Raw genomic sequence first — 65,881 nt, 5'->3', positions numbered from 1 at the left:
GGGAGGAACCTGGAGGGTTACTTGACAGGAGAGGCGACAGAACCGGAGGAGGACTCGGAGGGAAGAGATGAGTGGAAGGCCACTCATATGTTGGTATACATCTGGCTCCTTAACTCGTTGGTCCCAACGATCGCTGCCACGGTAGATGGCATTGAGAAGGTGAAGGACGTCTGGGAGAAGTTGAGGAGGACATATGATGGAGTGGGGAATAACCTGAGGGTATTCCAGATTAAAGGAGAGATCGACGCCACAGTCCAGGGAGAGAGGACTATACAGGAATATGCTACAGAGTTGGAGCGTCTGTGGCTGGATTATGATCATTTTTCCCCCGGGGCTAGCTGCAAGGACCCGGGATGTAAAGAGCGGGAGACCTTTCTACAGGAGAGGTCTATGGTGTTTCTTAAGGGATTGACATCAGAGTTCGCTCAGCGAATCACATTGCTACTAGCTCAACCGAAGATTCCCACGCTTGAGGAGGCTGTCTCTGCTATGATCCAGGAGGAGACTCGCATTCAGCTGCAGGTGGGGACAGGTGGACTTCCTGTGATGAAGTCAGCAATGGTAGCCTCTAGCAACACTGGATCTAGGGGAGAGACTCGACAGTGCTACAACTGCGGCACGGTGGGTCATCTAAGGCATGCTTGCACCAAGCCACCCAAGGAAGGAGGGGTGGACGTGTACAGTTTGAAGGTCGTGGTCGTGGCCATGGGAGTCGACGAGGTGGAAGAGGAGCAGGGAATCGAGCGAATCTGATGGTAGCAGAGGAAGAGGAAGCAACTGAGATGGTCTTTACTGAGGAGGACCATATGCTCCTGGAGATTCTTCGGAGGAAGCAGAGAGTAGCAGGAGATGGGGACAGAAGAAGTGGAACTGAGGAGACATCCAAAGGCAACTCTGCTACTTATGCTCATCCGATCAAATGTACGGATGACATACATGCTCTTGCTTCTATGTCTCCCAATAGACCATCAGAATGGATTGTCGACTCCGGTGCATCTCGACATGTAACGGGCAACGCTAGTGAGTTCTCGTCATACACTCACATAGCATCAGCAGATAGCATCCAAACAGCTGATGGTACATTTCAGCCTGTGGTTGGTAAGGGTACTGTTAATTGTACAGGTTCTGTAACTCTGTCCAATGTTTTGCATGCTCCTTCCTTTCCAGTAAATCTTTTGTCCATTAGTGCTATTATCCTCCAACTAAAATGTATCGTTTCTTTTGATATTCCCAAGGTGATCTTCCAGGAGAAAGGGACAGGACGGAGACTTGGGACTGGCACGTGGAGTAATGGACTGTGGTACTTGGATCGTGAGGGACTGGACTCAGCTTTGGTGTCAATGGTAGAGAAAGCAGGAGTAGGATCTGAAATGAGTGCCGAGAGTGAATTGATGCTTCATCACCAGCGCTTGGGACACTCATCCTTTGGTACTTTAAGTAGATTGTATCCATCTTTATTTGAGAAAGCAAATAAAGAAAAACTTGTGTGTGATGCATGTAAGTTGGGAAAGCTTACTAGAAGCTCTTATGTTAGTTCTGATCATAGGAGTTCTCATGCATTTGATCTGATACATTCAGATGTTTGGGGGCCTTGTTCCACAAGTTCTATGAACGGATACAAGTATTTTGTTACATTCATTGATTGCTTCTCTCGCGTTACTTGGTTATACCTGATGAAGAATAAGAGTGAAGTGTTTGGCTGCTTTCAAAACTTTCATAGGAATGTTCAGACCCAATATGGAGCAGTGGTGAAGGTATTGAGATCTGATAATGGGACAGAGTACACCAACAAAGTGTTTGGAGAATACTTGTCATCTCATGGAATACAACACCAGACTACGTGTCCATACACACCAGCTCAGAATGGGGTAGCGGAAAGGAAGAACAGACATCTTTTAGAGGTTGCTAGAAGTATGATGATCTCCATGAATGTCCCAGAAACATTGTGGGGGCAAGCAGTGTTGACTGCAGCGGCGCTGATCAACAGAATGCCCTCGAGAGTACTGGATTGGAAGTCTCCGTGTGAGACATTGAAAGGAGATAATGGTGGGATTCTTCCACTGAAGGTATTTGGCTGTGTGTGTTTTGTGAAGGATAACAGACCATCCGTCGGGAAGCTTGCCCCTAGAGCGGTGAAGTGTATTTTTGTGGGATATTCTGCTACTCAAAAGGGATATGTTTGCTGGAGCCCGGTGGAGAAAAGGCTGTTCGGCATGGATGTGATATTCTGCTACTCAAAAGGGATATGTTTGCTGGAGCCCGGTGGAGAAAAGGCTGTTCGTGAGCATGGATGTGTACTTTCGTGAATTTGAGCCATATTACACACAGAAGGTACCCTCATCCGTTGGTGACTCGCCCAATACTGGAAGTATGAGGCGAGAAGGGGAGAATGGTGAGAGGCAGATGAATAATGTAGAGAATAATGTGGAGAAATCGATTTCTCTAACGATTCCTTGGGAAGGAGAATTGGTTGAGGAGGAGCAGGAGAATAAAGAAGAAGAGGATAAGGAGACAAGAGGTGTTAGGCCCACGGCTCAGGGGGAGCTACTTACCTATAGTAGGAAGGGGAAGCAACTTGCGGAAACAGTACCTACAGTGCCACTAGTGCCAAGTCCCTTATCAACGCCTGTCCCGACTCCTGAGACACCTACACCACCATCAGATTCCTTCCAAGGTGATATCAATCCTCCCCTTACTCCTCCCACACCAGTATCAGTAAGGAGGACTACTCGCAGCAATGCGGGACATCCTCCCGATAGATATGGTTGGGATCTTGCCCAGTTTATATCATATTCTAATATCCACCCTGCACATGGAGCATTTATTGCATCATTGGATTCTGTTACTGTACCTAACAATTGGCAAGTTGCTAAGAAGGACCCAAAGTGGAAAGCAGCTATGCATTAGGAGCTAAGAGCTCTTGAGAAGAACCGCACTTGGGAGCTAGTAAAATTACCAGAAGGGAAGAGAGCAGTTGGGTGCAAGTGGGTCTTCACTGTAAAGCAGAATCCAGATGGACAAGTTGAGCGCTACAAGGCTCGTCTGGTGGCAAAAGGGTATAGTCAGACATATGGCATCGATTATGATGAGACTTTTGCACCGGTGGCGAAGATGAGCACTGTTCGGACCTTAATCTCTCTGGCAGTAAATGGTGATGAAAGCTACACCAACTAGATTGTGAAGAATGCATTTCTTCATGGAGATCTATGCTTGCGGTATATGTGGGTGATATGATTATTACAGGGGATGATGAGAAGGAGATTGCCCAACTCAAAGTGAGACTGGGTAAGGAATTCGAGGTGAAAGATCTTGGCTTGCTTCGATACTTTCTTGGAATAGAGATAGCTCGAGGAGCGGAGGGAATCGTCCTATCCCAGAGAAAGTATGCACTGGATCTTCTCAAAGAGACAGGGATGTTAGGGTGCAAACCTGCAACTACACTGATCGACCAGAAGTTCAAGCTAGGTGCTGAGGCTGGAGAACCAGTTGATCGTGACAGATACCAGAGGCTGGTGGGAAGGTTAATCTATTTGAGTCACACACGTCCTGATATCTCTTTTGCAGTGAGCGTGGTGAGTCGCTACATGCACGATCCGAGGAAGGATCATATGGACGTTGTGTACCAGATTCTGAGATATTTGAAGAGTGCCCCCGGAAAGGGGCTGATATTCAGAAAAAATGGACATGTGAGCATCGAGGGTTATTGTGACTCAGATTGGGCTAGCTGTGCTGATGACAGGAGGTCCACCTCAGGATACTGTATCTTTATAGGAGGCAACTTGGTCTCGTGGAAGAGCAAGAAGCAGTCAGTGGTGGCGAGGTCAACAGCTGAAGCAGAGTATAGAGCTATGGCCTTGGGAGTCGCGGAATTATTGTGGTTGAAGAATATGTTGGTGGAGCTGAAACTGGATCAAGGAGCAAAGATGAAGCTGTGGTGTGATAACAAGTCAGCCATCAGTATCGCTAATAACCCAGTGCAGCATGATAGAACCAAACACATCGAGATCGATAGGTTCTTCATCAAAGAGAAGTTGGACAGTGGACTACTGGAGTTAAGTCATGTTTCAACTAAGGATCAGGCAGCAGATTGTCTGACTAAGGGACTTAGCTCAGTAGATATGATTAGAGGATGTGACAAGATGGGCTTAGTGGATATCTTTCGCCCATCTTGAGGAGGAGTGTTGACATATTAGTAATAGATAGGGTGTTATTTGTAAGTTGTGTAGTAAGGGCCTATATAAGCCTATCTTATGGAGTAATAAAGTAAGGGTTTTTCTCTCTATTTTCAATAGAGTCCTCGATCTAGCTGATAAATTGAGGAAAAGTAAACTGGTAATTGCTCAGTATTGTGCGTGTGCAGTTACTGATGAGCAGTAGCTCATCTGTTTGCTCAATGCAAAAGAGTTACTGAAAAGTTATTTATTTCACAATGCAATAGAGCAGGTCTCAGCTTGTGTTTAACGAATACAAGTTCTGCCAAAACATCTCTTATAGGAGATGGAATCTGTGATAGTTTTTCCTTGGAAGGGTTTTATCACTGTCATTTTTCTTCTTTGGGTTAGCTAACATATAGTAGTTATATTCTGGATATACTTGGGTAATTTTCTTTTGTTGTGTTATCTTGTGTTCTTTTTAGATCTATTACTTACACTATGCTGTTGTATTATTTGCCTGGAGCAGCTATGGTTCGGTTTTGTGATATATCCTTCTGCTACTCTGTTGTTTATGCTTAGAGCCTGAGGTCTGGTGTTGATATTTTACTTCGATGATTGAATTGTTGGCTAACTTATATACTGCTGAGAATGTGAATTTACACAAGTAAATTTGCGTTTATACTGCAGAGTGTTGTTTCGGATTATGACCTTGAGCTCTACTGCAGAGTAACGCTCTTGTGCTAAGTAAATACAATTGCATCTAAAATTAACATTACAAGTAAATTTAATAAGCACTAAAAGTTAGAATGTTCTAAAATTAATTTACGAGCATCACATGGAAAATTTCCGGAAAAAAATTATATTGTTTGCATGGCGGAACGTATTAAAGTGCAACTTCTTAGAAAATTTCACTATTTTAAAAAGCAGTCTGGGTGCCTACTGAGACGACTGCTTAAATCTAGGCGGTACATAGGCCGCCCATCTAAGTCTTGGGAATGCTTAGAAGAGAACAAGCTGATTACGCGGACTATATGGTGTTAGAAAAATGTATAACGCTCATTAAGCATAGTAATGGTTGAAGAGAGTTAACCAGATTAAAATGTACCAGATATCAAAACTCTGTGTCTAGGTCCTTTCAAGTAAAACAGTAGGGATATGATTGTAGATTCGAGGTGGAGAATTGTAGATTCGGCGAGTATGGATTTGACCGCTGAAAATGTCAGAGGAGTGCTTTTGGGCGTCTGGCGGTCGACCGGCAGTGGAGCTGCGGTCGACCGCAATGTGCACGAAGGATTGATTTTGGGCTCTGGATATTGGGCGGTCGACCGGACATGTAGCGGCGGTCGACCGGATTTGGTCCAGAGAGTTGGGTGAGCCTCTGGACTTTTCGCGGTCGACCGCACATGGAGCTGCGGTCGACCGCGATGCGGGTTTCGGTCTGGGTCTGTTTTCCAGACCCGTTTCGTTTGGCTTTGGTATAAATACCCAATGGGTGTTTTCTAGGGTTTCAAGGCAAGAGTTTTGAGCTGTTGAAAGGGGTTTTCTTTGGGCTTCTATTCTAGGAGCAATTGGAGAGATTGAGAGTTGATTGTTCATGGTTTATGAGAGATTTGTAACCCTAGTTTGTTCCTCTTGATTTCTAATAGTGAAAAACTCCCCCCTCCTTGCCCCGTGGACGTAGGCATCTTGCCGAACCACATAAAACTGGTGTTTGATTGTTTGTGCTATTGATTTGGTGTGTTGGTTTATCTTTTCTCGGCGATTGGTTTGGATTCTCGAGGCGCAACAAGTGGTATCAGAGCTCCGGACAACGCTTGGGCTTTTTGGAGGTATAGATCAGTTGGGAAGTTCATCTAGAGCTTCGATTGGTGATAAAGGTGGGATCTTTGTGGTAAAGTTTCTATCTTTTTCAAGTTGGATCTATTTTCTTGTTTGTTCCGTAATTGTTTGGGTGCTTTGAGATTATGGCCGGAAAGGATAAACATGGGGAGGGTTCTAGTGTGAAGGCCGTCCAAAGTTTGAATATACACTCTTTGAAAATTAATGTGGAAAAATTCAACGGCACAAATAATTTTGGACTTTGGAGATGTGAAGTCATGGATGCGCTAAATGCGTAAAATTTGGAAGATACGTTGGAGTTGGACGGGAAACCGGACAACATGGATGAAAAGATTTGGAATAAAATGAACAGAACGGCGTGTGGTGTGATTAGGTCTTGCCTTACCCAAGATCTAAAATATGATGTGATGAATGAAACTTCGGCAAAGAAGATCTCGTCGAAAATCGTTTGCATTTGAAGATGAGGCTTTATCGCTTCCAATTGAAGAAAGGGACATCCATTAGTGATCACATGAACCACTACACAAAGCTACTTGCAGAATTGGCGAACGTAGATGTCATTATTGAAGATGAGGATAAAGCATTGTTGTTATTGAGTTCATTGCCCGACGAGGAATATGAGACATTCGTCCTCACTCTTATTAATGGGAAGGCATCTCTTTCGTATAGTGAGGTCATCGCAGCCCTTGTGAATTATCAACTTCGAAAGAAGGACAATGAGACTTCCATCGAGCCGGTTGCGGGGGCATTGGTTGCAAGAGCTAAAAGTCCAAACCGTGGAAGAAGGTCGCAGTCTAGAGGGGGGCATCCTGCAGTTGGTAGAAATCAGTGTGCCTTTTGTAGAGAGGATGGACATTGGAAAGCCGAATGCCCAAAATTGCAAGCCGTGAAGAATAAAGGGAAAGCTATTCAAGCTTCAGAGGTGAATGTTTCCAAGGCTAGTGGCGATGTTTCAGATTCAGATTCTTCAGGTTATTCGTGCCCAGCTCTTCCGTCAGTTGACCGTCAGTTGATGTTGCCGACTCCACCGAGTGGATGTTGAATTCTGGTGCTACTTACCACATATGCCCTAGAAGGGATTGGTTCTCCAGCTTTCAGGAGTTGGAAAGAGGGGATGCTGTTCTCATGGGTAATGATCACAGATGCCCTACATCAGGGTCCATGATTATGATGAAGGGCGTTAGGAGGAGTAACTTGTATTAATTGCTCGGGAGCATGGTGATTGATAGAGCGCTGACGACTTCTTTGGCTAGACTGTGGTATTGTTTGGTGCTGGGATATATTGTTGGTTATACCGTGCACAGATTGTTGAGGAGTGCTATGACCTGCAGATTGAAGTCCTGTGATCACATTGGTATGAGCGAGAAGACCGAGGTGGAGTTCAGCACTTCTATCCATCGATCGAGGGGTTTTATTGGAGGTGTTCAGTCAGGCATTGGGGGGCTTTCCGAGGAGGCATCATCGGGAGGTAATCGTTATTTTGTTTCCTATGTTGGGGATTGTACTAGGCATATTTGGGTTGCAACCAAGTCCCGTTGGTATAAAGACCTAGTAGTCCGCAATAGTTGGAGGAGGTGTATGGGCAGAAAGGTTACCAGTCGTACTTATTCTAGTAGGAGTCCTTTCTTGCATTGGTGCCGAGCTCATGGCAGTTGGAGACACTTCAGAGGAGAGGAGACAGTGGGGCGACGTGATGAGATGACAGATTCAGTGAGCCGTTCTTTTCTGGAGGAGGATCGGTATTAGTTGTCGAGCAGTGGATCTGGTATTCAGGCTTCGACAGGTTTGGGTCATCTTATGAGGTTGCCGACTGCTGCGTATAGAGTTGTTAGATCTGGTGGAGCTGCTTCAAATTTTGGTTGGCATCGGATATTGGGCTACCCAGCACTTGGTCACATCGCTGATGTGAGATTGGATCCGATTGCGCATTTGGGATTCAGGAGTTCATTCGGCTATCAGTGGGGAGCTTCTGAGTTTGGTCTGAGCAGGTTTGTCACTTTGGACTCTCGGCAGGTGGAGAGTATTGATCAGGTCAGAGGGATATCGCAGCGGGTGGAGGTTGATGCTACTCCACATTGGGTGGAGCTTACTCCACATACTCCAGGTCATTCTACATTGGTTGGGATTCCAGCTGAGGTGACACAGCGTGGGAGTTATTTATTTATGGGGGCAGATGATGAGGTGGTTGACTTGGATGCAGCTGATGGATATTTTTTGGATACGGCCATTGTTTCACCTCAGGTGGAGGTGTTCGGATCGCTTCAGTTTGGGGTCGTTGATGATGCTATCAGCCGCAAGATGGATTGAGGGCCTTTGGAGGCCAAAGGTGAACTACGTGAAGGCTTGATTCCTTGGGCAAAGGATACGTAGGCAGTCTTTATGATACAGCCGATTTGGTGAGCGACATCGACATTTGGGGAGAGTGTTCGCACTCCCATTTGGGTCTCAGCAAGTGAGGCATTTGGTGTAGTCGGTGTAGGCTCAGTTGTTTGGTGAGTAGACACAGTTGGTTTGGGGTTGAGTGTTCGCACTCCGGGAAAAGTGTAATTTGTTGAAGAGTGCTTTTGGGCGTCTGGCGGTCGACCGGAGGTGGAGCTGCGGTCGACCGCAATGTGCACGAAGGATTGATTTTGGGCTCTGGATATTGGGCGGTCGACCGGACATGTAGCGGCGGTCGACCGGATTTGGTCCAGAGAGTTGGGTGAGCCTCTGGACTTTTCGCGGTCGACCGCACATGGAGCTGCGGTCGACCGCGATGCGGGTTTCGGTCTGGGTCTGTTTTCCAGACCCGTTTCGTTTGGCTTTGGTATAAATACCCAATGGGTGTTTTCTAGGGTTTCAAGGCAAGAGTTTTGAGCTGTTGAAAGGGGTTTTCTTTGGGCTTCTATTCTAGGAGCAATTGGAGAGATTGAGAGTTGATTGTTGAGGGTTTATGAGAGATTTGTAACCCTAGTTTGTTCCTCTTGATTTCTAATAGTGAAAAACTCCCCCCTCCTTGCCCCGTGGACGTAAGCATCTTGCCGAACCACGTAAAACTGGTGTTTGATTATTTGTGCTATTGATTTGGTGTGTTGGTTTATTTTTTCTCGGCGATTGGTTTGGATTCTCGAGGCGCAACAATGATATGATATGAATCTTTGAACATGATCTTTCCTCTCTCGATGTTAATAATGGGAAAAACAAATGAGGGTATATAAGTGCAAACAATGGGAAACTATAGAGTATTCAAGTGCTAATGACCCTTTATTAGGAGGAGATTTCTTGCGGTAACTTTACTGTGGGTGCCCAGACGTCTCTCTCCTTAAGTAATTTGCTCTGTACTCAAGTAGTTTCCTGCAACGCTGTGTTTTCCCTTTCAATTTCACTCAACTCTCATTCTCCTTAGCTTTCCCGCCCAAAGTCATCGTTCTCTTTCAACCTAACCGAGATTCCAATGTCCAGCCTTTGGCGAACTCCCGACAATCACCGGCGCCGTCTCGTTCCGGTCGGATCTCAAGTGGAGGTCCGATCCAACGATATCGGGCTCCGAGGCGCGTGGCTCGAGGCAACCATTGTCAAGAACATCGCCAACCAACGCTCTACCATCGTCTCTTATTCTACTCTCGTCGCCGAGGAGGCCTCTCTCAAGCCTATCGAGGAGAAGACCCTTCACACTATGATATGCCGGCGAATCCGGCCACTGATTTCGAGCTCCACCAGTGCATCGAGGCGTTCCACAGCGAGGTCTGGTGGAAGGGAGTGGTGATCAAATGAAGACTTACTGTATTCAGTTTGTTTTCCGACGAGCAGGGAGGAGTTTCAGTTCAAGCCATCGGAAATCAGGGGGCAAATGAAGTGGGCGAAGGGGGAGTGTATTAACGTTGAAGATGGTGATCAGGTGAGTGATTAATTATTTCAGTTCTTGAGTTTTATTTTCCTTCAATTTTTGGGTGGAAAAAAATGAATTTTGAAAAGTTATGGAGCAGGTAAGAAATCAGAAACGTCCATATTTGGAGTCATCAATTGTTTTTAGGATTTAACTTTTATCCCATTTATAGACATAAAATTCAAACCACGCATAAAGTTCAAAAAGTACGATGTTATCTCAGTAGAAGATCGACCGTTCATTCCTTCCAGAAACCTATGGTCAGATTTAGTCCCACTAAAAATCTCAGCTAACTTCATTCCTTTTAGGGCTTTTAACCAACGGTAAGCTTACTGGGTTGCCTTCATTCAAATTCCCGTCAAATGTGAAGCCTCTATAAACCCTAAGCACTAAACCCTGATTCTCCTACAATGGTGATGAGAGCTAGTCGACTCTAGCAATCTCCCTCCTCCTGTGGGTGATAGAAGAATAATTTTTCACTTTAGCCCTATTTAAATTTTTTATTATTAAAATTGACCTTTTTTTCTTTTATTTACCAAAACAGACCCGATTTCTTGATTAGCGGCTTAATCACATTCCTAATTAGTCGGGGTTGCCAACCCCGACTATTTAGGATATTAATTTTTAGGGTTTAAGTCTTCTAATTAGGGTTTAAGACTCTCCTAAATAGTCGGGGTTGGCAACCCCGACTAATTAGGAATGTGATTAAGCCGCTAATCAAGAAATCGGGTCGGTTTTGATAAATAAAAGAAAAAAGGGTTGATTTTAATAATAAAAAAATTTAAAAGGGCTAAAGTGAAAAATTGTTCGGTGATAGAATGATGTAGGACGCATAACGATCAAATTCATGTAGAAGTGAGACCAAACTGACCGTAGGAAAATAATCAAATCTTCAAATTTGGACGACAAATTCTAACGTATTATATATGAGAATCGATTATCTCGACGGAACAGAGTCAATCAGCTTGGCAGAATCCCACAATCCCATCAATAATACTCGTTTTGATAGGATTTTAGAAATAATCAGACTTTAGTTTATTTTTAGTAATAAAATTAGAGTCAATTTAAATTAGGAAACTGTTGATATCCGAGATCACACAGTCGATGAGAGCTTTCCGCTGATGGATGCAGTTCAGATCTTCGTGCTGGCGACGAAGAGGGATAGGATGGGAGATAGGGCTGACTCCTCCTCCGACTTTATGCCCGATCCTTGGACTAAAATTCCTGATTCTTCTGCATAAACAAGAAATGATCTGCAAACGTAAGAATCGTGAGAGGGCGGGGCTTGTTTCTCCCGTGGTACCTCCAACGGTCAAGTCAGTTGGTGAACTTGAGTGGGGTGAAAGAAAAATGATGTATTCTTCCTCATGCAATATGCGCTTTAAATTTGGCAGATTATTAATCCAAAAGAGGATGCTTGCGGGTGACGAAGGATGATGAAGGGGATCTCTTCCTTTCCCGACTTTATGTCTGACCACTGAGTTAGAGTTTGCGATCTGCACAAAAGAAGTCGTGAGGGTGATGATTCCCCCATGGTACCTCCGACGATCAAGTCAGTTGATAACTTGAGCTTGAGTGGAGTAATAGAACTATATGTTCTTATGCTATGTGCATTAGAGACGATGATCTCTTAGATTTAGATCAGGAAAAAAGTTTAGATTGCGAACCTGTCAATTAACGAACCCCCTTTTTATGGCGAATAACATCTGTATTTATAGAGGATGCCAAGGACAGATTGGTCACTTTATGAGTGTACTGTAAGGTGGTGGTGAGGGGTGAGCTGGAGGTTGAGTCACCCTTTTTTCTATATGTAACGCTTTATGAGTGACGGGAGGTCACTTCAATGATATTGGAAGTCAGCAGCAGACGAGTCTTGTCAGTTTGTGAGTGACGGGAGGTCATTTTAGCGACATTGGGAGTCAGCAGCCAACGAGTCTTCAAACGGTTAAGGACGAAGCTATAATGATGATCATCAAAGGTTAAATAATATTAATAAGTAGTATTCCGGGTCGTCCTCGGGAGGAGTGCTGGCTAACGCTGAGTAGCGATCTTTTGATATGAAGAGGATTGACTGAGTCCGCCTCTCGAGTCACCTATGAGGAATGATGCCGACTCGACTGAGGGAGTGAAAGAGGATTGACTGAGTCCGCCTCTCGAGTCACCTATGAGGAATGATGCCGACTCGACTGAGGGAGTGACGGCTCGGCTGTCCTTCAGGTCGACTCCGAGGAGTATTGAATCTCTGGAATGTTGATTTTCGTACCGACTAACACTGCCTTCTGAGTCGGCAGATCGTGTGGGCTTGTCTGGTTGGTCGAGATGTCGACTCATCAGATCATATATTTGGAAATAGTTGTACCCAATAACAGTTGACCCCTTTTGCTTAGAGTCGGCTTTAGCCGAGTCCAAGTGAAATGAATAAAGCTCTAGACTAAAGTTAGGGATGTTAATTGCTTTGTAGCATTGCTCTGATTGAGCGAACCAAGTAGCAATTCTTGAGTTGGCTGTGTTGTGTCGACCCGAGTGTTACGAGTCGGCTTGATAACTAGCTCATATTCCGCCTACTATGGGCAAGATGCTGGGGCCTTGGTCGATGAAGATTGGCAAGTCGAAGTGCTTTGAGTCTTTTTGTCGAAGATGACCGTACAATTGATCTCCATGCCTTGAGTTTATTCATGATGATACCAAGGTCTTAATGGCAAGATGATAACTTTGAGGCTAGGCTTCATGCTGGACCTAAGTCTTCATAATCATCCTATGGCCGAGAGGCGACTGTGGGAGTTGGTCATAAAGTTCTGCCTTGGGCTTATCCTGAAAAAGAACTAAGGGTTTGAAATCCGACTGAGAAGTCGAACCACCTAAGCTCTTGAGAGTCGACTAGGTTTTTCTAATCCTCTAAGGTCGAAAGGTGAATGTGGGAGTCGACCAAAGAGTTGTGCCTTAGGCTTATCCTGAAAAGGTTTCAGGAGCCGAGGGCTTGGTTGCCGACTGAGAAGTCGTTATACCTTTGGTTTATCCTGATAAAGAGCCAAGGTCTTGGGTACCAACCAAGAAGTCATTTTGTCTTGGGCTAATCTTGATGAGAAGCCAGGGGCTTGGGTACCGACTGAGAAGTCGTTGTGCCTTGGGCTTATCCTGATGAGAAACCAATGTCTTGATATTCGACTGAGAAGTCATTTTACCTTGGGCTTATCCTGACAAGGTATCAATGGCTTAGTTATCGACTGAGAAGTTGTTGTGCCTTGGGCTTATCCTGATGAGGAGCCAAGATCTTGATTACCGATTAAGAAGTCATTGTGCCTTGGGCTTATCCTGATGAGGAGCCAATGGCTTAGAAACCGACTGAGAAGTCGTTGTGCCTTGGGCTTATCGTGATGAGGAGCCAAGGTCTTGATATTCGACTAAGAAGTCGTTGTGCCTTGGGCTTATCCTGACAAAGAGCCAAGGACTTAGTTACCGACTGAGAAGTCGTTGTGCCTTAGACTTATCCTGATGAGGAGCCAAGATCTTGATTACCGACTAAGAAGTCATTGTGCCTTGGGCTTATCCTGATGAGGAGCCAATGGCTTAGTTACCGACTGAGAAGTCGTTATGCCTTGGGCTTATCCTGATGAGGAGCCAATAACTTAGTTACCGACTAAGAAGTTGTTGTGCCTTGGGCTTATCCTGGTGAGGAGTCAAGGTCTTGATTACCGACTGAAAAGTCGTTGTGCCTTGGGTTTATCCTGATGAGGAGCCAAGGGCTTAGTTGCCGACTGAAAAGTTATTGTGCCTTCGGCTTATCCTGATGAGGAGGTAAGGTCTTGATTACCGACTGAAAAGTCATTGTGCCTTGGGCTTCTTGATGAGGAGTCAAGGCCTTGATATTCGACTGAGAAGTCGTTGTGTCTTGGGCTTATCCTGACAAGGAGCACGGGGCTTAGTTACTGACTGATAAGTCGTTGTGCCTTAGGCTTATTCTGATGAGGAGCTAAGGTCTTGATTACTGGTTGAGAAGTTGTTGTACCTTGGGCTTATCCTGATGAGGAGCCAATGGCTTAGTTACCGACTAAGAAGTCGTTGTGCCTTGGGCTTATCTTGGTGAGGAGTCAAGGTCTTGATTACCGACTGAGAAGTCGTTTTGCCTTGGGCTTATCCTAATGAGGAGTCAAGGTCTTGACCATGATGATCGATGAGAGACGAAGGAATCGACCACCAGTTACGCCTTGGGCTTACCCTGATGAGGTGCCAAGGTCTTTGTTACCGATTAAGGAGTTGTTATGTCTTGGGCTTATCCTGATAAGGAGCCAAGGTCTTGACAATGATGGTCGATGAGAGCCGGACGAATTGACCACCAGTTACACATTGGGCTTACCCTGATAAGGAGCCAAGGTCTTTGTTACCAACTGAGGAGTCGTTGAGTCTTCAGCTTATCCTGATGAGGAGCCAAGGCCTTGACCATAATGGTCGATGAGAGCCGGAGAAATCTACCACCAGTTGTGTCTTAGGCTTACCCTGATGAGGAGCCAATGTCTTTGTTACCAACTGAGGAGTCGTTGTGCCTTGGGTTTATTCTGATAAGGAGCCATGGTCTTGGGTACCGACTAAGAAGTCGTTGTGCCTTGGGCTTATCCTGATGTGGAGCCAGTGGCTTGGGTACTGACTGAGAAGTCGTTGTGCCTTGGGCTTATCATGATGAGGAGCCAAGGTCTTGATATTCGACTGAGAAGTCGTTGGGCTTTAGGATTATCCTGATAAGAAGCCAAGGGCTTAGTTACTGACTTAGAAGTCGTTGTGTCTTGGGTTTATCCTGATAAGGAGCTAAGAGCTTGGCCATGATGATCGGTGAGAGCCGAAGGAATTGACCACCAGTTGCGCCTTGGGCTTACCCTAATGAGGAGCCAAGGTCTTTGTTACCGACTGAGTATTCGTTGTGTCTTAGGCTTATCCTGATGAGGAGCTAAGGGCTTGGTTACTGACTGAGAAATCGTTGTGCCTTAGGCTTATCCTGATGAGGAGCCAAGGTCTTGATATTCAACTGAGAGGTCGTTGTGCTTTAGGCTTATCCTGATGATGAGCCAAGGACTTAGTTACTGACTGAGGAGTCGTTGTGCCTTGGGTTTATCCTGATGAGGAGCCAAGGGCTTGGTTACTGATTGAGAAGTCGTTATGCCTTGGGCTTATCCTGATGAGGAGCTAAGGTCTTGACCATGATGGTCGATGAGAGCCGAATGAATCAACCACCAGTTGTGCCTTGGGCTTATCCTGATAATGAGCCAAGATTTTTGTTATCGACTGAGGAGTCATTGTGCATTAGGCTTATCCTGATGAGGAGCCGAGGTCTTGACCATGATGGCCGATGAGAGCCGAAGGAATCGAACCATATGTTGTGCATTGGGCTTACCTTGATAAGGAGCCAAAGGTTTTAAAATCCGACTAAGGAGTCGAACCACCTAGACTCTTGAGAGTCGGCTAGGTTTTTCCAATCCTCAAAGGTCGAAAGGTGAATGTGGGAGTCGACTAAAGAGTTGTGCCTTTGGCTTATTCTGAAAAGGAGCCAAGGGCTTACCATGATGGTCGATGAGAGCCGGAGGAATCGAACCATTTGTTATGCCTTAGGCTTACTCTGATAAGGAGTCAAGGGCTCTGAAATCCGATTAAGGAGTCGAACCACCTAGGTTCTTGAGAGTCGACTAGGGTTTTCCAATCCTCTAAGGTCGAAAGGTGAATGTGGGAGTCGACTAAAGAGTTGTGTCTTGGGCTTATCCTAAAAAGGAGCTAAGGGCTTATCATGATGGTCGATGAGAGCCGAAGGAATCGATCACTAGTTGCGTCTTGGGCTTACCCTGATGAGGAGCCAAGGTCTTTGTTACCGACTGAGAAGTCGTTGTGCCTTGGGCTTATCCTGATGAGGAGCCAAGGTCTTGATATTCGACTACGAAGTCATTGTGCCTTAGGCTTATCCTGATAAGGAGCCAAGGCTTAGTTGCTGACTGAGAAGTCGTTATGTCTTAGGCTTATCCTGGTAAGGAGTCAAGGTCTTGATTACCGACTGAGAAATTATTATGCCTTGAGCTTATCCTGATAAGAAGCCAAGGGCTTAGTTGCCGACTGTGAAGTCGTTGTACCTTAGGCTTATCATGATGAGGAGTTAAGAGTTTGGTTACCGACTGAGAAGTCGTTATGCCTTGGGCTTATCCTGATGAGGAGCCAAGGTCTTGATCATGATGGTCGATGAGAGCCAAAGGAATCGACCACCGGTTGCGCCTTGGGTTTATCCTGATAAGGAGCCAAGGGTTTTGTTACCGACTGAGAAGTCGTTGTACCTTTGGTTTATCTTGATGAAGAGCCAAGGTCTTGACTATGATGGTCGATGAGAGTTGAAGGAATCGACCACCAGTTGTTCTTTGGGCTTGCCCTGACGAGGAGCCAATGTCTTTGTTATCGACTGAGGAGCCGTTGTGCCTTGGGCTTATCCTGATGAGGAGCTAAGGTCTTGATATTCGACTGAGAAGTCGTTGTGCTTTGGGCTTATCTTGATAAGGAGCCAAGGGCTTAGTTCCCGACTGGGTAATCATTGTGCCTTCGACTTATCTTGGTAAGGAGCCAAGATCTTGATTACTGACTGATAAGTTGTTGTGTCTTGTGCTTATCCTGATGAGGAGCCAATGTCTTGATATTCGACGGAGAAGTCGTTATGCCTTGGGCTTATCCTGATAATGAGCCAAGGGCTTAGTTGTTAGACCCTAGAGGGGAGGTGATTAGGGTCTTATGCTAATCTAATCCAATTAAATATCAATTAAAATTAATTAATAAGTTATCCTAGCAAGTATGAAATACAACAAGAATATAAGCTAGGATAAGCAATATGAACAATGAGATATATCCTATATGATAGAGATATATGCAAGGATATATAAACAACACAATGGGTAAACAATCTAAACAAGATAGTGAATGAAATAAATGAGCAATGCACAAATGACGATATAAGATGAATGCAAAAATAAATACGCCAAAGCACACTCAAACACAATCAAATGATCACGGAGTTCGGACCTTTCGTCCTACGTCTCCGCTCCCCACTCCCGGGGAGAAATCCACTATCAACCGGGTTTTCTACGTTCACCCGAATAACGTTTACACCTCACAGTACAATCACTATGCAATCACACTTCACACACTAAGTGTTGGTCCTAGCCCGTGTCCTCCTCCTCAAGTGCTCGGTTACAACCTCTCCCTAGGCACGTCAACCGACGCCACTCCTCTTGGATTCGACCCCGTCTCTCACCACACACTTTTCTCGGTGTACAAGTGTAAACTCAATTAAGCTCACTCTCAATGTCACAAACTCATAACCCTAAATTATACTATGTATGTAAATACAATAAGCTCAATGGTTGTGTGTGTAAACAAAGAGTAAATCAAATCAAACTAAACTCAAATAAATTCTAGCTTAATAAAATGATAATCAAACATTTATATATAAATGTAAAGCTAGATTGAGTTTAGAAACACTTCTCTAAAGACGACAAGAGAGAGAGGGAGAAGAGTTGAATGCCCAAACACCAAAGAATGATCTCCTCAAGCTCTTGTGAAAGTTCTTCATAAACAAACTCTTGAAACAAACTTAAAAACCCTTAAACAAACTTGTAAAACTCTTTTTAAAACTCTCTTAAACATCCATGAGAAATTTTCCCAGTTGAGATAAATAAATATTTGAACACAAATTTACAGTTTCTGAAAAACTGTTAACATATACGATTTTGTAAAATCAATTGGGCACAGTAAATCAACTCCAAAAATAGTAAAATTTTGAGAAAAGTTTCTAAACATGTATATAAACATGTCAAAGAAAGAATTTTTTGAATATCACTTCCTATTTATAAAAACTCATCTGTTTTATAAAACATGCACGAACATGTGCACGAACAAAAACATGATTTTGTAAATTCCATTAAACATAACAAATCAATTCCAAACTTGATGAAACTTTGCGAAATATTTATAAACATAAAAACAAACATGTTAGAAAAAGAATTTCTCAAATTTAATTTCCATTTGTGAAAACTCATGTATTTTGCAAGTGTGTCCAAAGCATAAAAAACTCAAAACCATGCATGTATATATATAACTATATATATACATAGAAACCAAATACGTGTGTGTATATGATGTTGAGCTTAAGGTACTTAACACACATAATATAAAATCTAAACTAGATTACCCAAGCTTGATCTTGATCTTCATTGTAGCTCAACTTGGTACACATGCAGATGAAGCTTGAACTTGATCTTTAACTTTGAATTGCAAGGCTTCACCGACATTCCGCCAACCTTCTTTGGATATCATCGTTGAAGCTCTATTCCATCCATCCTCCAACAACGTTGTTTGTCTATAATAAATAAGAAAATACAAATACTAGACAAACAACATTAGTGGTAAATTGTTTGTTAAACATCATCAAAACACGAAGGCCAACATTAGTTACCGACTGAGAAATCATTATGCATTGGGCTTATCCTGGTGAGGAGCCAATGTCTTGATTACCGACTGAGAAGTCGTTGTGCCTTGGGCTTATCCTGATAAGGAGCCAAGGGCTTAGTTACTGACTGAGAAGTCGTTGTGCATTGGGCTTATCTTGATAAGGAACCAAAGGCTTGGTTACCGACTGAGAAGTCGTTGTGCCTTGGGTTTATCTTGATGATGAACCAAGGTCTTGACCATGATGGTCGATGAGAGCCGAAGGAATCGACCACCAGTTGCGTCTTAGGCTTACCCTGATGAGGAGCCAATGTCTTTGTTACCGACTGAGGAGTCGTTGTGCCTTAGGCTTATCCTGATAAAGAGCCAATGTTTTGATATTCGACTGAGAAGTCGTTGTGCTTTGGACTTATCCTGATAAGGAGCCAAGTCTTGACCATGATGGTCAATGAGAGCTGAAGGAATCGACCACCAATTGCTCCTTAGACTTACTCTGATGAGGAGCTAAGGTCTTTATTTAGCTTGAATGATGCAATTCTAGTGGCGTTGTTCAAGAATAAACAAGATCAGGCCCCTGCTTAGAATTGGGCATCCCTTCTCAGAGAAGAAAGTGGGCCCCACGGTAGGCGTTAAATTGTTGATATCCGAGATCATACAGTCGATGAGAGCTTTTCGCTGATGGATGCAATTCAGATCTTCACGCTGGCGACGAAGAGGGAGAGGATGGAGGATAGGGCCGACTTCTCCTCCGACTTTATGCCCGATCCTTGGACTAAAATTCCTGATTCTTCTGCATAAACAAGAAATGACCTGCACACGTAAAAATCGTGAGAGGGCGGGGCTTGTTTCTCCCGTGATACCTCCGACGGTCAAGTCAGTTGGTGAATTTGAGTGGTGTGAAAGAAGAACGATGTATTCTTCCTCATGCAATTTGCGCTTTAAATTTGGCAGATTATTAATCCAAAAGAGGATGCTTGCGGGGTGATGAAGGATGATGAAGGGGATCTCTTCCTTTCCCGACTTTATGTCTGACCACTGAGTTAGAGTTTGCGATCTGTACAGAAGAAGTCGTGAGGGTGATGATTCCACCATGGTACCTCCGACGATCAAGTCAGTTGATAACTTGAGCTTGAGTGGAGTAATAGAACTATATGTTCTTATGCTATGTGCATTAGAGATGATGATCTCTTAGATTTAGATCAGGAAGAAAGTTTAGATTGCGAATCTGCCAATTTGCGAACCCCCTTTTTATGGCAAATAACATCTGTATTTATAGAGGATGCTAAAGGCAGATTGGTCACTTTATGAGTGTACTGTAAGGTGATGGTGAGGGGTGAGCTGGAGGTTGAGTCACCCTTTTTTCTATATGTAACGCTTTATGAGTGACGGGAAGTCACTTCAATGATATTGGGAGTCAGCAGCAGACGAGTCTTGTCAGTTTGTGAGTGACGGGAGGTCATTTTAGCGATATTGGGAGTCAGCAGCCGACGAGTCTTCAGACGGTTAAGGACGGAGCTATAATGATGATCATCAAAGGTTAAATAATATTGATAAGTAGTATTCCGGGTCGTCCTCGGGAGGAGTGCTGGCTAACGCTGAGTAGCGATCTTTTGATATGAAGAGGATTGACTGAGTCCGCCTCTCGAGTCACCTATGAGGAATGATGCCGACTCGACTGAGGGAGTGAAGGCTCGGCTGTCCTTCAGGTCGACTCCGAGGAGTGTTGAATCTCTGGAATGTTGATTTTCGTACCGACTAACACTACCTTTTGAGTCGGCAGATCGTGTGGGCTTGTCTGTTTGGTCAAGATGTCGACTCATCAGATCACACATTTGGAAACAGTTGTACCCCATAACAGGAAACAAAATCAATTTTGATTTAATTGGGATTTATTTGTTTCCTTTATTATTGAGAGTCTTTTAGGTAGTTTCAAATTATTTCTTTCTTTTAGTAATTCTGTTTTTATTAGGAGTAGGCTTTATTTTTCTATTTAAGAAGAATGATTGTAAACCTCATGAATCATATCAACTTTTATCAATAAAATTCTTTTTTATATTACTTCGTGGATTTGAGGTTGTCTTTTCGTAGATTTGAAGATTGTTCGTTGTGGATTTAGTGAATACCCCTTGGTGGATTCCGAGGTTTATCATTTTCGTGCTGTGTTAATTGGTATCAGAGTCCTATTTCTCCAATCCGATGGCAGGCGATGAAGCCCGTGTTACCTGAATTGAGTTCGATGAGTTGAATATGAGAGTTACTCAGATAAGGACTTCCATAAATTGACTTGCGTTGGTAGTGGACCGTCTTAATCAGGGATGAGTTCGAGATCACATTGATGGTCACCAAAAACGAGATTCGACTGCGCAAGACAAATCCTACAGCTGGAGGATTAAAAAGACCATCATTCAACGAAAAGGTCCATGCTAATGATTTTCTCGATTAAATTAGTGAAGTGGATGTATATTTGAGTATGAGATAATCCCAAAAGATTGAAAAGTTAAATTAGTGGTTTACAGACAACGAGACACTCACCACAAAAAGGAAGATTCTGCCATCATCAAGATTCATCCTGAGGTTCTTGATATTGATGGTGACATGTTAATGAAGACAGATATTATGCATGATATTCGCAAAGACGTCGTGAGTGATGTTACGCATATTGATGTTATCCTGATAGAGGAGAAAGTTAAATTAGAGAGTGAGACAATTAATGATATGTATGAGTTATTTGGTGGAGGGCTCGAGGCAAAGGAGATAGAAGAATTATGTATGAAGTATGAGGGAGAAATTTATTCTCTGCAAGCAAAGGTTGTGAATAATTTCAAGAAGGTTTTGATGATTCTTCCAACACTCGAATATGAAAAGAGACATGGAACATATTTGGAGATTTTCAAGTCATCTATTGATCCACATGCTCTCAGTTACATTAAAAAATATGGGAAAGATTCATTCAAAAGTTTAATTCAGAATGAGCCCTTGCCGAGGAGGTGAAAGAATAGATTGATGAAATTAATGTTAAGTATAAGACGGATGTTGATCGATGCAGAAGAAGAAAAGTGTATATCAAGAAAGCTGTTATTCAAACAAATATAAGCTCAGGATCTAGCTTCTTTCAACAATGGGAGACTGATGAGGACGCATAATGATCAAATTCATGTAGAAGCGGGACCTTCACGAGTCAAATACGAATATAGATGAATTATAAACTGACCGTAGAGAAATAACCATATCTTTTAATTCGAAAGACAGATTCGAACATATTAGATATGAAAATCACATATCTCAACGAGATAGAGTCAATCAGCTTGGCAGAATCTCACAATCCTATCAGTAACACCCGTTTTGACAGGATTTTAGAAATAATCAGCTTTTAGTTTCTTTTTAGTAATAAAGTTAGAGTCAATTTAAATTAGAAAACAAAATCAGTTTTAATTTAATTAGGACTGATTTGTCTTTATTATAGAGAGTCTTTTAGACAGCTTTAAATTGTTTCTTTCTTTTAGAAATTATGTTCTTATTAGGGGGAGGTTTTGTTTTTCTATTTAAGAAGAAGGATTGTAAGCCTCATGAATTATATCACTTTTTATCAATAAAATTCTTTTTAATTTACTTCATAGATTCGAGGTTGTCTCTTCGTGGATTTAAAGATTGTTCTTTGTGGATTCAGAAAACACAACTTGATGGATTCTGAGCTTTATCACTTCCGTGCTGCGTTACAGAACACCTTACGGGTCGGATCCTTAGTAGAAGTCAGATCCAATGACCAAGGACTTTGAGGAGTGTGGTTCGAGGTTACTTATCGATCCAGCCTGAGAGCATCTCCAACAGCTTCCCCATCTTCTTGAAATACTCAATTTTGGGGAATATAGAGCTTTTTTTGGTCCAACAGATTCTCCATCCCATTCCCCAAAATAGGGAAGGAGGAGAAAAAATAAGGAGCTTTCCCCAAATCTGCAGCATTCTCCAAATTTTTGGGAAGAGCTTTATTATTGTAATAAATGCGATTTTTTAAAATGGGGAAGCTGTTGGAGTTTGAGCAAAAATAATTTGGAGAATATGACTTTTGTTTCTCCATTTTGGAGAAAATTTTGGGGAAGCTGTTGGAGATGCTCTGAAAAAATGTCGATGATACTCCGTCACATACGGGGACCTCGGCTCTAACACAGACTCTAAAAGTCCCCTTAAGGAGACTGTGCACTGCTCTTTTGTTCGGCTCCGACCGCCGTCTGAGGATTTGAACGTTGTATTTGAGGTTGAGCAGTGCGTTGAAGTTTTCCATGATGGAGGATGGTAGCGGGGAGTGGTGATTAAGTTGCCGGAGGGTTTGGATGGTTTGTATATTGTTTATATTCCGATGACGAGGGAGGAGCTTGGGTTTAAGAGGGAAAAGATGAGGAGGCAAATGGAGTTCGTGAAGGGAGGTTGGAAACCTATTGAAGAAGTTCAGGTATTTTTTTGAAGTTTTTTTTTTCTTGTTGGCTTTCTCATCGTTTGGTATTTGTTGCATTTTTTTGAATATTAGTTAGGGTGAGTGTGATTGAATAATTTTAGATGGTGATTTTAGACAACGGATGTTTTATTATTAGGTGGATATCCTTTTGCAATGTTTTCCTTTTCTTTGTGCATTTTCAGATTGTTGTTTCGAGGTCAATTGTTTTTAGTTTTTTCTATATAGTTTTCTAATTTAAAATTATAGAGTTTTCCACTGTCATATAGTACTGTTTGTATTTTTTGCACAATAAATTGATTTTACAATTTTAGGCTTCTCAATAAATTTTGGTATTTTGGTTTTTTTACCTTTTTATTAGAAATGATATTGTTTGAAGATAATATTTTTATACTGTAATACTTTTTGGTCTTAAATGGTGCATATATGGGATTTTGTTTAGAAGTTTGTTTCTAATGTCTCATTTGGTACGCGGGAATGAAGTCAATTGAGAATGAAATGAGGATAGGAGAGTAATAGAATTAATGTGGGAATGGAATGTTCATCCCGTTTTCATGTTTGGATGTAATTAGAGAATTAAGTGGGAAAATCTTTAAGAAGGGTAATCCGAAATTTATTTTATTATTTTCATTCTCACTTAAGTGAAAATATCAATTTCTTAATAATTCATTGGAAATTCCCACATTAAGTGGGAATTGACGAGATGTGGAAATGACATTTCTAGCATCTAAAAACACATCATGTTTGGTAAGCATGAATAAGAAGTTGGAATTGCATTCTATTCCTACTCATTCCCGTGTACCAAATGAGGCGAAGTGTTTATGATTAGGAATGTGTGCTAAATTGATTTTTCACTTACCGTCATTTTACTAAACATAGTGATTAGTACTTTATAACATTTTGCCTAAACAGACTAGTTTTTTTTTTCTTTTTTTTGTTTGAATAAAATTTGCAGCTGGTCTTGAATAACAAGTACAAAAACTCTATATCATATCTTTAGTGCCTAGCCAGGAGGCTGTGACTTTGTTTTTCTTCCTATAAGTTGTAATACTAAGAGACTGTTTAATAGGTTTTGCCATTGGAGGACTTTCAGCTGCAGTTGTTGCATGCATTTTAGTCACAGTTTCTCCAGTTGCAACACCTTGTTTCGCTGCAACTATTGTTGCAAATGTCCCTACAACAACTTTTTTTTCTTTCTTTTTAGTTTTCGATATTGTAAAAAGTGATGTGAAGATTGTATAAATGTCTTTTCAGTTTTTTATATTGTAAGTATTGTAAAATATTATAACTTTTTAGTTGGATTTGAACCTTGGTTTTTCTTTTTTAAGGATTTGCCATGCACTATTTGTTGTCTGAATTATGTCGTAACATGTCACGATTACATGTTTTATAGACAATCAAAACTGCATTTCATGCGCCCCATTTTCTTTTCAAATGTATTATTGACTACATTTTCGCCATGATATGTAGGATACTACTCCCTCCAATTAAGTGATGTGTCCAGCACACCTAGATGTGTCACCAACTTCATCTATGTGCAACACTTGCAAATCGCTGACTGTTATTTACCTCAAGCATCATATAGAAGATGTAGTATATTGTATACTGTTTGATAAAAACTAATTTCTTGTAGATCTTTGTAATAAAATTTGATTCATCTCCATATGGATGACAACATAGATCTCTGTTAGCCAAAACTACTCGCATGAGCCTAGATTACATATGTACTTGTCCTCAAATCTGAGTTTTGGATAATTACCATGATTTAAAACTAGTGTCCATGCTGAAGCATGACACTTGTGTCCATGTCTACAAACTGTAGCACTTAAAGTCCTACAAATATATGCTAATTTTTTTCCCTGTTGGTCTATACAAGCTGTTACCATCATGTAAGTATTGATCTATACTATTATATACAGGACGTTCTGCATGTGAATCCAAAACAACATTCAGTTCCAAACCCATGTTATTCTTCAAATATTATAACCATTAGGAATTTTAACCTTTAAGAATTACGAGTGTCAGAATATAAAATATAACTCTTAACTCTTACCACAACTTTGGAGTTTTGATGTAATGGTTAGAGTTTTAATGTAATGGTTAGAGGGACCTTAAGATGGTGTCAGAGTATCTGAGGTTCAAATCCTACCAATCATGATTTTAAAGCGGATTTTCTAAAAAATAACACCATATTGTTTTAATATAAAAATGTAACCCTTGACTCTCATCACAACTTCGGAGTTTTGATCTAATGGTTAGAGGGACTTTAAGTATGAACGTGCATGACATGTAATGTCTTCAAGTTCAATGTTCTCGTGATTTGCCATGTGTTCAAGTTTTTTTCTTCTATGCATAATTCCTGACCTAATTATGCAAGTGCTGAAGTTGTTTTTTTTTCTTTCCTTTTGATATTCCAGTTGTTGATTTACCTGTGATACATATTTTTAACTAGAGCTAGTTGTTTCATAAAGAGTAAATTGCAGATGTACTATAGGTATAATGCTCCCCAGGTTAACATTTTGTACTATACACAAGGAGTGTTCAGTTATGATTTCCATCAAATCAGATCACTATCACCATTCCATGAGCCAAGAATCTACTGTATGCATCTTAAGATGGCGACTTTTGTCACCTTAGTGACTGAAATTTGCAGCGTGCGCATAGTTGATTCCAAAAATGTTTTTGATCTGAAATTGAAAGCCCTTGGTCTCTTTGAATCGAATGGATTCAATATTGAATCAGTGTGTTCTCGCCTATTAAAGTTGATAGAGGTACATAATGTGCAAAGTCAGTTAGAGGGTGAGAAGCGTTCCCTGAAAGCAAAAGTGCTTCAAGTTGAAGAGGAGATGGAAAAGAAATATGAGCTACTTCTTGCAGTTGATGAAGATCTATTGATACGGGAACGAGAGCTCAGGCGCATTCAGGACAAAAGAGAATTTATGATTCTTGAGATAGAAAGAATGAATATGAAAATGGTGATTTGGAAAAGGGTGTCAAAGCAGCTGAAGAAGACACTAACTTTGCTGAACAGCAGTTCAATGCTATATTAACTGTTCAATGGAGATAAGGGAACTAGTTTAACACACTTGACATATTCTTTTTTGGGTAAACATAGTATCCTGGTCAGAAACACTTACCCTCTTTTTTTTTTCTTTTTTTTTTTGCGCTTTTGACAAACAGTAACTTCCCTGATTGATATAATTCTAACTTATTGACTTATTTAAAGTTTGAAATCATATGATTTTTATCCCTGTTTCTTGTCTGATTTGAAACCTACGACATTTCTCATTGTTTCATTCACAGTAACTTCTAAGATAGAAGTTCTGTAAGCCTAAATTTTTTGGAACTGGATTCATGTTCAGGTAATTCAGGTTCACTCTATTGGTGTTGTTGATAAAATCCATGGAGATGACTGAACCAAGGACTGTGAATTGTTCTCTTGCAACTGCTTTTTCTCTTTTTGTTTTTCAGATTGCTTTCTATTCTTAATTGGTGTCTCAATTTCTGTGAATTATGGAATAATGGGATGAGTGCTTAGGACTCTCTTGTTTCTTATATTTGTTCTTATGCTGATGGATGTTGCATCTGTTATAGATTCAAAACCTTTACAGTTAAAATTCTTTTTAGTTTCTTGTGGTGGTGTGATTAGTAAAATGTGGGAGTAAGAATTTTGCTTGATCGGCTATGCATATGAGTTGGGAAATGTAAACTGGCAATTGCTCAGCATCGTGCTTGTGCAGTTGTGATGAGCAGTAAAGTATCTGTTAGCTAAAATGCAAACGAGTAATTGAAAATTGCATATTTTACAATGCAATACTGCAGGCTTCAGCTGCAGCTGTCATTGAATTTGTACCAGCTTTTTTCCATTGATTGTTTTTTGAAAGCTTTTGAAGTTTCACAACTTTTGACTTGCAGCTAGAAGTCGAAGGATTTATCCTGTTTTTTCACAAGAAAATGGTTTGGATCTAGGTTGAAGTGAAAACTAAGAAATTTCTACGGCATGGTAGAGGTTTCACCTACAATGACCTGAGCAACTCAACTCGTGTTGAACTAATACAATTGTATCAAAACGCCTCCTATTGCTATTTTGATGTTTTATGCTTAGAGTCTCAGGTCTGGTGTTGATATCAAGTTAGATTATTGTACGGTTTGTCTAATTTTGTACTGGTAAGAGTGTTGTTTGAATTTGGGAATTTATGCAAGTAAATATGCGTTTGTATTGCAAACTGTTGTTTCAGTTTATGACCGTGAGCTCTGTTGCATAGTAAAGTTCTTGTGCAAAGCAAATACAGTTACATCTCTTTGATTCTGAAGTCATTTTATAGTGCGTATTATCCAAACTACCTTCCAACCAAACTTGATATAGCTTCCACTGCTATATTTGCCCACAAGATGGGCATTGCAGAAAAGAAATTCGAAGGTAACATATATACTACAATTTATTTACACTGGTTTCAAATTCAACATGTTTTGCTGGCGTGTAGTAATCAGAAACCTAGTCATTTTTGGTATGATTTACACAGTTTGATACGCGCAATTGCATATTTCAGTATTTTCTGATCAAGTTCAAGCATGCTAGCTACTTCACTACATATTTCAGTATGGATATTCATGTCATTCTCTATGCGAAAAATTGTCGTATCTTGTGCTGTACATATACTGGTTTCAAAATCTCTATATGCAGTTCATTCTTTTTGGCTTCTTATGATGGTAAGAATAGTAAAATTTGGGAGCAAGAATGTTGCTTTATTTACTATGCATATGGAGTCCTTCAATGGATAATTTGACGACACAGGAATTGCTCAGCATTGTGGTTGTGCAGTTGTGATGAGCAGTAGTATCGTATCTGTTCACAAAATGCAAAGGAGTAACTGAAAATTGCTTATTTTCCAATGCAATATAGCAGGCCTCGGCTACAGCACTCTTTGATGTTGCACAAACTTCTCCCTTGCTAGATTTTGAAAGCTTTCGGAGTTTTACAACTTACGGAATGAACCTAGGAGTCGAAGGATTTGTATACAATTTATGATTTTGTAACAAGAACAAGTAACTGCTTGTCATTAGCCTGCACCGAGTGTTTCATTAAAAGAAAATCATTATTAAAAATTTTCAACCATAAACTCTATGGATCAAATGAAGTAAAAAAGCAAGAAATTTTTGTGGCATGACAGAGGTTTCACTTGCAAGGACCTGAAACAACTCTCCTCTGTTGATGTTTTAAGCCATTGAAAAAAAACAAAAAAAAAGTTCTTCATGAATAGCTCCAAATCTTTCTTTGTAGGCAAACTTATTTTTCACGTCCAAAAAGAGAGAAAAAAGAGAAAAAAAAAGGGGAAAAAGAAAAAAGAGAGAAAAAAAGAAAGAAAGGGAAACGGGTCTGGAACGTGCTGTCACAAAAGTCAGCCCACAGGCATTCCGTGATTTGCCCACGAGAATCCGTATCCAATTCCTTATCTCCCGTCAGCGTTGCGCGCAGCGGAAATTTCGGCAGCACAACAAGAGAGTCAGGTCGCAATAAGAATTCTTGTTTCTCAAAGGGAACAAGAATTTGAAGCCTAATATCTCATCAAAATGGGATATTAGTTCTTCCTCTCGTCAGCTCTAGGACTACGCGTCGAGGGAACCTAAAAGCTATTACAAATCACACAAATAGCAGTACAACTAATTTTACGTGGTTCGGCAAATTGCCTACGTCCACGGGGCAAGGAGGGGGGAGATCCACTAATAGAGGGAGAGAATACAACTAGGGTTTACAATCACTCTCAATCTAAACTCTCAAACAAACTCTCAAATCCCTCACAATATCTCTCTACAAAAGGATGCACAAAAACCAAAGAAATAGGCCTCTGCCTTTTCTTTTGCACAGCCGCACACAAAGAGATTTCTCCAGTCGCAAAAACCAAATCGTTGCACACCTTCTTCGTACAAAACCCTAGGAACAGTATTTGTTCCTTTATATAACCGGAGAATCCTGCATGCTTGTGGCTAAAACGAACTTGGGCCAGCGGTTAAAATCAAAACGAACTTGGGCCAGCGGTTAAAATCAAAATTCGTCCACGTAAAACCGCGTTAAAGAAACGCATGGGAAGGTTGAGTTCACGTTGAGTTCACGTGGGTCTGGCCCACCACCCACTCGTTCACAATTCTCCACCTCGGTGAAGTTTTTCCAAAACTGAGCCGACACCAACGCGACATCAAAGCATCCAAATGTCCCAACTTGTTGTGTCCAGTACGAACTCAATCCATAACAAGTCGAGAACCCAAACGAGAGTCCAAACAATCTCACCCCATCAACTAATCCAAACCGGCTGCATCTGAAAGACTGCCTACGTATCCTCTTGCCCAAGGAATCAAGCTGAACGTAGTTCACCCAAATGGCCGCCAACGGCCTCAACAATCACGAATGTGCAACAAGCTTCTACAATGATCAAACTTGTTGCTCGGAACCACCTTAGTGAGCATATCTGCTGGATTATCCTTCGTGTGGACTTTCATAATTTCCACATCGCCATCTTCAAGAACATCCCGAACGAAGTGATAACGAACGTCAATGTGCTTCGTCCTCGCATGAAAAACCTGATTCTTCGCCAAATAGATAGCACTCATGCTATCACAATGAATAGTGACGGACCTCTGCGATATACCAAGTTCCTCCAAAAGTCCTTGAAGCCAAATAGCCTCCTTCACAGCCTCCGTAACCACCATATACTCTGCCTCCGTCGTAGACAAAGCTACCGTCGACTGTAAGGTGCATCTCCAACACACCGGCGTACGGGTTAAAGTGAACACATACCCCGTCGTAGACCGGCGCTTATCCAAATCCCCGGCATAATCCGAATCAACATAGTCAATGCATAACTGCCCACCTGTAGCGTCCCGCTCATAAACTAAACCAACATTGAGCGTACCTCGAATGTACCTCAAAATCCATTTCACGGCGTCCCAATGACCCACTCCTAGATCATGCATGTATCTCGAAACCATGCTTACCGCCTGTGACAAATCGGCGTCCCAATGACCCACTCCTAGATCATGCATGTATCTCGAAACCATGCTTACCGCCTGTGACAAATCTAGTCTCGTACATACCATTGCATACATTAAGCTCCCAACTGCGCTCGCATATGGAGTCTTCGACATCAACTAACGATCTTCAACTGACTTCGGTGAAAGACCAGCAGAAAGCTTCAAATGGGCTCCCAAAGGTACACCAACTGGCTTCGTATCCATGCTAACATGGAACCGCTGTAGAACCTTCTTCAAATAAGCCACCTGTGTCAAACAAATTCTGTCCTTCTTCTTGTCTCTGCCGATCTCCATCCCTAAAATGCGCTTCGCCTCGCCCAAGTCCTTCATCTCAAACTCATTCGAAAGCTGAACTTTCAACTCATCTATAGCTGACCTGGAAGTAGAGGCAACCAACATGTCATCGACATAGAGCAACAAATAAATGTACGCACCTCCTTTCAACTTGCGAAAATATACGCAAGGATCAAACTGACTCCGAGTGTACGAATGACCAATCATAAAACCATCGAATCGCCTATACCACTGTCGAGGAGACTGCTTCAAACCGTATAGCGATTTCTTTAATTTGCAAACTAATTTTTCCTTCCCCACAGCTCGGAATCCCAATGGCTGAGTCATATATATTTCTTCATCAAGATCACCATGAAGAAATGCCGTCTTCACATCCAACTGATCTAACTCCAAACCATATTGTGCCACCAAAGCTAGCAGAATCCGAATCGAAGAATGCTTCACCACCGGAGAGAAAACCTCATTATAATCTATTCCTTCCTCCTGTGCATAGCCCTTCGCAACCAACCTAGCATTGAACCTCAATGGAGTGCCCTCAATGCCCTCCTTCTTCGTGTACACCCACTTGCACCCAATCGCCTTCCGCCCCTTTGGAAACTCAACAAGCTCCCATGTATCGTTCTTATGAAGAGATTCCATCTCCTCCTGCATAGCCACCTACCACGAATCAGCCTCCGAACTCTGCTCGGCCTCTCTGAATGTAGTAGGCACTAACTCATCGATACTCTCTACCGGAAGTGCATACGCAACTGTGTCGGTGTCACGCCCCACTTCCCAAAATACCAGGGAATCGGGACGCGAGCAAGCCCGCGACGTATTAAACTGAGAAGAGATAAGTGCTAGACCCCGTCTTCTCAATCTAATACGCTAAGCGTCAAGATATACAAACGAAGGTACAGGTCCCCGATCACAGTAATGAGAATATAATAAACAACTCAGAACCAAAAGATACATATCACAACTGAAATGATCATCCAGACATAATATTCGGGCCAAACATGCCCTTATACAAACTATCTGAATGAAATACTGGAGAATATAAAATACAATGATCAGGCGGAAAAGGAAATGCTACGAAAATAAACTGAAAGGAATAACAAATCCAATGCGAAAAACGATACGATAATAGAAACAACAAAAGAACGTACAACTGAAATCCACAAATCAACATGAAAACACTACTAAATCATGATAACATAAAACATCTAGAATCGATCAGGTAACGAATCATGTAGCTAGCGATCAGTCTAATCATCCAAGTAACAAGGGCATACAATAGATGGAATTAATACCTAAAAATCTACAACTCGAGACGTAGTACGTCGAGCGAAATAATCCAAACAAGGAAACCCTCATGTATATACCATATGTCTCAAATTGTAGATAATTAAATATTAATCCCGATCTATGTATGGAAGGGAGTACAACTGGTCTACATCTCACAAGAATCCATAAATCCTAACCAAAGTGATGACACCGATTCACCTTGTCTCAACAAACCAACCTCAGTGGCGACACCGATCCACTGGTAACAAGTCATGTAACTAACCATCCTATAATAGGTCATTGGTTCATATCTCACACATAGTCAACGTTCATATTATCGGATAACTGACTGTTCACATATCCCCTATGTGCATCTCATCAATTAAATTCAGGAATCAAATTAGCGACACCGATCTACTTTGACCCAACCAATCAGCCCCCAGTGGCGACACCGATCCACTGTGACTCAACAAACCAACAAATCCCAGTGGCGACACTGATCCACTGTGACTCAATAAACCAACCAATCCCAGTGGCGACACCGATCCACTGGTACAAACCTAGAAGATATATCAACAGTCTTATCCGATTACATAAACATAGACTTCCCACCCCAACTCATCTTGTTTTTCTAAGACAACAACACACGAGTCTCTAGGTCCTTCGCACGTCACATAGGTCATTCTAGTCATAAACTACTAACGACTCTCAATACAATCAGGAACAATAAAAGCTGACATGTCAAATGCAGTAAAATAATCACAAACATGAAATGTAATCATGAACCAACAACTACGTACTTCAGAAAATAATTCCTTTCCCAAAATAATTTCTTTTAAAAATTATTTCTCATCAATTATTATTCTAAAATAATTCTTTTTCTCAAAATAAATTATTTTTAAATATTATAAATTCTCCAAAATGATTCTGTTATCAAATAAATTCTTCACTTCATTATCATTATTTCAAAAATACTATTTATCACTTAACTATGATTTAAATTAATATTATTCATCAAACCCACGCAGATAATAACAATTCATAATCTAATCTATGCAACTAATTAACGACAGATATAAATAGGAATTGACGAGTCAAGAGGAGCGGGATCTTGCCTCGGTACAGATCGGATCCGACGTGAGAAGCGGGGTTCGACGGCTCGGCTGACGACGATGACTCGACGGGGGGGCTGATCGGAGTTCGACGAAGGCGAACTAGAGGGCGACGGCAATGGGATCTGAGGTGGTTGGGTCGGCAGTTGCTGTTCGTCGGTGAGGCGGCGAACCAGCCGGAGCCGCCCTTGGCGGCCGGCGGCCGCAGGGGACGCGTAGCCGCGCTCTGGAGGCTCGAGCGTAGACTCAGGGAGCGAGAGGAGCGCTGGAGCAGGGGGAGATGGCCGCTCGGGGAGGCGAACTCCGGTGGGGGTGTACGGGGGCGGCACAGGCCCCGGAGTGCAGCGGGCTTGTTCAAGCGGCTCGACGGACGCGGGGCACGAGGCGACCGTTCCGGGCCCGACCCGGGCGGGCGAGCGTTGGAGGCCGGCTGGCGGCGGGGTTCGTCGGATCCGGAGATTGAGGTCGCGGCGCGACCGAAGGTGGGTGGACGCCTCGCCCGCGGTCGGCCGCCAGCCCGAGCGCGGAGGCGTCGGGCGGGGGCTCGAGCGGGTTCGGTGGCTGGGTGGAGTGTGGGTTTGGAGGTGGTGTTGGCCGGCGTTGCTTGAGGAAGAAGAAGAAGAAGAGGGTTTTCTTGGAGGCTGGTTCACACAAGAAAAGAGGGTAGGAGATGAGGTAGGTTGTAGGTTAATATTATAGGTATATATTTGATAGGGGAGTACGGGTATGATAAGTTTTGTTGTGATTGAGAGAGAGAGAAAAGATTTGATTATGAGGAAAATTTGAGATTTGAGACATAGCAAGGATTTTGTGCATAAAATATGATAGGATTTGATACGGGGAAGGTTGACAAAATATATGGAGAGAGAGAAAGTTTCGGAATTAAAAAGGAATGAGTTTAAGAGTTGCTTAGAAATTGATTTGGGAGGGATTAGGAAATAATTCAAATGAGAAAAATAAGAGAGGGAAAATTCAAAAATCTCACCTAATATTCTGAAATATATTAATAATTAATAATCAACCAAAAATCTTTTTATTAATATTTATATGCTACTGTACTATACTCAAGTTTACATCAATAATAACAAGGTCATTAATAATCTTAATCACCAAATGATCATATATAAAAATCACTAAACCGTAAATTATTATTTAGCAGAATTAAAAATACAAGACTATATATTTTATTATTTATTTATTTTGAAAACTCAAAAAATTCCAGAAATTATGAAAAGTATAATATAATATTTTAATATAATATTTTAAATACTAGAAAATTTTATTTAAATCAAAAATCAAAAATCAGGGTCATTACAGTCGGCATACCGTGTTGGCATCTGTATGTTTCTCCTCTGTCTCCAAACCGCAATTGAATCCTGAACCTGAGCCGTCGGTTCCTGATCCTGCACATTTGTACTCGTATCCTCCGTGTCACCGTCGTGCTCGCCTGGCGTCACCTCAGTCGACACCTACATGTTGAGCTGGTCATAGTCATGTGCTGGCTTTCCCGACCACATCTCCATAGGGGTTTTCCCCTCAATCGCAGATGAAGGCAGCCTATTAATGAGGTGGCTCGCATATGTAAGTGCCTCAGCCCAAAAGATCTTCTCCAAACCACTCTGCGACAATAAGCATCGGATCTTCTCCAGTAAAGACCGATTCAACCTCTCTGCCACCCCATTTTGCTGCGGTGTATGACTAACTGTGAAGTGTCTCTCTATGCCCTCGTCTCGACATAGCTGCTGAAAGGGGTCAGAAGTATACTCACCACCGTTGTCGGATCGCAACGTCTTGATCTTTCTCCCAGTCTGTAGTTCCAATCTCTTCTTCCACTCCACAAACAAATCTAGGACTTCACTCTTCTTCGTCATGGTGTACACCCAACAACGCCTAGAATAGTCATCTATAAAAGTGACGAACTAATGTCGACCACCAAGTGATGCAGTCTTGGTGGGACCCCAAACGTCTGTGTGCACATAGTCCAGGATACCCCTCGTCTGATGAATGGCAATCCCGAACTTCACCTTTGTCTTCTTGCCAAGAACACAGTTCTCACAGAACTCAATCTTCCCACTCTTGGCTCCCTTCAATAGCCCCTGCTTGCACAATGCTTGTAGTGACTTTTCACCTGTGTGCCCCAACCTATAGTGCCAAAGTCTGCTCATGTCCGCTTCTGAAATAGCCTAAGCAACCTGGCCAATCTCGGTGCTTCCCTTCAGATAATACAAATTTCGATTTCGGACTCCCCTCATCACAACCAATGATCCCTTAGTAACCTTCGCTACAGCGTTTTTGAAAGTCACATTGAATCCCTTCTCCTCCAAAGCTCCAACTGAGATAAGATTTTTCTTCAGTTGAGGAACAAATCTCACCTCCTTCAACTCACGGACTACTCCATCATGCATCCTAATCTGTACGGTACTTATCCCACAAACACCACAGGATTGATCATTTCCCATGACAACAACGCCCCCGTCGACTTTCTCAAAAGATGCAAACCAGTCTCGCCTAGGGGTCACATGAAAAGTAGCGCCAGAATTAAGCATCCAATCTGATGCATCCACATGGTTCACCTCCGGAGTAATCAGTAGAGAAAAGCACGAATCATCGGAATCATCGCCTTTCGCAATATTCACCTCATTAGCCTTTGGGCCATTTTTCTTACCATTCTCTTTCTCCTTGAGCTTCGGGCAGTCTATCTTCCAATGTCCCTGCTCCTTGCAGAATGCACATTGGTTCTTTGCTAATTGGTGGCGGCCTCTAAACTTTGACCTTCCTCTATTACCACCTTTCAGATATGGGCTTCTCCCTCTCGTCGACAAGGCCTCGCCTGAAGTGCTAGCACGGGAAGTCTCCTTGTCCTTCCTCCTCAAATCATAATTGGTTAAAGCGTTAGTCACTTCACTATAGCTGATAGAAGATCTCCCGTTCAACAAAGTGAGCACGAATGTATCATACTCCTCATCCGGTAAGGAGCCCAACAAAATAATCGCCTTGTACTCATCCGATATCTTCTCATCAACATTCGCCAAGTCCGACAACAACTTAGTGTAGTTGTTCACATGAGCCGCTAGCGAGGTGCCTCTGGACATCTGAAATCTGAAGAGTCTTCGCAGCAAGTACAACCTGTTCTCAACACTCTTCGTGAGATACTTGTTGTTGAGAATTTCCCACATCTTCATTGCATACGTCACCCTAATCACATCATATTTCAGTTCCTGTTCCAAACAAGACCTGATCACCCCACACGCGTTCCTATTCATTTTCTTCCATATCGCCTCATCATATTTAGGTGGCCTCTCATGGACCATGATGGTCTCTTCCAAATTCTGAGCATTGAGCGCATCCTGTACGTCGCTCATCCACAAACCAAAGTTGATTTTGCCACCATACTTCACCACACTAATCTTAGTGTTCTGAAAACCAACTTGTATTGTACTCGCCATCGATTTGCTGCTTTCACCTTCTTCTCCCATTGCGAACTAACTCCAAATTGTAGAGAAAGAACAAATTTGATAGAAATTAGGAACCACCCAACTGAACCCTAGAGTGGATTCCAAATAGATTTCCTAACCACACGAGGAAAGCGAAATCTCAAACGGCAACTCCTAATGCTATCTCCACCGAAGCCGAGAACTCCAAGAACCAAGCTTCACACAAAAAATCTTCCTCCACCAAACTACAAAACACCCTAGATCTCACACAAAAGCAGTACAACCAATTTGTATGTGGTTCGGCAAATTGCCTACGTCCACGGGGCAAGGAGAGGGGAGATCCACTAATAGAGGGAGAGAATACAACTAGGGTTTACAATCACTCTCAATCTAAACCCTCAAACAAACTCTCAAATCCCTCACAATATCTCTCTACAAAAGGATGTACAAAAACCAAAGAAATAGGCCTCTGCCTTTTCTTTTGCATAGCCGCACACAAAGAGATTTCTCCAGCCGCAAAAACCAAATCGTTGCACACCTCCTTCGCACAAAACCCTAGGAACAGTATTTGTTCCTTTATATAACCGGAGAATCCTGCATGCTTGTGGCTAAAACGAACTTGGGCCAGCGGTTAAAATCAAAATTCGTCCACGTAAAACCGCGTTAAAGAAATGCATGGGAAGGTTAAGTTCACGTGGGTCTGGCCCACCACCCACTCATTCACAACCACTCGAATGTCTGCATCTTTCTCATCATTGCCCCTTTACGGTGTAATGGGAGTTTTCCGAAACTTTAGAGCAAGTGCAGTAGCCTCCCAAGAAGGCTCCTGAGTCCTATGTGGCAAGAAAAATCTCCCAAGACCTTCCAACAAGCTCCCAAGGAAGCTCTTGAAGTGCCGAACAACAGCGATATGCTCTGATACCACTTGTTGTGACAGACGGCGGCGCCGAGGAACCAAAACAAACGCCGATCAAAGAAGGCCAAAAACAATCAAATATCAATGCACAAACCCAAACACCAATTTTAACGTGGTTCAGCAATTACCTACGTCCACGGGGCAAGAAGGGGGAGGGTTTCCACTAATAGAGAAGGAGAGTACAAATTGAGATTACAAATCGCTCAAACGAACCAACTAATCTCACCAACAAATCTCTCAACCTCTCAACCAATAACCCTAACCAATAGCTCAGAAAGATCTCTCTTTTCTGTGCTCCAAAATCCTCAAATATGCTCCTACAAAACCCTCAAATCGTATTGGTATTTATACCAAAACAGAAACCCAAACAGACTGCAAATAGGAACCTGAACTTTCCAAAAAACCCGTCGTAAGTCGACTTATCAGTCTGCATAAGTCGACTTGGCAAAGCGAAAAACGACAACTGGAGAAGAGTTCATAAGTCGACTTATCAGACCTGATAAGTCGACTTGCCAGAGCCCAAAATCAACAATCCACAGCAGATCGTAAGTCGACTTACGACACAAACATAAGTCGACTTACCATAAGTCGACTTATGCCTGTGCATGAGTCGACTTATGACCAAAAATCTGCTTTTTTCAAGTTCTTCTCCACAGCTCTCAAGTCCTAGTTGGCGGTGGGGCCCACCATGGAGCTCCTAAAAGCTCCACAAATTTGTGGAGCACTTGGGAGCTCCTAAGGGGTGTGGGCCCACTAAAAATATTTTTTAATTAGATTTGTTGTTTTAAAAAATATTTATAAAATGTTAGAGGTAGAAGAATAGATTTTTTAAATAATATTTATGCTCCTAGTTGGGAGTTTGTTGGAATATTTTTTCTAGTATGAAGCTCCTAAGTGGGCACCATGTTTGAGAGCACTCCAACAAGAGCTCCCTACTAGGAGATTGTTGCACTTGCTCTTATCAAATTTTCATGGGCGCTCTTTGGAAATAATGGTGGAAGCTTGAGTTTCCTAAAAATAATGTTGAAGATTTGGGGGAGTTTTCTGAAAAAAAAAATGACAAAAGTTACATGGATATGTTGAGAAAATTAGGGGTTACGCCATTCGGAGGTATGTTGTAGCAATTGCAAACGTTGGGGGTTAAGTGACATTTTCGAAGTTCAGGGGTTTAGGTTAAATTTTGGGAAATGATACAGGGCTATATGTAAAGTTTACCCAGAAAACCCAAACCCGAGCCCAGAGAGAAAGAAAAAGCTAGAGAGCAGCAAATAAAGAGCAGCAGCTCTCAAGGCCGCATCTTTCTCTTTAGACCCTTTCGTCCCTCTTAATTCTCTGAGAAAAAAGAGTAGAATTAACAAAGAGAAAGAAGACGATGGGAAGCGTTAAGGACTTGAAATCGAAGCAGGAGCTCGACGAAGCTCTCAATGGATCGTCGCCGGTCGTCCTCCACTTCTGGGCGTCGTGGTGCGAGGCCTCGAAGCAGATGGATCAAGTCTTCTCCCATCTCTCCACCGATTTCCCTCACGCTCTCTTCTTTAGGGTTCGATCCGAATCTTTAGTAGATTTTTTATTGGTAGCCGAGGGTTTTGTTGAGATGTCTTTGATAAAGTTGATACCTTTGTGTCAATTTGATGTAGAACCCTGATGTTATCATATTCCTAGCAAATTTTCAGACTAAAGATTACAATTTTCAATCTGATTTTCATTGAATATTTAACTTTTTAAGTCTATAGCTTAGCTCCAAATACTTGTAAAAATCAATTATACGTTTTGTCACTGATTAGGGCTAGTACCTATTTTTGTTTTCAAGTTATAAAAAGGCATGCCAATGGGGAGTGTGATTATTAATTGCCTATAATAATTCACTGTAAAAACCAGTGGAGCCTTTGACATGATTTCGACCTCAAGTTAGTGAGCAAAAATTGTTAGTAACCCAATATCATTGGACAATATAGGTCTGGCTTCGTACCCTTTCCTGCCCTAGATTAGTCAGTGAAGTAACATAGGGATTCTATAACGCGACACAATCTATTTGTTATGTGCTAAGGAAGCTAGCTGTTGATGCACCATTTTTTTTTGTTACAAATCTAGTGGATTATTCAATCATTGACTGGGGTTATCACACTTCAAAATGTTATAGAAGTTATCCCTGAATCTTAGTTTTACAATGTGCCCAAGTTTATTAGGTATGATAGTGGAGCTTGTTCCGCTTGATTATGTGTGTGTTTAAGATATATTCACAAACTACAATCTAGAAGGAAGATGTGGGAGGTTTCTTCCCTGTTTCATTAAGCAGAACAGTGAGAATAATTGAATTAACTATTTAACATCGCCCAGGCACACACATCAAGTTCTCCAAAACACAAAACATCATGGCAAAATTAGTTGGCAAGTGGCAACAAAAAAATAAAAAATGAAGAGAGCTACATTTTGTGTGAGAAGAGAATGAGGGTGTTTGGAGAGGCTTATTTTGCAAAAGCTTTTAAGCTATGTTAGCTTCTGCTGCCTTTTAGCTTATTAAGCTTTTGATGGTTTTTGGGTAGAATGGTCATTTACTTGGTCAAATCTAGCTTATTTAGGTGAGCTTATAAGCTAGTTTTTCAAAAGTTGTGAAATCCTAATTTTTGTAACGAGACTTAGAAGCTAGCTTATTGCGATGATACCGAACAATTAGATATGAAAAGGCTAGCTTAAAAGCTACTTTCACCAAAAGATAAGCTTTGCCAAACACCCTCACGTCACCTCCATCCTCCTCCCTGCTTCTTCACCATTAACAATCTATCATAATCTCATATGGCCCCACTGCTTCTCTCGAAACTCTTACCATGTCGTATTGTCACCTCACCTTGTTGTCCTTGCTCTTAAACGTTGTCTTATGCCCACATTCCTCTATCTGAGTATTACTCATGGGAAAAACTAGCTGTAAGTGCTATTGAATTAGCTTCTTTAAGTTATCAACCAAACCACATGAAAAATATGGTTTCAGCCATATTGGCCCTTTCTTTAACCATTTTAGTTCAGATGATGGTCCCTTTTTTTTTACTACATGGCTATTGTTTCAGTGAAGGCGAAAGATGTGCATGTATGAACTGTGGGGAGTTATTCTTTTTCTTTTTTCTCATGTTTATTATGTGAAAATATTGGAGTAATGTGTAATTTTAATTTTGCACATGATATTATATTTAGTTATTACTTAATTTTCAGGTTGAAGCAGAAGAGCAGCCAGAAATTTCAGAGGCTTATGCAGTTTCAGCAGTGCCATATTTTGTCCTCTGCAAGGTTCTTTAATTCCATATTATTCGTACTTCTTGCTTTACTTAATTTTTCTACATTATTAGTTTTCCTACACCGCTTGCATTTGGTTGGAGAGTTGATTTTTGAAGCACATGTTTGTCCTTTTATTTATGCTAAAAATAATTTTAGTTTCATTTTTTAGAGATAGGATAGAGCCATAACGTGCACGAGCTTATTATTTTATTATTCACATGTTTGTACTTGTTTACAAGGCATGGAATATTAAAGCTTGTTTGTCTTTGTTGTTGATGATAACTTATAATTTTATGTTTCCAAACCTTCTCATCAATACAGGTGCTGGCACTGTGTCAATATATTGTATTGTTAGCTTTAGAATTATATCTTGAAGGCTCTAATCAATTGTTTTTTATATAATTAATGGTGTTTCTAATTTTACTGGTGGTATTTTTTGGGAGATAATCGACTTATTTTCCATCTGTGGGTATGATGATCTTCACCCCTAGAGATTGTCTTAGTAGATGTTCATGCTACTGAAATTTTAGTTGAATATGCTCTTACCAGTTTTTTCTTACAAGGGGTAATGTAGATGAAAGTAAATGGTGGATTATCGTATGCCTTCTCAATGTAATTGTAACCATACCTATGGCATTTTTCATTTTACTTGTGCGTCGTAGTTGCTGTGAGCATCTTTCTATCAGCAATGCAGTAAATCTATTTTGGGAGGTAAAAGACTATCAGGTCCTCATTTTTTATTAAAGGAATCGGAAGATATCATTAAATAGATGCACAACTACTAAGTAGTTTAAGAGAATGTATAGAACTTCGGTAGAAGGGAAGACTGGAGACTTATGAATAGTTACAGAGTTCCATGGGTTTATGACACTTTGCAGGAACTTGAGATTGTGATGTGAAAACTTGTGAGGAGAGGAGGAATTTTCTAGATGAAATTTGGGAGAGAAGGGGAGAAACTCAAGTACTCAGCCATTAAGTCTGAATTCTCAGGAACAAATCAATAGTCGACCAATAAACAGTGAAGTACTGATTAGGGATCTCCCCACTCATATAAGGCTCTATTGATTAGCAAATAACTCTAATATGGCCAAATCACATAAAACTTAAACAAATCATAAATTAATAGACGAAAATGCTAACCATTAAATAATTAATATATCTTTTTCAATATATCCTAAATAGATAAGTATTATCTAATTAAATAGTTAACTAGAGATAAGTCTAATTATTGCAAGGAGACTTCAGGGTTTCTATGGGTAGAGTCGGGGAGTTTTTGGTGAATCTGCATGTGTTCCTGCTTCTCAAGGAGCCAAAAAAAAAAAAGAAAAAGAAAAGAAAAACAGGGACATCGGAAGATGTGAACCTCACCATTCTTATTTCTTGGTTGCTCATTTGCTAAATGACGTGGCTACTCAAATCTAGTATGCCCTAACTCAATTTTATTACATGTGTTTTGATCAGTAGTTAAATGGTTTCTAACACTTTTTATTTAATGCAGTATTATACATGCTCTTTGTGAAGTCTGGATTCCCTACTTTGGAGGCTCTTCCTTGAAAGCCAACAATCTTTTATAATTTCTAAAGATCCTTCCACCTTAAATGGTTCTCAATATTGTTTTACTTAGAAGTCTAGCATTTAGGTTGTCACTATTGTTGTCTCGACAGAAATCTGGCATTTACGTTTCACCTATATTTCTCATTGTTCCCTATTATCCTTGTTTTTATCGACCATGCATTTTAATCCACGTCACATTGTCGCTTCAGAATATTGACAAATCCATTCTCCTCTTTATTCCCCTTTTCAGGATGGTAAAACCGTTGACACACTGGAGGGTGCAAATCCGTCTAGTTTGGCTAACAAAGTCGCAAAAATTGTTGGATCTGCTGACAATGCAAAATCAGCTGCACCAGCGAGTCTAGGATTGGCTGCTGGACCTGCAGTTCTTGAAACAGTTAAAGAGTTAGCAAAGGATAACGGATCCTCCCACTCCGTAACTCCAAGCTCAGGACTTTCAAACTCACTGAAGAACCGACTTCAGCAGCTTGTGCACTCTCACCATGTGTTTTTATTTATGAAAGGAACTCCTGAGCAGCCCAAGGTTTTAATTTTATGGAGAACATCCTCTGTGCACCCCAAGGTGTGGCTTCAGCAGGAAGTGGTTGATATTTTGGAAGAGACTGACAACGAGGTGAGAGAAGGAATGAAGCAATTTTCAAATTGGCCTACTTTTCCCCAGCTTTATTGCAAAGGAGAACTTGTTGGTGGCTGTGACATTATAGTTGCTATGCATGAAAGTGAAGAATTGAAGGATGTATTCATAGATCATGGAATTCCTGTTATTTCCAAAGAAACTAAGGGCTCAGCAAAGAGCGGGGGTATCTCTGACGCCTCAGGCTTGAGTGCTGCCTTGAGTTCTCGCCTTGAAACCCTAATCGCTTCAAGCCCTGTCATGTTGTTTATGAAAGGTAAACCAGAGGAGCCTAAGTGTGGCTTTAGTGGAAAAGTCGTTGAAATCCTTAAGGAAGAAAAGATTACATTTGGGTCCTTTGATATTCTCTCTGATGATGAAGTGAGGCAGGGGCTCAAAGTGTTATCTAACTGGTCTAGCTATCCGCAACTTTATATAAAAGGTGAGCTAATTGGGGGATCTGATATAGTGCTGGAGATGCAAAAGAGTGGTGAACTGAAGAAAGTTTTAGCTGAGAAAGGGATACTTCCATCTGAGACACTTGAGGACAGGCTTAAGAATCTCATCTCAGCATCGAGTACAATGCTTTTTATGAAGGGCACCCCTGATGCTCCTCGTTGCGGTTTTAGCTCAAAGGTAGTGGATGCGCTTAAGAAGGAAGGGGTTAGGTTTGGGTCGTTTGACATTCTGAGTGATGAGGAAGTTAGGCAAGGACTGAAGACTTATTCAAATTGGCCAACATTTCCTCAGCTGTACTACAAAGGTGAGCTGATTGGTGGCTGTGATATTATACTGGAACTGTATAACAATGGGGAGCTCAAATCAACTCTTTCTGAGTAGGCGGAATTTAGGTGAACAAATATGAGTCCTCACCTTTTATGAATATGATGATCACTTTTTCTTCTGGAGTCGATGAAAATGTTTCTTGCCGATTATTTGACGTCGTATATTGCATCACTGTTATTTATTTGGTACTCTGAAATCTAGGAGTATATGCCATAAAAGACTTCTGCTTGGGGATATCTAAAGTGATTGTTATTGCTGTCTATTTTATTGCTCCATGTTTCTTAGTAGATGGACTGGTAGCGTGATGTGGTGAAACAACTGCTTTTTCGAAATATTGTGAGCTTTCGGTTGGATGAAATATTTTTAGATATTTCAAGTTTAGAACCTGCATCTTGTCATGGATAGTTTTTTCTCCCATCCTATTTATGTTGATATTTCAGACATTGATCGTATATATCAGAATTGCGTATCAAGAAGCATCGCCTTGAACATCAACAGAGGATGGTGTTGCATAGCTCTTTAGTTCCGATTGCCCATAATAACAGAATAAATGGACTGGTAACTGGCTGTGAGGCGAAATCAACAGAGACTTGAGAGGGCCTCTATGTTGGTACTAGAGGTCAAGAGGTTTTGTCTGCAGATATGTTGTCTGATATATTTTCTGTTTGTGTTCTTACGTTCGCTAGTTGGTTCTTGGTTTTTATAATGGAGTTCGTGGCATTGAAACGTCAAGAAGGGCTACAAATGGTGGTTATAGTGGTTTGCATTTGTTTTCTTTTCTAGCGGGAAACTTCTTTGTCCACTCTTTTAGTTTTCCTCATCATCTAAAAGTACCGATAAGCTATTTCTGCACGATTCTTTTTAAGTGCTCTGTTATATGCAATCTGTAACTGTTACTCTTCTTTCAGACTGGTGCAATTTTTGACCCCAGGGTTCTTGATGAAAGGTCATGAGAGTCGAGAAAACACAGCACAGATAAAAGCATAGAGAAATCATCGGATATCAAAGGAGCCCTTGAATCTTTTTCTTTGGTGTCAAACAAAATCTGTTATCAGGCAATAGATATATTTACCCTGTATCCAGTTTATTTTGTGATCATACATAAAAACAAAAGAAAATCTCAAAATCCCTTCAAAAGTAAATTAGAGTTCCACAACATTTTTGATCCGTGATGACCTCATTGATTAGCAAATATCAGCACCCGATAAATAATTGTGAATGATACCGAACACTACAGCTCACATCTCTAGGCAATCTCAAAAACAAAATTCCATGAAAATATAATTCCGAAACAAACCCAAGTTATCACATCAAACAAGGACATGGAGATTCCAATTTAAATAGATAAACCAATCAGCGATTTAAAACACGTGTTGTCTTAATACAATTACATGGCAGAAGAAAACTATCCTGATGACCTGCCAGGTTTTATATCACATCTCATCCATTGAGCAAAATAGGATTCCTTCATATCTGGTAAAGTAATAAGAGAGCCTACATAGCCACATCTGGATCCAATCTTCTCTGGATAGCAGCAGCAGCCTAAACAGGAACAACATAAAACCTCAGCTACCCTTTATTTCCCGAATACAAAAGATATCTTCGAAATGTATAAAGCTCACCTCAAAATTTCCCAGTCTATACTGATAAGTCATTTCTTCCTTCAAACGGGCCTGCTCCTTCATAGCTTGTGCCTACAAGACGAAGCAAAGAATCAGTTTTGCAGGGGGGGGAAACTTCAGGTTATGAACAAGAGAAGACATTCTATATCACAAAATATGTCCAAAAGAATGAGAAACGTCATTTTTGTTCAAGTACTTAACATGCTTATACTCACGTTTTTCTTCAAACCATTATTTTTAGACGTACACTTGCGAAAGTGGTGCTAGCTGTTCCTTAAATAGTCTTTTAGATTGAATTAGTTTCCATCTATTAAATATGTCACTTGTAACTGCAGCTATGAATATCCTAATCTCTTATATACACTTATAAATGCAGCTATGAATATCCTAATCTCTTATATACACTTGTAAATGCAGCTATGAATATCCTAATCTCTTGTATATGCAACTATGTGATATAATAAAAAACAATATGATATGACTAAAAACATTGTGCTTGATGTGAAAACAAGAAACTACAATCAAGTGCTTTGAGACAGAAGACCCAACGTAAAACAACTATAACAAGGAAACAAATGAGCTGCATTTCATCACAAATGGAATGATGTTGAGAAGCTAAATAAACTTTATTCTTACCATTCCGCTTTGCATCGAACACTTCAAAGCCTCTACTTGTTCCTCTTTATGTTTTTCCCGCTCTCTCTGCAACTCTAGTCTGCAAACATGCCAATTAAACATCACCAGTCAAAAACACACAACACATGCACGCACACACACGTCATCATCTTCTTCTTCTTCATAAACATAATCCAGTTTCTTATTTCTAAGATTGGAAACAGCATGCACCAGCTTCAGTTAGAAATGAAAAATGGGATCTTCAAGCATGGAACCATAACATTTTGTAGGATGTACAAGCATTTTGTATAATTACCAACATGTCCTTGTGTTTTTAAATTTGATTTACCTTTCTGTTATTGGACAACAGAAAATGAAAATCAACATCACTATGAATGTCATTTAATAAGATAATATTAAACTTACTTCGTATTTATGGATAAAGGATATACTCGATCTATGCATCAAAGGTCCCCATTAGATTCGAAAAATACTCCATCTAAGCACATTTTTGTCATGTTTAATCGAGAAATGAGGTTATATACAAGACATTTTTCTTTTTGTATGTCTTGTACTGATGTAGGGGTTAGTGACTCCAAATCCAAAATCAGTTGGTCCAAAGTTGGATCCAGGGTATGGTCCACATAGGGACTCTGGGAGCTTGGATACCCAACTAGATTTTTCCAAAATTTAAATGTAATACGATGTTGTCATGTTTCTACTCACATCTATCAATTAGTTCAAAACTATTGTATCTAATAAACAAAGAGGTACAAGGTTTTCAGCTCAAATGGTAAGTCTTGAAAGAGAGAAAATTTGGGAGTCCTAAGTTCAAGTCTAGTTTTCTTTTTTCCCTCATTTCTGTTCTACCACTACACAACAAACTTTTTGTTAATTGGCTTACCGATATAGAACAAGTATAATGTCTTAACTTGCAACGGAAATTACAACAAACTAAAACATCTTAATAGTGACTCCGATTAATTTTTTATAGCAAGTACCTAATAAAAATGGGTACAGTCCTAAAAATCATATGGCTGTAGAGTACAAGAATAAATTTATATATTTATATATTTTAAACTAAATATTGGACCAGATTACATACTGAAGGTAATTACGATGTATTGTAACAGTTTAAAGTTTCTAACGTATAGTTGGGAGGTTCATAACTTTCTGTTAAAGAAAAGATACATAACTGGTTTTTATTTTTATTTTTTTGTTCCTTTCAAAATTTAATAGATTTCATAATAATTTTGATTGAATCTATGACCAGGTCTATATGTGAGAATGTACTTACATATATTCCACAATTTTTATCCCAATCTTCGTGAAACCTGCATCGCTCTCACACAACAAAATAAATCTAGTTTTGCTCTAAACTTCTACCCAGTGGGGGAAAAGGGCCTCTACTTAGATCCTTAAATATGACACTCAAAAAGATGGATACGCCAGCTCGAGATCATTCTTTACCTTAGCTCATAGCAACGGATCCTAGATGCACGTGGAACATTGTAATTGGGCTCCCACATGGGTGATCACATAAAACAAAAAGGGCCAATGTATTAGTCTTGGGGGATTCTCACGAAGTGAAAGAAAAGATCTAAGATCCATGATCATGGATCCAAAGCTTTTTGACTACTAAAGATATGAAGTAGCTAAACCTGGTTTCACGTCTTGTTGATGACTCTAGACAACTCAATTCAGTTCGGGAGTCCCCAGCCAAGGAATTTTGAGAAGACCAAAAAATAAAATAAAAATGTCACCATCACCATGAGTGCAAATCAGTCGGTGCCATAGGCTACTTGGTTGGTCTGCGGATGTCCAAAGGCATTTTCGAAATTGTTTTTTGAAAGTCTTCTTTAAACTATTTTAAAATAGTATTTCTCTAAAGAAAACTTACTCTAAATTACAATAAGTGAGTATATTCTAAATTTTGGTTGAGATTTTTCACTCATTATGTATTCGATCAGTTACTAGATGACAATGGGAATAATATAAATAAAATATCCAGATATACAAGTTGACATAATCCAAATATACAAGTTCGCGGAGGAAATAAGCAAAAGCAAGGAGAAATATATAGCTCTTAGAAGTCATTTGAGTGCATATGTTTAAAGTTTAAGATCATACACTAAGCAATATAAATCATAAAAAAATTAGAATGAAAGGTAGATTTCTTTAGAGTGATGATGTGATCCCTGTATATACTAAATATAATTTATCAAAATAATAATAATGATAATACTAATAATAAATATAACCCTTGAGAGACAGATATATGACTCCATTTTCGGGGTACATGTGTCACTAAATAAATGCCTTCACCTCATCAAATGTCAGAGCAGACTTACTAGTTAAAACAATGTGATAATAACCTTTTGTATAAATAAATAAACTGTTCCTGCAGCTCTCAGGCTGGCATCTTTAAAGCCAAAGTATGCAGATAAATTTTATTAAAGGAGGGAAGTATCTTTATGCAGATAAATTTTATCGAAGGAGGGAAGTATCTATAGATACTTGACATATCTATAGATACTTGACGCACACACAATGAATTGATTGGTCTAACAGTCAACTCTACCAATCAGGCAAGTCATATATGCACTAGCCATATCATTATAATGAAGTCAAAGCATATCAGCAAAATCTAAATCAATTGATAACTGGACTTCAATCAGGAGACAATAGCCTTATTGATGCCCTGTTCAGGAAGAGCAGATAAAGGACACAGATGGCATGAGCAAGACTAGTGCAAACAGTAAGCAACTCTGAAATCCAAAATATTTTCCCAAAACCCAGAAGGGAAATAGAAGAGAAACAGGGGAAAGAAAGCTATAATGGATGATGGCAAGGTTTTCAACAAATTAAAATTCTAATAAGTAAAAATCAAAAGATCAGTGGCGAAAAGGTCTGCAACATGGTGGGTGGGTGGGTTGGGGGGGGGGGGGTTTCTTCTTTCCGCTGACTGAAACCTACTTTCCCCGTCTACCTTCTGTTTTACCTCATTCAGCTTACTTCTCTTTGAGAGTTTCCCTCATTCCTTTCTTCCCTGGCCTTTAAGTTTTCTAACCCCCTAATTGTTATTAGGCTATATCCTCTCCCGTATCTTGATGCCCTTGGCTGATGCACAGAGTTGCTGTGGACGTTGTGATTGCTTCTCATCTGAGTTGTTTTTAGCGCCTAAGTTGCTAATGCAGATACCAAGCTGTCATTTGTAAGTGGAGTAACATCATGACAAGAGTATGAGCACAATGAAAAAATTGCAGATGTTTCCACTTGTGGCTAAAGCTGGGAAGATTCTGCTTGATTCCTGAGAAATATCATCTATAGTAAAGATCTTAGTAAGTTCTTTATCAATAGTTGAGATCCTACTTAAACCAGGTTGATTCCACGGTAAATCAGATCCTGCTAACAGATATCAGTTTGAGTATCACAGTATCAACTGTAACTCTATGTTACCTGCACTTTGTTAGAGAACATACTTAGGCTTTGATACAGAACATGTTCACTTCAATATCAAAGAAATGCAACCAGGTCTTTCCATGTGTCATAAAGAATAACGGCAATGCTCTATTAGGAAGTCAAAGGTGCATGTTCTCTATCTCCCAACATGCAAGTTGTAAACTAGGAAGGTATCTATTCATTAACAAAAATAATAATAATAACAATACAATCCATTATGTCGCTTTACTCGCCAACAAGCTCTACTTTGATTTTAAACAAAGGTACACAACAATTTCAGGCATACATGCAATGCATGCACACACACATGCACACAAAACATATACTAAATAGATAATAGTTAGAGAGAGAAAGATTAAGTTTTCATACCGACGTTGTTCTTCATCATTGAAAACTGTCCTTTCTGTTTCTGTTATTTTCTTCAGACCCTTTTTCATTTCCTTCTCCATCTGTCGATGATGATAAGCATCTAAATCATAGTATCTGTCAGAAAAAATTTAAGAAATCAATTTGTAGAGAAATACGGAACACACAAACAAATTACAATATAAGTTTCAATTTTGCCATCACTAGTAAATGAGAATCAAGCTTCAATGATGTCATATCTTCTTCATTATTAACTGTCTAGATGTCATGGTTTTAACCTTTGAAACTGAATTTTTTAAAACCTTTGGAACTGAATTTTTAAGCTAAACACCCAATTTGAATAAAAATTTTTGAGGCTTTCTAGTCAAAATCATGTCAAAAGACTTAAAATAGAATGCAGGATTCAATCTCTCAATTTACAAAAGAATATTCCTTTATTGTTTTATACTTCATCAAATGATTAGTGATGGTAAACAAAGGCATTACATAGATCTGACTTTAAAAGGAAGCTGCTCTTTTCAAAGTTTAAGAATTTAAGAATCATGGTTATCATGCCTGCCATAAAAACAATATGAGGCAATTTAGAATAAACATGAAAGTCAATACAATCAACAAATATTTAAACTTGCAATGAGAGACAACAGCTTACATGGCCCATCCAGCAACATTTTGTGAGTTAGTTGTTTGAGTTTCAATATGGCTTAAATGGTGATAGCAGGCATCTCATGTTTCACAGTTTCTTACTCATAGTTTCTTTTGCCAATCTGCATAGCCATTATGGATTGCATATAGTTAACTTTCACTTAATTGTATTAAAAAAAATTACTTTGCGTGGAAGTAGCTTTTTCGCTTGTTAAATTTGGTCAAAGACAAACGTTAAAAAGTCACCTTCCTCAAAATTTTACTGAAGCAAACTTACGTAAAAAAGTCACCTCCCTCAAAATTTAAATGAAGCAAGCAGCGGCAATCTGTGTGTGTACATGCTTGTGTTGGGTTGGGTTTGTGGGATATAAGCTAGAAAAATATGTACATCCGATTCCTGAAACCAGGGGTTGGGGATTGTGGGATATAAGCTAGAAAAGTTTTTTTCGGGAAAAGTTAATCATAGATTCCTATTTCAATAATAGAATAAATGAACCAAATTGATCATGGGTTAAATATGTTTTCCTTGTGTTTTGTGAGGTGCTCACACAAAAGAAATTTCATAAACTGGATGTTCATCTCCCTTATTAAAACAGGCAAACTGATTGGAAGAGAGAATACACTAGGCTCACTAGCATTGCTGTAGGTATCTCGTTATATTGACATCATTATATGTATTTATGTAATTATATATGTATATACGTAATTGTGTATATGTTTCTATATAGGTAAGTGTACAAACATTGACAAGGATCCTACAAGTAGGATTTGACCTTAGATCCTATCAAGCGAAAATATATATGTTTGATTATCAAAATTTAAATTCCACCAAAGGTTATCCCTGATATATAAATAGCCTACAAGCAAACATAAAATAAATAATAATAATAATAATAATAAAAGGTGATTTCCTATGGATCACCATTTTACAAAATTAACAGATAAAAAACAAGTTTGAATAAATTATGGTATGGAGCTTCAAAATTAGTAATGTATCACTCATCTCAATCTAAATAATGAAACCCCTTTTCTAATCATCTTAGGTTTAGAATATTTTAAAACATAAAAACCAACCAGCTCACTAGACCATTATTATGATCCCATATATGGACATAAAAAAGTCATGAAAACATTTTTTTATACATATTTTAAATGATTTAGATCATGTGTAAATTAAATGGTCTTATAAGAGCAGAGTAGAATACAAAATCCCCTAATACTAAATAATCAATCGGCAAACTACTGAGTAGATCTTTACTTTTTGGATGGGAAAGTAGCTGTATTGTGATCCTCCATGAATCTGCACACAAAAGAAAGAGGATGTCAAGGCATATTTAAAAATAACTGCACATTTGCACTAGCAAATTGATTGCACCTTTAACTTGATTCCCAAATATTTTATAAAAATAACTTTACTAGAAAGTACAATCAGGCTAATAAAATGTTGGCATTTATATAACTTACTCCTTAAACATTTGCTTCTCTTCCCAGTTTGCTAATGTTTCCAGATTGATCTGTAGAAAAAAATCCAAGAAATTTCAGAGGTATTGCTCAATTATTTTACCATTCAAGATGCCTACAAAGTAAGAAATAAAGCAATTTAAGAAGATCATATCTGAATGTTCAAAAGAATATTCACAAATTTCTTTAAAATGTTAGTTTCCAGATCCAAATATCGGCCAATAATGTTCCATTAGATACAGGAAATATAAATAGAATCAACGGAAGAATCAAAATATTCATTATCTAAGTTGAAGCCAGGAAATTACAAGTAAATGAAATATCCTAGACGAAATGACGGATTCAATAATCCCCAAGTGTACCCAAAATTGAGGTAGAAGGTACACAAAGAAACCTAAGCAACTGATAGCACTCGAGAACATCAGAGTAAAAAGGATAAAAATTGCTCAGGACGTGTCTTCATGAAGTATCCACACAAAACAAGCTCATTTTTATACATGGATATTCACGCATCAAAACTGAAGCACGTCCCAACTAAGAAACTCGCTAATAGCAAACTATTAAGAATTTCATCAATTGTAAAACAATACTCTTCAGGATAGATAGCACATGGTCAACTATGCAAGACTGTACATCCTTGTGCTGCTACTGGTCAATAATGCATAGCAACATATTGACAGAAATTTTCTTTTGACTGAATAGATGACACCAAAATGGGGTTTTTAAAGAGCTGTTGTTAACCTACAATTAAGCTAACTTAAAAGCAACAGTGTGATGCAACTATCTCTACCTTGCATATCGATGATTCGATCAAAGCATAAGAAAATCAACAAACAGTCCTTTCATTCACATAGCAAATTATGAAAAGTAGTACATCAGTCCTCTAAATAAGTGCAACTGCTTAAGAAAATACCTGTTTCACTTCTGCTAGCCATGCAGTGAACTCAGGTCGTTTATTCCTACAAAAGGATAGAAGGGGGAAAACTTAGATAGCAAACATCATTAAGTAAAAGAGCATTACAGATATTTCACATGCTTCAAACAATTGTATAATTCTGAGAAATGAAATTCAAACCATCATTCTTACCATGCTCAATGCCCTACACTCAATCTACCAGTTAATGTATCATATTTAAATTCAAAACCCAAAATTTGAAGAGGATAGAACAAAAGAAATTCAATTTTACACAATAAAATCACTAACCACATATCAGTCTCTTTAATAATTCCATACTTTCCCCAAGAATTTGTAACTGCGCCCTTCTTCCCTCTATCTTTCTCTTTCTTCTTCTTCTTCTTTTCCTCCTTCTTCTTCTTCTTCCTCTTCTCCTCTTTCTCTCTCCTCCTCTTCTCCTTCTTCCTCCTCCTCTCCTTTTCGTACTCTTTCTCTCTCCTCCTCCTCTTCTCTCTCCTCCTCCTCCTCCTCATCTCCTCAGAATCCGAACCCGAGCTAACGGATGCGGATCCCTCATCGGATCCTTCAGACTCCGAATACGAATCCGACTCGGATGAAGAAGGGGATTCATAGCTTCTGCTTCTCCTCTTCTTCTTCTTCCTCTTGTTTCTTCTCCGGTGCCGATCATCGCCGGAGTCGCTGGATTCTTCGTCGCTTCTCTCGTCCTTCTTCCTCTTGGATATTCGATGATGGTCCTTGAGATCTTCGTCGTCGTCGTCGCCGCCTTCGTCTTTCGGTACGGATCCGTTGCGATCCTTCGCCATTTCTAGGGTTTTGCGTTCTGTGAGGAGTTGCTTGATGGCGGTACTGAGGAAGCTGAGGTGGTTATTAGTATAATCTAATTCTGGAAGTGCAATCAAGGTGGACCGTCTGATTAAAAAGATCACTGGATTCTGCTGTGTGTCGCATGGAGTTAAGGGATTGTACTATGAATGAATCTTGTCCCTCCATCATTTTCATGTATTCGTTGGGATTTTTTGGGTTATTTGCATATCTACCCTTACATCATGGCTATTGCCATAGATTCCCCTAAATCTTAGTATTTGCAAAATTACCCTTCATATCATCAATTTGAGGGGGGAAATACCCTTAAAATCAACAAATCTTCAACTTAGTGATAAAAATTTGACTATTTTGTTGATGATTTTACACACAAATTAGTTTATCAAAGTTAATGATTAATTGCTTTGAATGTATTTTTTCCCAAAGTTGATGATTTGAGGGGTAGTTTTGCAAATAGAGAGATGTCGAGAGCATTTTTGCAAGTACCAATGATTTAAGGGGCATATATGAAAATAACCCCTTTTCTTACACAAATAATTTAAAGTGTTTGCTTGGATACTGGTGGACATTGGTCAATAATTTGTCACGTCTTGCTCAATCAAGCTAATTCCAGCCCAAAAAGTAATGTTAACTAGCTCATTGGGTAATAGCTCATCATATCTAACTTTCTCTCGCAATATATTTACTCAGATTAAAACTATCAAATAATTTCATGATATCTTGAACTTTAACAAATATGCTATTTTATATTCTAATTTGCTTCATGCCATGTAGATCCGACTGTGTTTTCACAATGCAATCCTCCTCCTTTATCTTGGTTTGCACCGATTAGAAGAAATGGTAATATTATATTTAATAGGGCAAAGAGATCTAAATGTACACTTGTGAGAATTGATTGAAAATGATTTAAAAATATATAATAATAGTTAATTTAACAAAGGAAATAAGCTAAAATAGACAAGAATGAAAAAAATAAGATTAATCAACCCCAATAATTTGGGATGAACGCTTCATCCTTCTTGTTGTTATTTTCTCTCTTGTGCTCCTGAACCTAAGCAAAGTGAGACTATTTGTTTGAACTTTTATTGTGTGTGAACGATGTTAGAAACTTTATTATATAGAAGTAATATTTTATTGTGGTCCATGTGAGTCATTCCTAACTTCTTGGACCACTTGTCTAAATCCCATTGGTCAAGAGAAGAGGGAGTAGTTATATTAACCATTCATTGATGGTATGAGGGTTATATAAGGGCCCGTTTGGTTGGTTTCCTAAAAATCAAGAAAAGGAAATCGGTACAAGGAAATCAATAAAATAATATTTTTACCCATTTCCATCCCTAAAACTCACCCACAACATCTAATAAAAAATTATTTTTATCTTCCAACTCATCTCATTTCATCTCCTTTCTTGCATTTAAAAATAAACCAAACACAAGAAATGTGTCACATCATCCAACTCATCACAACTCATCTTATCCCATTTTTAAAAATCACACACATCATCCAATAATATTGTGACAACTCATCTCATCTCATTAAACATTCATTTCCATCCATTTCCTCAAAAAAAAAACAAGAAATTGGTTTCCTTAAGTACGTGTCACATCATCCAATAATATACCTCCAACTCATCTCATCTCATCAATTTTTCTATTTTTAAAAACGAACCAAACACAAACAACCTCAAAACATCATTCAATAATATACCTCCAATTCATTTCCTTATTTTTTTAACCAACCAAACAACCTCAAAACAATTTTTTTTAAAATCACTCACATCATCCAATAATAAGTTGACAACTCATCTCATCTTATGTCCTATTCTACAATTTCTTTCTTTTTTAAACCAACCAAACAACCTCAAAACAAATATTATAGGAAATAGTTTTCCTATTCTTTGATTTCCCAAAAAAAATGGCCAAACGAACAGCCCCTAAGATGATTTATTTTTGAAACGGGTCCTCTCTCCAACCTTTATGGAATCTTTTCTCTCCATCAAGAAAAGAATCAATAAAGATTGCTAAATAAAGGTTCAAGAGAGAGATTCTCTGTTTGTTCAAAAGGGCTCTTGTGCCCAATCATTTGCCACTAATATGGACCAAGGTATGTCTTTTCCTTAATTGTTATGCATGTGATAATCATATAGTTCTAAGATCTTAATTAAGTATGGATGTAATTATTAAGATTTTGATTTAGATAATTTAAAGGCAAAATTAAAGTTTACATTTGGTATCAGAGCTCAGGTTTTAGTTTTAGAACATATGATTTTCCATGAATGTCTATTAGCATTTATGATTTTATTTTGAGTAGTATTGTTGGTGGTATATTATAATCACTAAGTATATGCAATTTTGTCTCCACTCTAATTACTAAGTAATTCATGTTTATATGCCATTAGAATGCTAGAATGTTTTGATTTATTTTCTTAATTAAGTGGGACCTTATCATGTTAATTCTCTCTTAATTAGTTTTGAATTAACTCATACTACACAAAATAATGCTTAGAGATTGCAATGTTTACAGTTTCAATGTCTAAAACGTACCATAATGTTTTTAATTAAATAATAATAATAATAATGTTTTAAGTTGTATGATATTTCACAAGTAGCAAATATTAAATGGTTAGAAATATAATCCCGCCCAACTTACTGCTTTTGAATAATTTGTTACGTTGTATAATATCATTATTTAATTTGATGTCTATATTATGAATAATTTGTTAGCCACCGAAGTGGCCAAATTAGAATGTTTTTATAGATGTCAAATTAATTAAAATTCAATTACCCATGATTATGTGATGTTATTAATAAGATGACATGATAATAAATATTTTCTTTGTAATGGGTATATTGAAGTTCATTGATTATAAAATATTTATGGATCGCCCAAATGTTGATTAGTTATTTTATAATCATGAACATTATAGTGGTTAATTAATATATTTGGTTGGATATGTTTAGTACATCCAAAGATTACGAGCATGTCTAATTGGAATGTATTTAATTGTTAATTATGTGAAATTTAAAATAATAATAATAATAATCAATTATGTTTATTATCATGCATTGTTGTATCACCGAAAGGAGAACTTCAATGTACATTTATGTTTTTGTGACTGTTATCTGAATCTATATTATGTGATTGTATTTATGACTCAAAGCATTAATATACGAGCATTCTATCTATTTGCAGCATTTGCTCTTGTTTCTCTTCATTCGCAAGCTTCGTTTATTGTAAAGTTCAATGGGCTTAATTTTCTTGGATGGTCTGAACAAGTTTAGTTTCACTTAGGTGTTCTGGATCTTGATTTGGCACTGTTCGGCATAAAAATTGATTTCCGAAAGGGGAGATTTGTATTAATAAGAATTGCTTATTACAAATCAAGAAATCAAATTGTAACATAAGCGAAGAGAGCTCTTCTTGTTTAACATGGATTCTTCGGTAGTGATAGGACGCCTCCCTCGAATGCTACGTCGAGTTTGCTTCCTTTAGACGATCCGAACGAGGTTGTGGGCAAGCTTCGGTACGCAGTAGAAGCTTGATTGGATGAGTTCGATCAATCGAGGCCAAACAAGTGCTTGTGCTTGTGGGCCGAAGATGCCACGAATTCGGTCTTCTTGAATGACAAGAAGTTTGATCTCCAAAGAACAATGCTCCACCAACGACGTGCCAAGAACAAAACGGATCTCAAGTCCAAGGTGGTCTTGAGATCTCTCAAATTTGCCATCAAAGACGTCAGGTCCTAAGACCCTTTCTCTATGGCTTCTCATGGCCTTTTATAGAGAAGAAGGAGAGTGTAATCACTCCCTTAAATCATGGGAAGTGACTATTCTCATACTAAGTATGGCCATGAGGAGAATCATGACCAATCCCTTAAATCGTGGGAAGTGATCATTCCCATATTGGGTATGGTCATGAGGAGAATCATAATCATTCCCTTAAATTGTAGGAAGTAACCTCTCTCATGCCTCAAGTGGGTGGACTTGGCAAGCTTGCGAGCAAGCTTGCCTTGTGCAGGCGAGCTTCAAGCATGCAGGTGAGCTTCAAGTGTGCAGGCGAGCTTGGGTCATGCAGGCAAGCTTCCAGCTGTCAGACGAGCTTGGCCTATGTCAGGCGAGCTTGGCCTATGTAGGTGAGCTAGGATCATGTATGCGAGCTTCAAACTGTTAGGCGAGCCTAGATCATGTAGGTAAGCTTCAAGCTGTCAGACGAGCTTAGCTTATGCAGGCGAGCTTCCAGCTATCAGGCGAGCTTGACCTTCACGCGAGCTTGGTAGGCGAGGATGTACAGGCGAGCCAGCCTCATTTAGGCAAACTTAAAGCTTCAAGCCTTCAGGCGAGCTAAACTCCTTTGCAAGCGAGCTTGCTCTTCAGGCGAGCTTCAGAACATACTACGAATAACAAGTCATAATTTTCAAGCCGTAAGTCGGATTTGGACGAATTATATATAAAAATCGACTATCTCGACGAGACGGGGCCAACCAAACCAATCAAAGTTTGGTTTGCACCGTTAGTTTCACCAAATTCCCTTAGATTTGAGAGATATCAGTGTTTTTATCTATTTTGTGAAGTCAAGCATTCAGGCGAACTTGACTTTTAGGTGGGTTTGACTTCGCTCGGGTGGACCCGACTTCACTCAGATGGACCGTTGAGCTCTTTTGCTTGTTCCAAGTTATTGTGCAGGGATAAGTGTAATTTTTATTGCCTACAAAACCCCCCTCTAAAGTTTTCAGACCGAAACTGGGTTGCTTGGGGTCTGGAATACTAAGACCTGTAGAATGATCCCCATTCAGACAGAGTGAGGAGCCTTCCAACGAGCTCGACAAAATTAAACTCTTCAGTCGCAGCTAATGATCGCCAACTAGGATTTTTAGCAAACACTCAGCTATCAACGGATTTGATGAGCCTTTATCGACTACCGTTTGAATCGAGCTAGCCATAATATTCCCCTTAGTATGATGAGTTGTCGAGAAGTTTCTTTTAGACTTAATACTAAAATTTCTTCTCTACCCTTAGCCGTTCAAGGCGTCGGGTTGGGTTAATTACAACCGTGAAGCTGTAATTAGGTTAGGCCATGCCCAAAAACGAGTGACCGTTTGTATAAGTGATCGCTCGTGGGTCCGAATAACGACTCATCACTTGGTAGGTTGTTACTCGGGAATGGGCAATCGATAAGGCACATCGATTGGTAGGCCATTATCAACGAACAACGTCATTTGCATGAATGATGGTGTTAGGGTAATCAGATGTTCAGAGACATATGAGTGTGATGACTGATTAGAATAATAGCACATTGTATGGTAGGCTACTATCATCGATTGCTCTATGGATATTTAGAACGCTCAAAATAGATCAAATCATTCAGGGACGTAGGAGTATGACGACTGATCGGACAACGTCATTTGCTGGAAGAACGAAGTTGACTATCAGAGGTAATCGTTAACGTGATAGTTTTGTGGACCCATCATCCTATTGGAGAGGACTGGTGGGGGATTTGTTAGAGGTTTAGTGTTAACGTGGCGGGATTATCATGATCGGAGTGACTTAGAGGACTTACCATCCTATTGAAGATGATTGGTAAGTTGATTTGTCAGAGGTGCAGTGTTAACATGACAGGCTTGTCACGATCAGAGCGACTTTGTGGACTTACTATCCTATTAAAGACAATTGGTAAGTTGATTTGTCAGAGGTGTAGTGTTAACATGACATGCTTGTCACGATTGGAGCAACTTTATGGACTTATCATCCTGTTAAAGAGGATTGATAAGTGGATTGTCAGAGGTGTAGTGTTAACATGACAGGCTTGTCGTGATCGGAGCGACTTTGTGGACATATCATTCTATTGAAGAGCATTGATAAGTGGATTATTAGAGGTGTAGTGTTAATATGACAGGCTTGTCGCGATCGGAGCGGCTTTGAGGACTTACCAGCCTATTAAAGAGGATTGGTAAGTTGATTGTCAGATGTGACTATTAACCTGACAGGATTATCGCGATCAGAGCGATCTGAAGGACTTACCATCCTATTGAAGAATATTGGTAAGTGGATTATCAGAGGTGTAGTGTTAACGTGATAGTGAGAGTGGACCCGTCATCCTATTGGAGAGGATCGATGAGGGAAATTTAGAGGAGACTATCAGAGGTAATTGTTAACGTGATAGGATTATCACGAGAGTGACTTTGAGGACTTATCATCCTATTGACGATGATTGATAAGTGGATTGTCAGAGGTGTAGTGTTAACATGACAGTGGGAGTGGACCCGTCGTCCTGTTGGAGAGGATCGACGGGGGAAATTTGGAGGAGACTATCAGATGTAATTGTTAATGTGATAGTTTTGGATGGACCCACCATCCCGTTGAAGAGGATTGGTGGGAGGGTTGGCTATCAAAGGTGACTGTTAACATGATAGCTTTGGGTGGACCCATCATCCCGTTGAAGAGGATTAGTGGGAGAATTGACTATCAGAGGTTATTGTTAACATGATAGTTTTGTGGAGCTGATTGATGACGAGCTTCGAGTTGTCATGACTCCATCAGAGAGAAGAATCGAGGTAGTACATGGTTTTGCAGAGAAACCAAGACTAACCCCACTCCAGCGGTAATCAAGATTAAAGGTAAAGACGCCTTAGTCGATCTTGCGGGGGTTGAAGGATGAAATCCTCTTCTGTGCTAACACATTGCCCATTCGAGTAGACTGTCTCCACTACGAATGGATATGAAGTGGCCGTCGGATGCTGGTCCTCCGGCGATTGACGCATATAAGCGTCACTAATCATCTTTGGCCAATAGTAGCCAAGTCTTCGTAGTCGGTCCCAAAGTTTAGATCCGAGTTAGCGGGCTCCACAGATGCCATCATGGGCTTCTTTTGGGGCTTCTTTTACTTTGAAGCATTGCCCCTCTGTTTTGAAGAGGATTTGGATGAGGAAGTGGTTTCCACCACCAAGGTATCTTGGTCATCACGTCCTCGAAATTCACACGGCTCTTCAGCATCCATACGCTTGAGCATGCTCTTTACTTGTTCTCCTTAGCGGATTAAATCCTTTCATGAGCGAGCTTTGACAGTGTCCATATTAGACAGAATGTCGATGGAGAGATTGTTCAGGCACATCTCGATGAGAGTGGCCTCAGAAACCCGATCACGGGAATGCAGCGATCGATTCCTGAATTTCTTAACAAAGTTACTTATAGACTCTGTCTTCTTTTACTTTATATCTAGCAGGGTGGATATAGATACTTCTGTGTCATCATTGAAGAATTTGGTCATCAAAAGCCTTTCCATGTCCTTCCAGTAGGGACCCCGGCTCCAATCTACGGTATCATTCAAAAGCGGCCCCCTTGAGGGTACCAATAAAAAATTGAGTCATAATGGGATCGTTTCCCACTATGTGTTTAGTTTGCGCCTAGAAGTAGTAAACATGTTGGGTAGGAGAACCCTTTCCATCGAACTACAGGAGGTCCGGTGCCTTGAACTTTTTCAGGTAGGAGACCGTATCCCATTCAACTAGATACGGTCTGACCACCCCCAGCTCGTTCCTGTTCATCTAGACTTCAAGGCATCGAGTTGACTTTGGAACTCATCGAGTCTTTTATTTCTTGGATTATGACCCGAAGATGACGCTCCTCCAGATGACTCAGATGAGGAGTGAGAAGGAGTAGGCACTTCTTGGATTATGACCCGAAGATGACGCTCCTCCAGATGACTCAGATGAGGAGTGAGAAGGAGTAGGCACCCGCTCTTTGTGCTTCGAGGATTTCCGCGAAGTCCGCAAAGTCCTCTCTTTCTTCTTCTTCTTCTCGCTCAGAAGTTACTCCAACATCTCCTTTATAGAGTTGATGGTTGCTTGTTGCTCGTCGAATCCCCTAGATATCTCATCAGGGATGTCGGTCATGTGCACTTTCACGCTTTTGCCCTGAATAGAGCTTGAAGCTTGAGACGTTGCCACTACCGAGCAATCATCGTCATTGTCGTCAGAGACGGGAGCTAAGTGTGTGTAATCAAACGGAATGGCCACCCCCGTATGGGCGCGAGTGTGTTGGTAGATACCTTCACGCTCAATGGGGAGACTTTTCAATTCCGATGAGAATCTAGGGTCCGAGGAATCTGAATTCTTAGCCTTGGACTTTCCCATCACTTTGACAGTTGCGGCGGGGAGCTCCACATCATCGGAAGGTCGTCTCCTGTTGCGGCGAGGAGGTCTTGCCTCTGGCGGTTACTTAAAGAGCCTCTCGAACACCAAAGGCTTTGATGATTTAGCTCATCGGCAGTCAATGAGTACTACTGTAATAAGCCTCTCACAGTGGCACTAAGGACTTGCCTCGTGAATCATGTATTTGCGAGTCAAGCACTCTCTAAAATCCCCTGTAGATTGATGGCAACAACCTCCAATTTCAGAAGGACCAACCGAGTGCTTGTGAGAGGAGGGCTCAAGAGAGCATTTGAAAGAACACTTGGAAAAATTACCAAGTGTTGGGATCAGGCGAGTTTGCCTCGACAGGCGAACTTGCTTTGACATATGAGCTTGGGCCTGTTAGCGAAGTTTAGCATGGGAAAGCTCGCCTATTGGGCAAGCTTGCGTCAATTGGTGAGCTCGCATGTGTTGGCGAGGTCCAGCCTGGTGAGGCTCTCCTGTTGGGTGAGCTTGGTGCAGTGCGCCTGCCTGGCGAGCTGGTATTTTGCCTTTCTGATGAAGTTCAGCTTGCAGATGAAGTTGGGCCGTTAGGCGAGCTTAGGCTTATTGGCAAAGTTCGGCCATCTAGCAAACTTTGGTCGTCAGGCGAGCTTGGGCTATCAGGTGAGCTTGATGAAGTCTGCTTGTTTTATGAAGCCCGTTTGAACTGTAGAATTCGCCACATTTGTGAGGTTCGCCAGAATTGGGAACTTCGCTTGAATTGTTGAGTTCGCCAAAAATTTGGGCAGTTCGTCAAATTTGAGAACTTTTCTAATGGAGAGAAGCCCTCCTGAGGTGGGCTCACCTGATTGATGCAACTCACCTGAATTGGGAACGTGGTCTTCAAAGTGAAGCCCGCCTGATTTGGCGGGCTCGCCTGATTTGAGCTGTTTGCCAGAATTAGAAACCTTGCTCGCAGAACAAAGCTCGCCAAAATTGTCAGACTCGCTTATGATACTGAGTTCGCCAGAATTAGGAACTTTGTCAATATAGCAAAACCCGCCTGAGTAGGTGTGCTCGCCTGATTGACGCTGTTCACCAGAATTGGGAACTTGGCATTCATTCTTGGCATCTTGGTTGGTCTCAACAGCCTTAGGGGGAATAGAACCCCCAGCGCTTGCTCGGGTAGAGCTCTCAATTTGCTTGGGCTGACTCACATGCATAACCTTTCGGTGCTTGCATGACGTCTTACCGCAAGAGGAAGCTGAAGACAAGTATTCTTCGTACTTCGTTTGATCGAACTTGATGAAGAGGGACTCGATGATAGTCCCCGCAGCAAGCTCGTCAAACTGCGCCACCACCATCTTGCTTGAAAAGATGGATTCTCCCACTGTGGTCATCATCTTCTGTTCGGCGTAAAAATTGATTCCTGAAAGGAGGAGATTTGTATTAATAAGAATTGCTTATTACAAATCAAGAAATCATATTACAACAGAAGCGAAGAGAATGCTCTTCTTGTTTAACATGGATTCTTCGGTAGCGATAGGACGCCTTCCTCGAATGATTGCGTCGAGTTTGCTTCCCTTAGACGATCCAAACAAGGTTGTAGGCAAGCTTCAGTACATAGTAGAAGCTTGATTGGATGAGTTCGATCAACCGAGGCCAAACAAGTGCTTGTGCTTGTGGGCTGAAGATGCCACAAATTCGGTCTTCTTGAATGACAAGAAGTCCAATCTCCAAAGAACAAGGCTCCACCAACGACGTGCCAGGAACAAGACGGATCTCAAGTCCAAGGTGGTCTTGGGATCTCTCAAAATTGCCCTAAAAGAGATTAGGTCCTAAGACTCTTTCTCTATGGCTGCTCATGACCTTTTATAGAGAGGAAGGAGAGTGTAACCACTCCCTTAAATCATGAGAAGTGACCATTCCCATATTGGGTATGGCCATGGGGAGAATCATGACTAATCCCTTAAATCGTGGGAAGTGACCATTCCTATATTGGGTATGGCCATGAGGAGAATCATAGTCATTCCCTTAAATCATGGGAAGCGACCTCTCCCATACCTCAAGTGGGTGGGCTTGTTAAGCTTGCGGCGGGCTTGCCTTGTTCAAGTGAGCTTCAAGCATGCAGGCGAGCTTCAAGTGTGCAAGTGAGTTTGGGTCATGCAGGAAAGCTTCCAGCTATCAGGCGAGCTTTGCCTATGCAGGCGAGCTTGGATCATGTAGAGAGCTTCAAGCTGTCAGGTGAGCTTAGCCTTTAGGCAAGCCTGGATCATGCAGGCGAGCTTCAAGATGTCAGGTGAACTTGGCTTATGCAAATGAGCTTCCAGTTGTCAGGTGAGCTTGGTAGGCGAGGCTGTGCAGGTGAGCCAGCCTCATTCAGGCGAGCTAAACTCCTTTGCAAGCGAGCTTGCTCTTCAGGCGAGCTCCAAAACATGCTACGAAGAACATGTCATAACTTTCAAATCGTAAGTCGGATTTGGATGAATTATATATGAAAATCGACTATCTCGATGAGACGGGACTGACCAAACTAACTAAAATTTGGTTTCACCATCTATTTCACTAAATTCTCTTCGGTTTGAGAGATATCAGCGTTTTTGTCTGTTTTATGAAGTTAATCATTCATGCAAACTTGACTTTTAGGTGGGTCTGACTTCGCTCAGGTGGGGCCGACTTCACTCAGATGGACCGTTGAGCTCTTTTGCTTATTTTAAGTTGCTGTGTATGGATAAATATAATTTTTATTGCCTACAGGCACTCCTACAAGATAAGCCCGCTGCTATTACTAATACTAGCAGTGCTGAACATGGATCTTTCTATAATGCTTAGGAAAGATCAAACAGACTGAGCTTAATGTTCATGTGAATGACAATTGCAGAGAACATCAAGTCAATGATTCCTAAACTGATAGTGCAAAGCAACTTATGGAATATGTGGAAAGTATATCCCACTCTGGCACTGCTGATAAGTCAGTTGCTGGGACACTGATGGGTACGTTGACCACCATGAAGTTTGATGGTTCACATACTATGCATGAGCATCTCACTGAAATGATAAACATAGCAGCAAGATTGGGATCCATGGGAATAAAAGTGGATGAAAGTTTTCTTGTGACATTCATCATGAATTCCTAGGCACCTGTATGTATGGGGTTGCCCGATAGAAGTAAGAATTTATAATCCATATGGAAAGAAGCTGGATTCAAGAACAACCAATGATTTCTTCATTGGTTATCCAGAAAAATCTAAATGGTATAGAATTTATGGTCCTGGCCATAGTACGAGGATTGTTGAAACTGGAAATGCGAGATTCATTAAAGATGGTGAAATCAATGGGAGTGTAGAACCACGTAAAAGTGAAAGTTCAAGAAGTTAGGGTGGAGATTCCTTTACCTAAAACTTCTTTAATTATTGTTCCCATGATTGTTGAACATTTAGATGACCTACAGGAACAATAAATGAATGATGAAACACCCCATAATGAAGATGTTACCAATGAATCTGTAATCAATGAACCTCAATAGGTGTTGTTAAGAAGGTCTGAAAGGCAAAGAAGATCTGCTATCTCTGATTATTATGTAATTTATCTACAAGAGTTAGAATTTGACTTAGGAATTGATAATGATCCAGTTTTGTTTTCACAAGCTATGAAAGGTGATGATTCTGTTAAATGGTTAGATGCCATAAAAGAAGAGTTGAAATCAATGGATTACAATGAAGTCTGGGATCTTATTGAGTTGCCTGAAGGTTGTAAAAGATTTGGGTGTAAGTAGGTCTTTAAGACCAAGCGCGATTCTAATGGTAATATTGAACGACATAAAGCTAGACTTGTTGCTAAAGGTTTCACTCAGAAAGATGGTATTGACTACAAAGAGGCCTTTTCTCCTGTTTTAAAAAAGGACTCATTTAGGATTATCATGGCATTGATAGCTCATTATAATTTAGAGATTAACCAAATGGATGTGAAAACCACTTTTCTGAGTAGGAATTTAGAGGAAGAGGTCTATATGGACCAACCCGAGGGTTTTGCTGTTAAAGAAAAGGAGCATATGGTGTGTAAACTTAAGAAATTAATATACAGACTTAAACATGCTTCCCGGCAATGGTATCTCAAGTTCAATGATACCATCACCTCCTTTGGATTTAAGGAAAACATCGTTGATCGATCTATATATATGAAGGTTAGTGGGAGCATGTTTATAATTTTGATTCTGTATGTTGATGATATTTTGCTTGTTAATAATAATATTGCCTTAATATGTGAGACCAAGAAGTTTCTCTATGAGAAGTTTGAAATGAAAGGTTTGGGTGAGGCATCCTATGTGATAGGAATTGAAATATTCCGTGACAGATCACAAGGATTGTTAGGATTTTCTCAGAAAGCATATATTAACAAATTTCTAGAGAGATTCAAAATGGAGAGGTGCTCTGGAAGTGTTGTTCCAATTCAAAAGGGAGATAAATTTAGCTTTATGCAATGCCAAAAGAATGAATTGGAACAAAAAGAAATGGAATGGATTTCATATGCTTCCATCGTTGGTAGCTTGATGTATGTTCATACTTGTACTAGGCCAGACATCAGTTTTGCCGTTGGAATGCTGGGCAGATATTAAAGTAATTCGGGAATGGATCATTGGAGATCTGCAGAGAAAGTGTTGAGATACTTACAAGGAACCAAAGACCACATGCTCGCTTATAGAAGATCCGATCATCTTGAGGTGATATGATATTCAGATTCAAATTTTGTTGGATATGTTGATACTAGAAAATCCAAATTTGACTACTTGTTCCTTTTAGCTAAAAGAGCAG

At 40.3% G+C, this 65,881-nt stretch overlaps 3 protein-coding genes across 5 annotated transcripts; 2 read left to right on the top strand and 1 right to left on the bottom strand.

The window, feature by feature from the left end:
- Nucleotides 9,706-27,012, top strand: LOC109839774. Of its 3 annotated transcripts, none has more exons than XR_002246739.1 (2): nt 9,706-9,870; nt 26,684-27,012. XR_002246739.1 is itself a non-coding variant. In XM_020408277.1 (2 exons), the coding sequence occupies exons 1-2, from the start codon at nt 9,860-9,862 to the stop codon at nt 25,816-25,818; spliced, it is 567 nt and encodes a 188-aa protein (XP_020263866.1). In that variant the 5' UTR covers nt 9,706-9,859; the 3' UTR covers nt 25,819-25,889. The 3 variants fall into 3 exon arrangements, 1 of the variants encoding a protein (XP_020263866.1); XR_002246740.1 differs by lacking the exon at nt 26,684-27,012 and adding an exon at nt 21,989-22,127; XM_020408277.1 differs by lacking the exon at nt 26,684-27,012 and adding an exon at nt 25,263-25,889.
- Nucleotides 38,071-43,415, top strand: LOC109836856 (monothiol glutaredoxin-S11). Its single transcript, XM_020404887.1, has 3 exons — nt 38,071-38,356; nt 40,021-40,095; nt 41,888-43,415. The coding sequence occupies exons 1-3, from the start codon at nt 38,189-38,191 to the stop codon at nt 43,109-43,111; spliced, it is 1,467 nt and encodes a 488-aa protein (XP_020260476.1). The 5' UTR covers nt 38,071-38,188; the 3' UTR covers nt 43,112-43,415.
- Nucleotides 44,314-53,007, bottom strand: LOC109836855 (vicilin-like seed storage protein At2g18540). The gene is made up of 8 exons (XM_020404886.1): nt 52,430-53,007; nt 52,139-52,184; nt 51,229-51,278; nt 51,023-51,064; nt 49,126-49,239; nt 45,316-45,394; nt 44,680-44,751; nt 44,314-44,599 (listed from the first exon to the last, which is right to left on the bottom strand). The coding sequence occupies exons 1-8, from the start codon at nt 52,942-52,944 to the stop codon at nt 44,552-44,554; spliced, it is 966 nt and encodes a 321-aa protein (XP_020260475.1). The 5' UTR covers nt 52,945-53,007; the 3' UTR covers nt 44,314-44,551.

The sequence above is a fragment of the Asparagus officinalis genome, chromosome 4, assembly GCF_001876935.1.
Source record: "Asparagus officinalis chromosome 4, Aspof.V1, whole genome shotgun sequence".
NCBI lineage: Eukaryota > Viridiplantae > Streptophyta > Magnoliopsida > Asparagales > Asparagaceae > Asparagus > Asparagus officinalis.
This window is presented reverse-complemented; position numbering and strand designations above follow the sequence as displayed.

Bases quoted from the DNA above. Each gene is read 5' to 3' on its own strand.
- LOC109836855 (XM_020404886.1), bottom strand. From the start codon at position 52,944: ATGGCGAAGGATCGCAACGGATCCGTACCGAAAGACGAAGGCGGCGAC. The intron at 45,395-49,125 runs GTATGAAAACTT...GCATGTTTGCAG, and splicing joins AATGATGAAGAACAACGTCG to ACTAGAGTTGCAGAGAGAGC. The intron at 44,752-45,315 runs GTAAGAATAAAG...TTCGTCTTGTAG, and splicing joins GTTCGATGCAAAGCGGAATG to GCACAAGCTATGAAGGAGCA.
- LOC109836856 (XM_020404887.1), top strand. From the start codon at position 38,189: ATGGGAAGCGTTAAGGACTTGAAATCGAAGCAGGAGCTCGACGAAGCT. The intron at 38,357-40,020 runs GTTCGATCCGAA...CTTAATTTTCAG, and splicing joins CTCACGCTCTCTTCTTTAGG to GTTGAAGCAGAAGAGCAGCC. The intron at 40,096-41,887 runs GTTCTTTAATTC...TCCCCTTTTCAG, and splicing joins CATATTTTGTCCTCTGCAAG to GATGGTAAAACCGTTGACAC.